This window comes from Takifugu flavidus, chromosome 11 (genome assembly GCF_003711565.1).
Source record: "Takifugu flavidus isolate HTHZ2018 chromosome 11, ASM371156v2, whole genome shotgun sequence".
Lineage (NCBI taxonomy): Eukaryota > Metazoa > Chordata > Actinopteri > Tetraodontiformes > Tetraodontidae > Takifugu > Takifugu flavidus.
In genome coordinates this window covers 14966131-15038219 of record NC_079530.1, presented here as the reverse complement: position 1 = coordinate 15038219, position 72089 = coordinate 14966131, and the positions used below count along the sequence as shown (strand labels likewise).

At 43.7% G+C, this 72089-nt stretch overlaps 1 protein-coding gene and 1 long non-coding RNA gene across 21 annotated transcripts in view; both read right to left on the bottom strand.

Annotated features, from left to right (window-relative positions):
* pax2a (paired box 2a) overlaps positions 1-8335 on the bottom strand; it is a 26550-nt gene extending 18215 nt beyond the window's left edge. For 2 of the 19 annotated variants that reach the window (XM_057048052.1, XM_057048065.1), the window contains exons 1-6: positions 7942-8330; positions 6097-7669; positions 4738-5772; positions 3572-3749; positions 3065-3085; positions 2512-2709 (exon numbers count right to left, since the gene is read on the bottom strand). In XM_057048052.1, coding sequence (XP_056904032.1) covers positions 2512-2709; positions 3065-3085; positions 3572-3749; positions 4738-4780 — 440 coding nt within the window. In that variant the 5' untranslated portion in view covers positions 4781-5772; positions 6097-7669; positions 7942-8330. Of the gene's footprint in view, positions 1-2511; positions 2710-3064; positions 3086-3571; positions 3750-4737; positions 5773-6096; positions 7670-7941 lie in introns of all 19 variants that reach the window. The other 17 variants (XM_057048063.1, XM_057048070.1, XM_057048057.1 and 14 more) reach the window with 16 other exon arrangements.
* A 23034-nt stretch (positions 8336-31369) lies between these two features.
* On the bottom strand, positions 31370-70342 carry LOC130534157 (uncharacterized). 2 transcript variants are annotated; one of them, XR_008952819.1, is made up of 4 exons: positions 70145-70342; positions 62203-62235; positions 32569-33035; positions 31370-31638 (listed from the first exon to the last, which is right to left on the bottom strand). It is a non-coding gene; the product is annotated as an uncharacterized LOC130534157 (long non-coding RNA). The 2 variants fall into 2 exon arrangements; XR_008952820.1 differs by lacking the exon at positions 62203-62235 and having other exon boundaries at positions 70145-70341.
* Positions 70343-72089: the final 1747 nt, after the last annotated feature.

Sequence of the window (72089 nt, the reverse complement as noted above, 5' to 3'; positions counted from 1 at the left end):
ATCAATTCACCTCAATGATCAGCTTCACTGGCTCTACCTGGCCAACTCTAATCAGCTCCCTCTCCTGCTCCCCTTTCTCCCTCCCTTGTTCTCTTTCTCTGTAACCTGATCTTTCACTCCTCTCTCGCCAAAAAACTCATCCTCATCTCTACTCTCCTGTCCAATGTGCTGTCTATTTTATACCAATTGTGCGTTTTCTTTCCTCAGCTCTCTTTGGTCCATTCAATCTTCAGGCTGCTGCTGCCGTTCCCTTCTCCTGTTTTGGTGTAGAACAGGCTAACTGCTGAACGAGAGCACTAAAACACACTTTGGTGCCTATAAATTCGAAATGGTTGGGAAACAACAGCGTTTGAGTACATTTTAATCTATGCCCCGTCACCAAAAACTTAGCGACAAGCACAAAGTGTGTGTAGATTTACAGCTCTTTTACCAGCATAGTGAGCAGGGATCCCGCAGGTTTAGCTTTAGCGCTTATGGGACATGATGACATGACCCTAAACCATCACCATAATCTTTTGACTGACAGGCGAAAGTGGGACCGTTCAATAACAGACGGCGGCGCGCGGTGACAGAGCGAACACCTCCAAGGCATCTCGTTTGAAAACTGTGACACAGGCAGACTTTTGCAGCGACGGCGACGAGCTCTTAATTCTGAATCAGGCAGCCATGTGGTTGAGCTTCCTGAGGGTCCAAAATGGACATCAGATGCTTTTCATCCCCCTCACTGTCCCGTTACCTCCTCTCCTTGAGGCAGGGCAACAAAGGCTAGCAGCCTCCTCCAGAAAACACACATCAATATTTTATTTGAATTTCCAACATCTCGCCACAACAGTTATCTGATCTCATGACTCAAGGGAGACCCATAAATTCAAGGACTTTGTTTCAAGTCTGCGTTGCTGATATTGAATAAGCAATTTAGACAGGCCAGTTAACGACTTCGGTGTTCGGGTGTGGTGGGGGAAAAAAAGAGATACATATCCCCACAGAAAGAATAAAATGTGGATCAATGCGGTTGAAAGGCGCCCAGGGCCCCGCGGGTGTGCCGCAGGGCCGCGCACGGAGGCGTCTCTCTGCAGCAGCAAAACAAAGAGTAACCCAGTCTCTGTGTAATCTTTAATAATTCATGCAGGAAAATGTGTTTACAGCCGGGACATCCTCTTTAGTCAGAGAGCAGAGGTCGCCCCTTAACCACAGAGACCGCCAGGGGTCCACCGAGACTCTCTCGCTCTCTCTCCCCACCTGCCTGTTCTTGTCCTTCTATTCTTCCCTCTCTACCTCCTCCACATCTTTCCCAGTCCTCCCTTCACAACCAGCACAGAGCAGCATAAACTCTAACCTACAGAAACCAGGCAATTATCTCCGAATGTAGATTAGATCATAGAAGCACTCAAGAGATTTCAGCTCGCAACAGTTTCACACACAACGGAAGATTTTTTTTTTTCCTGTTTGTGATGAATAAAAACAAGCATTGCAGCCAGGTTTGAAGTTAATGATTAAGACCAGCTTAGGTTCAAACACAGTTTCTCCTCATTGGTTGTTAAATCAGGTTATCAGAAAAAACGTTTAGAATTACAGATTCCTTGTTTTCTGTGTGACTGAAGCCCGAGGAAACTTGTTGCTACGCCACCCTCTCCACCACAGCATGATTTGTCCCACTCCCGCATTTAGCTGGACGCGTTACGAGACTCTCCTCAGCTCATTAAAATGTAATGCCAATGACCGACTCTCTGGAACAGTGCCTCCTAACCAAAGTTCAGCACTCGCAGGCGTTGTGAGGGGGGCTTCACTTCGCGCACACGCGCAGGGAGGTTTTCCAGGTCCCACTTCTCGTATGGGAGCTGAAGGTATACGAAGCTGCTTTAGCCCCATTAGACAGAAACGGCCTTTGACCAGAAATGATCCGAACTTTGCTTTATCCACATTTTGGCAAATAATCACCGCGAAGTTAGATTTTAAATGAGACAATAATTATGTTAATTAAGTGTGATTAAAGCTGTAGTAATTAAGAGCTGCTCAAACTCATAATCGGCCTAGAAATGTGTCAGAAAGTCGCACCACATTCACCCCCGTGCTGGTAGAGGCGAATAAAGAGGCTGCCTCTGTCGCAGTGTGGTCCGCGTATTGAACGACTTTGTTGGGTATTTCCCTTTGCTTCTGGATCCGGTTACGCGGCATCGATCGGTTTTTATCGAGACAGATGTGATTCTTCGCGGCTCCAGGCTGCACCCCCTCCCCGCGCTGGCTGCGTGGCGGAGGGCCGCACATGGAGATTGAATTGCACATGTGCGACCACCCGCCTGGAAATGACCACAGTTTATCCCGATATGTGGAAATGGAGCAGATACCTGCTCATTTTCTAGAGGTGATTCCCGCACAGGATTTTTTTTCTTCTTCATCTGATTTGTAATTTATTTGCTCTGGATGCAGATATTTCAACCAAAATGCGCTTTGAAACAATCGGCCTGATATTCTAACGTTGAGCATTTATTTTAAGCATTGATTTCCACGTACCTGTTGATGGATGAAACGCTGGGGACGGTGTCGTTGTCGCAGACGCCCTCAGCCAGTAGTCGGTCTCTTATCTCCCAAGCAAACATAGTCGGATTTTGGCGCTTGTACTCAGCTATTTTATCCACCACTTTCGGAGTCGCGACCTTTGGTTTGGATCCACCGATGACCCCCGGTTTAATGCTGCCGGTCTCATAATACCTGCATGGAGACAAAATGGACATTCATCAACGGAAACTGAAATGTCCAGTCTCGCAGAAAGTGCATGGCTGAAGGTTGATTTGAGTAAAATATATTTTCCTTAAACCTATGCTGTGTGTTATTTTTAGTGTGGAAGTGTTCTAAAGGTCTCGAGGCTAGGGGGTGTATTTAAGTATAAAAATAAATAAATTATATAAATACTGAGACGGACAGAAAAAAAAGATTTTAGCCGCAAAAGCACATTTAGGGCTAATTTAAAGTCTCCAAGACTTTACAGCAGCATGCACAACATGCCACCACGACCTATAATGGCAAATGTTGGTGACAAACATTCAGTGTGTGTGGAAGGAAATACCTCTGAAATGCCTTCTGATAGCTGAAAAAAATATATTTCAAAATATTATCTCACAGCGTTTGTGCCCTGAATTAAAAAAGTATTTATCTGGTCACAAACGAAAATTAGTGAAAGGCTTACTAATGTATTGATCCTATATTTTTAATGTTTACGTAGTGTTTGTCATTATTTTAAAGAATTTGATTTTCAAATCTACCTAGAATTTGTAAAACTGGAAACTGCACTGGTTGTACTTTTGCACTTACTTTTTCTTTTAAACAAATACGCGGTAAACACTTCAAAAACTGTATTTTGCGATCATAGTGGGTTTTTTTTCCTTCCTTGCAAAGCTCCATGTGATGGATAGAAAATATGGGACGCAAAATTGCTGTCTTCAAGGGGGGAAAAAAAGATGACCTGCCTTCATAAACGATGGCCGAACCTGAATTGGAGCGCAGGGCGCGCAGCTAAAGATTGATGTTTGACACACATGCGGGCGCTGGTGATCGTGGATCTCCCTGCTTTTACCTGCCGAGGATTTTGCTGACACAGCCGTGACTGACCCGTAGCTGTCTGGAGATGTCGCAGGGCCGGACGCCCTGGTGGGCCAGCTCCACTATCCGCTGCCTCACCACGTCCGGGAGGGGTCTGCCGTTCACAAACACCCCGCCGAGTTGGTTCACACCGCCGTGCCCTGCGTGGGACACAACAGCAACACAAGGGGAGCATAACATTACACACCTGCAGACCGCAACAACAACACCAATACCACGGCCATAATAATAATAATAATAATAGTAATAATAATAATAGTAATAATAATAATACAATTTCCAGAATAAATACGCAACACGTAGTTAATACGTCATGTAATTTTAATATTTGGGGCTTTGGAAATATTTTCCAGGACCACTGCAGCCTAACACATGTCGATGGTATTACGTTTCCACCTGTTTAATTTTCTTTGTACAATTATTGTAAATAATTAAAATGAGCTTTGATAACTCATATTACAAACGCGATGGTGCGAATGAGGGGGGATAAATAATTTACACACAATCCGGCTCTTCTTTACACATATCGCATACATTTTAAAAGAAGGAAAATTGTTTATTTTATTTTTTTTAGAGCTACGTTCTTGTATGAACAATGTGAGTCAATGACGTGATGCGTTTACATCAATTTACACACAATCTCCTGTTGTGTCCCTGCAGCAGCTGTCATTTCACAGGCAATAAAAGCCTTGTATTTAAATTGGGGGGATTTTGAGAGCAGCAAGTAGGTATGTTTTTATTTTATTTAACACCAAATATCTCCATCCAATGGCCTTTATAGACCTCATGAAATAAAATTCCAAAAGTATTTTACGAAAAAGTTATTTTCCCGTTTTAAAACAATTAAGTCCTCATTTAGAAGGCTAATTTATAGTGAGTTATTTTTAAAATCCATATTAATATTTTATACATAATATACCTGACCTAACCCTCCGATATAAATAGAAAATATGATGATTAAATAACCTTTTTTTCTGTTCAAACTGTGTTTTCTTCCGTAATAGAACATGGGTAAATAAGCTGCGGCAGCATGTCTGCGTAGTTAATGCGCAAATTAGCAGTTAGCACGCTGTTCAAAATCCATGATTGAAAACACAACATGGGCATGCTGTTGTGCGTAAACTTGTTCACTATACTCACGGTGCATCGACGAGAAGGGGTCGGCTTTGCAGTGAATATCCATGGGATAGCAAAGGAAAGAAAGGTAATCGACTGAGGTCGCCGTTTCGCCTCTGTGATGCAGCTTTAATGAGTAAAAAAAAAAACCACACACACACTCGAAGGTTTATATTTAGGCGCAAAACAGTCCGTGTGGTGGGGGAAAGTCCGCAGGCTGCAGTAGTAGTGGACTTCTTGGTGCAATGCTAAGTTTTCCTCCTGACCTCAGAAGTGTGCAGCGGGGCTGTCAGGTGCACAGCGTGACCCGCGCGTCTGCAGAGCGCACCGGCCGAAGCAGCATTGACTCTGAGCGGGTCACTGCTGCTGTTTGCGGGACATCACGAGCACAAAAACAACAAAAAAAAAAACAAAAAAACAAAAGCAGCGTCCACGGGTCCGCCAGGAAATCTGCGGCCGACAAATCCTTCTCCTCTGACGGCGGAGCACCACTGGACTGTGGGGTCTGACCAGGTTACAGGGGCGGAGATGACAACAACATGGACGCGGCGAGGCTGAGCGCAGTGTGTCCCCCACTCCCCCAGAACGGGCTGTGCCAGAGCGAAGCTTTGGGCTGAGAATGAAACCCCTCTCCTCGTGTGTCTGTTTCTAAAAGCTGCAGTCCCGCAGATCGCCCCCACTCCTCCTCCTCCCTCCTCCCTCCATCCCACAGATCCCTCGCATAGAGATGGATGACTTGTCAGACAAAGGCAATAGATTCCAACACTTTGTGATTCGCCCACGTAAAAACCTGCAGCTCAAATGAGGAGGTCCCTGCATCCGACAGCCAGGAAGGGGAGGGAGACAAAATGGGAAATGATGAGCCTTTGGGGGTGAGGAATCAAGGAAATTAAAGACAAGACGTAGAAGAGAGGTAGAAGCGCTGTCAGCCTGGCGCAGGTTGTGTCGTGTCAAATGTTTTCAGACGGAGGTCTCGCAGTTCAAACTTTAGGTTTACTCTAAAGGGGAACCACACGGGACGACTTCTGGTGTCTCCCAGACAGGACTTTCCCGCATTTCCTAAAGAAAAATAATCAGAAAAATCAGTCGCAATTAAGCGGAACTATTCACTTTCATTTAGTACTGTTTTATAAGGTGAAATCACGTAAATAGAAAAGGGGACATTAATGGAAATCTGGATGTTTGAAGCAAGCATTCTTATGGGGATTGTGGGAATATGTGTTTGGACTTTTATGCGTTTAAACTGTATTTAGCGAAACAAAAAGTATGACTGACGTGGAACTTTTAAAAGGTGAAACCGGCAGAGGCGTGAGCTCCCAGCCTGCAGAGGGAGAGTCAGTCAGCGGGCCATCATCATCATCATGATCATCATCATTCACTCACCGACTCTGCGCAGCATCGCTCTGTAGATGGCGCAGTGGGCACACAGGCCGCCGTGCACGGAGGCAGGCAGGGGAAGGAAGGGCTCTCCGCCGCCGCCGCCGCTGCCGCCGCCGCTGCAGACCAGGTCAAGGGTTGTGCCGTAAGCCTGCTGCAGCTGAATTACACACTCTTAATCTCTTCCTGTCGAACTCAATCCGACAGAAGGGGAAAAAAGGAGAAAAACACCAATTTAAAGAAGAATAATAGGCTTAATCAGGAAAATAACCTCGTCACTCTTGGGTGAAAGAGTTTAACTCGGAACGTGTGCAGATCTGACTGTGCAGCTAAAAAGCAGGTCCACAGGTTTGGACCTTTTTAAAATTAAAATGAAGTTTAAAGGTTAGCAAATTTTCCGGCTGAAAATTCAATTCGATTGTATTCATTTAACCATCACCACTATTATTATTATTATTTTATTATTATTGGTATTATTATTATAAATAATAATAATATAATTATAACACCGATAACAATTGGACTTTGGAGATTTGGTTCTGGTTGCCCTTTGGACAAGTTTGAGGACGATTCCTCTTTTTGTTTCTATTTTTCTCCTCTCTTTTTAAGGGGAGGGAGCTTCTGGTACAATATGTAGCACCATGGGCTGTAATTTCACACGTCAGTGCACTTTTGCCCTAAAGCTGCTGCTATTTCCCCCACAACACCCCGATTTGCCCCCGTACCTCTGCGCGCCGCTATGACGTCCTGGTGTCACAGAACTACAGCAAAAACAAACGGTATAATAATTAAGAAAGTGTTAGTCCTGACTTCACCTCTCTTAAAGGCTCGGCCACCGAGGACCTAATGCGATTATTGTCTTCGATTTTTTCCCCTCAGTGCTTACAATAAAGACTCTGGCACACTTACCAGAAACGCAATTAGAATATAATTCAGACATTTGAAATAATTGCCAATGCTCGGGCTGTTTGACTGTGGACATTTTAACAGGTCCGGGTTCAATTTGGAGCCTTACAGGTCACAAAAAATTAAATAATGCACGCAACCACGAAAAATTGCAAGACTTTTAAAGGTAAGTCGACAGAGAGGGAGAGGCAGGGATGTCGTTTTCCACTCAGAAAAAAATCATGAACCATCGTTGTTTTTACTCTGAAAAAAAAACTGTCGTTGATGTATTATTTTTACTCGCCGCTCGGGCCACAAACATGGCGCCATTTCTACACTTTCCGTTATGTTCTAATGACAATTTCAAACAGATCGGCCAATTTCCTCCTCCACCCCTAAATAAATAAATAAATAAACAAATAAATCGACCACTGTGTCATGCTGGGGGTCCCTTGTAATAGCTCGCAATGATCTGGGAACTCCTGACACCCAGAGCCACATGTGCGTCCTGTGCCAAGCGGCAGGCTCTCAGCTGCGTCCTTGGGTCGCTTCGACACGTGCTTCTGTACCGGCAGCAGATGGATATCAATTTGAGTCCATCCTCCAACACCATCGCTGATTGATTTTGTACTTGCTTTTAATTTTGCCATAATTAATTAGATCATTACAAGTGTTTTCCATTGATCTTCCCCATCTAAAAAAAACAACAAAACAAGATGTGAGTTAGATCGTGATGCTATCAATTAAAGTCCCTAGTTGAGGTTAAAAAACTCAAAGATTTAGCAATAATAATAATAATAATAATAATAATAATAATAATAATAATAATAATAATAATAATACACTCGTTATCATACATCAAAATAAAGTTGCAAAAATAATAAAATGTTGTGATGGGAGCTGCAGCCTCTTCTCACCTGCAAATAAATGTTTCCATTAGTATGAGGCGGAGGTGGAAATCCTTACCTGATCGACCAGCGCTCTGAGGCATGGCTCTCCCTTGTCTAATGGTGCGTCTACCCGACGCAGCTCAGTAGATCCGTGCGGCCTCTTGCGCTCCCTCCCCGGCTGGGCGTCGCGCCTCTCACCGCTGGTCGTCAGAATCTTTGACCGATCATCCAAAACTAAACGGTTTAGGCGACAACAAAAAGCGGAAGCAACCTTGCTCCAATGAACTAGGGTTTGATAAAGGGGGAAAAAAGGAGGGAGAGAGAAAGGAAATCAAAGAAAACGGTGCATTGAGGGAGCTGAATTAAGAGAGACAGAAAAAAAAGCAACTTGCAAATGTGGTGAGAAATGTTTGGATCCATCAGGGGAGTTTTAGCTGTCTGAATCAGCACGATCGTGTACAACAGACACACACGTTTCAGGGTAGGTTGTTACATGTTTTTACCAAGAAGAATATTAATAACTTTTCTCTTTATTGAGTTTGAGAAACATGAACAAGAACAAATCATATTAAGTTGTTTAAATATTGAATCCTGTAATTAATCTCCGGATAAATGCTGATGGTGAGGGTCCCAGACATAATAATGATAATACCAACACAAATAACAACAATGAAATACATATTGTAATAAATGTATTTAATAACAAATATTTTTAAAAAAAACTGTTTTGTGTCTCTCAAAACCACACACAGACAGACAGATAAGAGGGGACGGCCAAAAAACAAACAAACAAACAACAAAACCAGGAGGATTTATTGTGGCGTTTTCATTATTTTAATTATTTAGTTTGAATTTGATCATCTCTGCAGGTCAGCTCGATCTCTCACAGCCACATAAAGGAAACTTTCCCTGTGTGTTTAACAGTGTGAGAGAATGCAAAAAAAAGTATAAGTGAGAGAATAAAACTTAGTAACTGGAACATTAACAGACGAATGACCACTAAAAATGCAATAGTACAATATCCACAAGGACGACAGAGCGTGGTAAAGCTATAAAATCCAACATTAAAAGGATATAGCTTCTCTATTGGCTATTTAACAAACATTTTGTCTTATAAGTCTCTATACAGTGCTTGAAGATCAGAAATGGCAAGAAGCCACTGGACCAAAGACTTGTAATGGATATTGCGAAACACTTCATACTTAGCTTAAAATACTCAGCATCTTCTTAAAATGGCATTTAAAGAGGCTACTTTGTGACTGCACTGCTGCTTGTGCTTAAAAACATGTGCTAACAACTAATAAGAATACATAATTTCACTCAAAACTAGCTGGCACACTTATAAACACTACATTTCCTCCAAGAGAGCTGACTTTGGTGTTATGAAGGATTCTAATCAGTGTTTTTCCCTGCCTGCTCTGTTGAGGCGACATGCTGGGTGTCTGCTGGAACATCTGAATGGGAGGAACCCAGCTCCAGGAGCCTAACTGCTCATAAAGCTGTGCGGGCTGACAATAACGGAACCTAAGCTCTTCTCTCAGCCACACGCAGGCGTCTGCTGGAGAGGCAGATTGGAAATTGAGGGAGAGAAGTCATTCTGGTTGGACGGTGCTGTTGGCAGGGGATCTTACAGCAGAGTCCATTAGATTGGTCAGTGGCATCTACACTGTCCAAGACTGCCAGAGGCTGAGCAGGAGAGTGTGTGTGTGTATTGGGAGGGTGTTAATGTTAAAGCATTTACCTTTAAAAGCTCTGACTTCCTGTCAGCTAGAGTTCTCCCTGGCAGTTCCACCCTTCATCCTCAAAAATGCACTCTGCCACCCCCACCTCTCCTTTTATTCCCCCTCTCTTTAGAAATATAGTGCTCCACTTGCTCACTGGCTGAACATTAAATAAAACCCCATCCTTCCCCAAATCCAATCTCTCCCTGGCAACACCTCTGCCTTTTCCCCGTGACTCCGCCGTTCCCAACGCTGCATCACAAGCACAGTTTTGCACATTCCCAGATCTCAATAATGACGCTCACACTGGCGTTGGCGGGACAGAAGTGGATGGCCAAACAAGGACAGCGACGGGACAATATGCCCCCCGCTCTGGTGTCTGGGTGTTTGGTGGAGAATCTGGGCTGAGCGACAGCCAGCGTCATCATCATCATCAGCACCTCTTGCCAGCTTTTCATATTTAAAGCCAGCAAGGGTTTAATTACCAAATGATGACAGTGTCATATGGCACCAGGATGGCGCTGAATGAACACGTGTAGCACGCATGTGGCTGCCTCTGTGCCCGTGTCTGTGGCGTGCCAACGTCTGTGTGGAACAGTGAAACACCTTCTGATGTGACCGCAGCGGGTGGATGGGGTGAGAGGTGGAGAGCGGGCATGAGACACTGTGGAGGGAATCAAACACAGACAGTAAAACATCTATAATTTGCAGCCCCCCCCCCCCAGTATTCAATGGGTGCTCATGGATTAAAGATTAAAATCTATCGTCTTGACAGATGGGGGAGAGAGAGGGTGAGGAGAGGGACAGTCATGCACATCCCATTTCCATTTGTATATGAGCAGCACAGTTTGGCTAATCACGGTGGAAAAATAAGCTGTCTCCTCGCCTCACTCTGGGCAACGCCACCGTGAGCTTCCTTTCCAGCTGTGGAGACATTAGAGACGGAGGAACCGTCCTGCGTCGGCGGCCTACGACGAGTGTTTGTTTATTAATATTCCAGCGGGCGGGGTGAGGGTGAGGGTGGGGGTGGGATGGAAGATAGGAGCTGTAATGACGGGAGCGGTAACGCCGGCTCCCACCTTCCCCAAAAAACATCAAACCAGCTGTGAGGAAATGAGCTGCTGGGGTGACGTGCCTGACGGGGAGACAGAGCACCGGAGTTGGAACTCAGCACTCACAAAAGCAGGATGATGAATGGAACTTTCAAGGGATTAAAACAGATAATTGTTGGTTGTATTTGTATTAATTCTGCAGAGAGTCACAACCTGACAGGATGGGTTTTGTGTTTAGTGTGTGGTCTGTGTGTGTGTGTGTGTGTGTGTGTGTAGGGGTAATGGTCTGGTCAGTGGAGTGAAGCAGACCACCTGAGAGTTGTTTTTGGGCATTAGTGTGTTCTCTCTCTCTCTGTATGTGTGTGATATATGACACTGGCCATCTGAAGGAGGTGCCTCACTCTCTCCCCGAGCTGCATGAAAGGGAGCCGAGAAGCCCGATGAATTAAAGCCTCTCTTCAATAAAACATCAGAGTCTTTCAGTAACACACGCTTGAGATGCCCCAGTAATTGACTTTTGGACTTTAGGATTTACATGAACCCTCCAAAAGCAGCTTACCTGTGCAGCGATGCCCCTTGAGTCTGCATCCATTCCCCGCTGACATGGATTTCCATAAACTCATGCAATCTTTCCCCCCTCCTTCATCGTTTTGTTAATTTTTTTCTCTCCATCTGTGATGAATGCAGAACTATCCACTGTAGATAATTTGAGGGATTTATTGGAGTGTTTGAATTTATTTATCTTGAGTGAGGAATCTGGCTGAATAAATGTTAATCCAGTCGTGTTTGGCACAGTTGTATTATTTTAGTCGGTGTGTTCGACTCAGCGGCTGCTTGCTCAGTTATGGAATCAAGAAGCATATTTTCATTGTCTTGATTTTCTTCCATACTTGCAGTTTATAGTCTACATTTCATTAGTTTTTACATCAGGTTACCGCATGGATCTACACATAAATTCAGTTTTTCTATTGTTATTTAGCAAAATGTGCACTGTGTCCTACAAATCATCCTTACAGACTCCAAAATAAACCCCAAATGAGACATTTGAGGTTTATGGATGAGAGAAAACCATGAAAAACCTTCGAAAAAGCAACTTTAAATTATGACAGGTCGAATACAGAAATGTGCCTGGGAAACACGGTGATGGACAAAGTTAAAAATTTCCTTACACAGCACCTAATAAACTCTTTAACAAGATGGGAAAAGTAAGATTGAAAGGAGATCTGTGGGAGGGGCAGAGTAGCCTGGCAGATTTAATTAATTACTGCATATTAAAATGTTTGTTTACAGAAGTGAGCAGCTACAAGAGGTCTGATGTTAATTAATTTAAGGCGTACATCCCACCAGCCTCAGCAACGTGTCACAGGCTGCAGAGCTAGTCCCTTTGGCGGGGACTCTGTGTCTCATTGGATATCCATCAATTGCTGTGAGGTGTGTGTGAGCTGAGATGTGCAGCACACAAATTAAACTCAGTGTTAACATGATTGCATATTCAGATTTCTAATTAGCAAAGCGGGTGGAAAAAGTGAACTAGTCGAGGATTTTGTGGTGCATCTGGAAACAGAGCAGCTGAAACATACCTGCTTGTCTGTGAAGGGTGTCCAGTGTTTATTTTTTCCCTGATTAAAAAGAAAAAATGTGATGCTTTGACACTGTGTTAAGCAGCTCGGTGCTACTGCACTAGCGGCTAGCAGCTAGCCAAAGGAATCTACTGATGCCTACAGACAGAATTGGTGTATGTCCAGTCTCCTGAGGTTCCTCTTGGGACAATGATGTATTTGGTCTCCTTCGAGGTCAACTGGACTGAGTCCAGAACATCACTTGCAATCAGTAGTGTGGGTAAAGGGGGCCCAGCAGAACACATCTGAGGGTAAATACTCCACTCAGGAGCCCACTGTGGGGGGAAAAAAGGCCTGCATGGCTCATTGCCCTGCTAAAACCAAACCACAACCAGGTCTGATGCCTGACACCGCGGTGTCCTTAGGAGGAAGGTGGGGAAAGATAGATACAGATGGAGAAAAAGCTAAATGTTGGGGACTCATTATAAAAAATAAAAACCTAAAACCCCCTGGAAACAGTCAAACAACACTCTTTGAAATGTCACCAGCTGGCAAGGGCGAGAGACTATTTGTTGCAGGAGAGAGAGAGTTGTTCACTGAGCTGGGGAATGGCTGTATTTGTGCGGATGCATGTAATTATTTCACTTCTTCGAGTCATTATTAGCCTTGCCTGCTGCACCGGCAGTGGATAAAAACCCTTACACCAGTGTACCGTTCCACTGTGGCAATCGAACATGTGTTTCCTTCAAACAGCTCTCTGATGATGATTATCAGACCAGAAAACAGAAACCAAATAAGGGCAGGACCCCCCCCCCCCCCCCACACACGCACACACAAACATAGAGCATACAAACATAAAACAGAATCAAAGTGTTCCATCTCTATCTATCTATCTATCTATCTATCTATCTATCTATCTATCTATCTATCTATCTATCTATCTATCTATCTATCTATCTATCTATCTATCTATCTATCTATCTATCTATCTATCTCTTCCTTTATCAAGATCTTTGAGGTCTACAATATTGACCCCCTGGGCAGATGCTCTGCTGTGTGTGTGTGTGTGTGTGTGTGTGTGTGTGTGTGTTGTGTGAACTCTTACTGTAAGTGGGATTTGAAGAATTGGCAGAGCCATCTGAGCAGCGCTCTGCATCTCTCACGAACAAATGAAGGCCCAGAGCCTCAAAGTGAGATTGATATCTCTCTCTGAACTTCACTGGGAATTCTGAAAATGGAGAGGCCTTCCTCGGTCCCGGGGGTGATCCAAACGGCTCCCCCTTGCCCCACCTCGATAGCAACAATAATGACAGAAAAAAAAGGCTGTGCGTATGTCTTTTGTGGCCATTGATATTCACTCATTCATTCTGTGTCCTGGCAGCTGAAATGTCAACAAGCACGACACAATAGACGGAGCAGGAATCCACTTTGTATGAAATAGGGTCTGGAATTAAAAGAGAACAATCCTCTTTTTTTTTTTGTCAACGGGGGGGCTAAGCCATACATTTCACTTAGCGACTAAAAACTTTTCAATTTGTGCGACGGGTCTTCACCAGAAGCACGACCATTAAATAGGTCAAGGATGGGTGTACCCAGGATGCATTGCTCACGCGAAAGTTGGGCGCCTGTGTGCGATCATTCAAATGCAAGCAGACAACTGGGGAGGGGGGTGTTCAAGACAAGCAAACAGTAAGCTGAACAGATGTATGAGATATGGTTCCTTAAACTGACAGCAAACCTTTCAGGGAGGGCGGCTGAACTTCTGTCAAAGTCGACTGGGTCCGACTGGAAACACCTCCTAAATTGGAAAATCCAAGATGCCACCACGCAGTGTTGCAGCGTCAGGCATAGTCACAGGAAACAGATCCTTTTGGTGGGATTCCTCATGGCAGAATATAACGATTATCTCCCCTCACAAAGCCACCGCCCCCCTTCCTGGCTTTGGAGTCACTGACCTGCTCCTGCATGGGTCACAAACTAAGCAAAAGTTTATGACACCGAGACAACAACGCCGCGCGTGTCTCTGTTAAAACCTCTCCTGCGAACATGGTGCTGCCCCCCCCCCAGGATCAATACGACGTGCTGATATGTTTTTAATCGTGAGCGGTTGATGCGGCGTTATCTGTCATGTTCATGGATGTGTGCAGCTGCTCAAAGCACGTGTCCACGCACGGGTCAGTAATCCAACGTGTCAATATTTGTTACTGTTTGCTTCTATGATCATATTCAGTCTACCCCCCCCCCCCCCCCCCCAAAGAGAGACTGCATGTGCCATTATTTGAGATCTCTTTATAAACACTGTACACATGCCCCGAACACACGACGCTAATCCCTTTTGTCTAACTTCACTTTCTAATGATCTGCCCCTAAAAGGTAAATCACTTATAAAATGACAACAAAAGAAGCTTTTTGTCACAGAATGATAATTAGTCTGGGTCCTGACCTCCCTTTCGGCACCTCGGCTCCCCCAGCTGAGGACCGGCGTGCGTCTGCGGTCCCCGCTTAACGACAGGCGGGCGTGACACACTGGCTCGGCATTGTGGGGTCTTTGTCTTCATTCGGGGGGAGATGAAGTTCTTGCCACCACCTTTATCAATCACGGAGGGGCTCCAGCTGTTCCGCGGGCTTCGGTCGGGGCTTCAACAGCCGGTCTAACAAATTGTCTGTGAATGGGAGGAAGGGACCCCCACCGCACACAAAAAAACAACATTTGCATCAGCACACACGAGCAGCCATAATATAAAGCACGGACCACTGCGGCGTCGACGCCATCGCCGCCTTTTCAAAACCACCCTTAATATCAACACTTTGGCTGCACAACGCTGCAAAATACTTCCTGTTGTTCACGACTGGTGACAAATGGGCTCTGCTTTGCAGACACAAACAACCCTGCTGCCTGCTCGCTGCAATTACAGGAGGGATTAAACAGCTTCTCCCCGATACTGACATCACCTCGCCGCGAGGGACGAGAGGAGGCTGCGCTCCCGGACGGGAAACACGTCCAATTACAGCTTAATGAATGAAGCGCCTCTGCTTTGGTTCACATCAGAGTTTTCAGAACAAAAACATCCCGACTGTCAGGGATCAAGTGGCCCGAAGTAGCAGAGAATTATGGCTCTTTGTTTGCATGAAGGATCTGTTGGTTTTCGCAGAAATGACAAGTTGCGTGTCAGAAATATAGATTGATGGACATGCGAATTAGCTGTTCTCCAAGGTCAGAAAGGGATTGCGTTGTTACTCTCACGTGCCGCCGTGTCAGAGCCGTCTGCGCTCTCACTTTTTCATCATATTCTGCACATCGACACACGGCGCAGAGGAGACAAAGAGAAGAGGAACCGAGAGACGAGAAGGAGCGAGAGAGGGAAACAAATTGATTGTTTGGTGGATAGATCAGTCATAGTCATCCTGGGCGGATGGATGAATGTCTTTGATGGCCGCTGCAGGTTCAGGCAGGGAGAGCGACTCAAAACAAGAGAAATTGGTTTGGGCCCTCAGGAGGGGAATCAATGTGCGAGGGGCATGTAAGCGCTGCAACGCTTTTGTTCGGAGGGGGGGGGTTGTAAAGTTTGAGAGGGGACTCAGAAAGCTGAATTAGCTTTGAGAATGTAAAAATGTCGTTTCATTACAACAAAAATGGCATTTAGGGTTATTATATTAAGGTATAATTTAATATATTTAGATGAAGAAGGACATGCTAATGAAATAAGCTGGACTGGAGTTTCTGAAGAGTTTCTACTGTGTCAATAAATCAATAAACCGTCTGCAGAGATGGCTAGTTTCTCCCTAAAGTGACAGTAAAGTAGGATTAAAACATGCACTTATAGAGCCATAACTACTTTATTTTAAGATCGAAATCACAAAGATTATGATCGTCCTTCTGTTCCTCCGACATCTGGTCTGACTCAGTCAGATCAGCATCTGGGCTGCATGCGTTGAAAATAATGTATTTTAGTTTTATTTTGCATTTTATATTTTTTTTAATGCAACAGAAATCTCTCTTTAAGCGTAGCTGGTGAATTCAGGCAGGAAGTGGGGCTCCTTGTTGTTTTTGTCCATCCACAGCCTCACTCATGATGTCAGTAATAGAGTTTTGTTAATTTATTACAGTCTATTTCCAGAATAGACAAGATTTAGCCTCTCACCCTCATTAAGGGGCTATTTTAACTTGAGCAGTTATGACTTTTTTTTCCTGCCAGACACTATTTTTGAATGATGATGTAACCGATTCTCAAGTCAAGTGTGTTCTGGTAATGAGTCACATGACAACTCCTGGGGTTTTCTCCTAACTATCCAGGCAAATGTCAGCGGTCTACCCCCCATTCCCTTTGATGACCTATTAAATATTATGAGGGCCCCCTCCTGTGTGCATTGTAGTTTCACTCATATCAAGATGGTGTTTAATGCCCATGAGACAAACAACAGGCAGATTAAAGCTATTACACCCTGCTGCACTCCCACGTCCGCGCGGTAAAGTGGGGCTGTGATGACTTGCTTAATAGTTTTGTGACTTAAAACCAGTTTCAGTGGTAAAGAATAGCTTTGAGCAAAAAAGCAATTCTAGGATTGATAACAAAAGGAGACCTGCTGACCTCTTACGCAGCTCTGCCAGAGGTCCAGGACCACCTTCATCTGATCCAGCAAGTTGTTATTAATAAAGCTACTGAAACCTAATCAACTTCACCGCTTGTCAGACGGACATATTATTATGACAGATGATTATTTTAATCTCAGCCAAATGGCAGGCTTCAAATATCCCGGGTATGGTCATTTTCTGGCTTGTGCGTCAAGAAGAGGAAGCTAATTAAACCCTGATCTCAGTAAGAATAACTTCTCATTTTCGAGAATAATGGAAGAGAAATGTTATAGATTAATAGCGCTATTTATCTTTTTTAAATTTCTTGTCTTTCTCCCACGATGGCAGCCCTCGCCAAGGAAAATATGCATAAAATGAAATTGAAGTCATAACTTAATAGGTTATTAAAATTTCTGAATGCATATCACTTCTCCTTTTGCGGCGCAGTAAATTTAAATTGAAGTTTGTGGCATTCAAAGACTCTGGCAGGAGTTTTTTTATGGCGGCAGAGGGAGGACATGCATCTTTGTCAAAGGGGTATTTGCTATTCTAATTTTATGGAAGGCCAGATTATCGGGCAGGGATGTCAGAATGCTGACAACACCTCTGTTCTCAACCCTGTCTTTCCCCCAGAGGGATTCAGTGTCCGGGGTGTTTTTTCTTTGCCTTCTGCACCCCACACCTGGTCTCACTAGAAGCAGAAGGTTTGGGACAGAAGGAGCACCAAAGTAGGCAAGATGGACAGAGGTGAAGGAAAGAGAAACCATAATGGAAGCAGAGAGTTCCAGCGTCCCAGGAAGGGTGGGAGGGCTGTATTTCTCAAGGTCAGAGGCCAAATTTATTTATTTCCCTGGAAGTTACAATGAAATTTTACTGACTACTTTGCTCTGATGATGAGCGAGATCGGCGGCGATAAATCTGTCTTGCCATTTGGTTGCCGGTGATGAACCATTTATTATGACGCCTTCAAGGACACGGCTCGGTGTTTGTATGATAGTGCTATTCTACGTGATGATATCCATTTCATTGTCCCATATAACACAAATGAGGAAATTAAGAATAAAACAGCCCAGTGCTGAGAAGGTCTAGCTTTATTCATAGCTATCTAATGGGATATGTACAGTAAATGTCACATGATATTTGTGATGCCCTTGTCCCAGTTTTACCGTTGAGGTTATAATGTTGATGTTGCATTGCCATCATAAAAGCACCAAGGACGTTTGCACAAAAAAACCCACTGTATTTTTCCTAAATCAGCATTATTATTATTGTCTCTTTACTCTGAGAGGTCCTGTGAGCTGGTAACATGGTTTTAATCCCATGAACATCAGCTTCTTCTGTTTGGATTCCCACATTCATCATTCACAAAGAACGGGGCTCCTGACTGCTCTCTTGCTCCTTTTTGTACAACAGACAGCTCTGGGGTCCCTCAGAGGGCAAGATGAACTAATGCTCTTTATTGATTGGCCACTTAAAAGCCTCTTGTAGCCTTGGGAGTATGTTAATTCCACGAGGCCATTTCTCCCCTCTGCCCCTCGGTCCCCAGGGCCCTTGTGTATATTCCTCAGAGGGCTATCATAAGGAGTTCATTAATGGTCAATTACTAATATCTGAAGAGGTCCTTTGTGCGACCGCGACACCTCAACTGGGCATCTGTCTCTGTTGCTTTGCAGACAGCACAAGGGTCTGTAGAGGAGGCTGGAGGATAGAAACAAGCTTAAAGTGACATGTTAAGGCCCAGGATTAACATCTTTTATTTAACTGCTCTGACTCTTATTTGGATTGAATGTTGTTTGTTCGACTCCTCCCAAATGAAGCACGTGTGGATTTCACAATCAGGCCTGCAGCGACACCTCCGGGAAGCCTTTCACGGTAATATTCGATTCCCGTTTAGTGACATGATGAGAACCTTAAAGTATAACGCACTGAGGCGCTCATACGTTCCTGACCTGTTTATGTGAGAAGACTTGATAAGCTGCCAGCCCCCCCCTCCCGAGTGGTAAGAGGGGATGAGGGGACAGATCCTTCAAATGCTGGGGCGGTATTTGTGGGTAATAAAAGGAATAAATCAGACAATGGGGTTGAATATTTCATTTGTTATCCATATTCCTTACGGGAAAATGATACAGAAATGTAAAAACAGCAATTTCCCAGCAGCCCCAACCGGGACTCTGCCCTAGCAGAAGGGCTGTTTTCACGTCTGAAGATAAAGTGCATCCTTACCATCCTATTCTCTCTGGTATAAATCTAACAGGCAGCTTATGCATTACCAGCTCCTGTGCCATGTATTTCTGCATAAATACACTATAGCAAACTGCTATTAGGTTGAGATATTTTCTCTCTTTTCTCTGTTAACATGTTCCCTTCTCCCTCTGTAAGCGGCCCTCCTTCTTCCTTTCATGTCCTCTAAAAAACAGCATTCAATCTCAGGGACGTCTGGGTCAGCAGGATAACTTGTGATGACATTATAATGACCTTCAATTTTTTCCCCCTTCTCTCCTGGTGAAAGATTTCTCTCTCCCTCTGCCGAGAAGGGGAAGGTTATCTCAGTGAAACGGGCCCACGAGGCCAGAGGCACAAAATTAGATGCAAGTTTTGTCCATAACAGCGCAGCGTTGCTATTGAAACATACGGCCGCGCGAGCAGCCGTCATAGACGTGGGCACGAATGCAAATATAATTCTCCCAAACACTGATCTCTGGACAAACAGGCCCATTTAGGCGGTATTTTCATGCCAGCGCTGCACTTTGTGCTACAGTTCTCCGTCGCGTCTGTCAGCGGAGCCTTTAGTGCTGCCAAGCGCAGAGGTAGCGGCGGGCTGAAAGCAGGGCAATTGGGATCAGCCTTTGTCTCATTGCCATTATCAGTTTTGCCCTGACAACTGATCTGCTTTTTTACTTTCACCCCAGTAATGTGGGCAGCAGAGGAGGCCTTCGCGGAGGCAGTGGCGAGAGCGAGGGATGATGGACATGAAAATGAGCTCCTTTCTCCCCCCTTTACTGACAAAAATGTGGTGTCATATCTTGTCAGGGCTTGGGACCTCGCCAAGAAGATACGCATGCTGTCGAGCCACCAACCCCTGCTGCATATTTCTAATATATCCACAGTATTTTATTATCTGTGAACAGAGAAATTGTGAAGATTGTTAGGAAAGCAGCTCTTGATGATTTGGGAGAGGAGAGGGCCTCGATGTGGGCGAGGGGCCGCTCTCGTGATCATTGATGACCATCAGACGGCACGGGCCTTTTGGTGATATGTGGGCCCTCCAAGCTTGGGTAGCCCAGCCACACCACACCCTGGGGTGCAACAAATATCAGCATTGTAATTTCACGCCTGTGATTATTATCGCGAGCTCCATCACTGACAGGGAATCCTCCACCCATCTTCTTTAGTCCTCCCAGCTGAGATACAGTTTAACAGCCTCTCCCCTGGACCTACACACACATACACACACACAAACACACGCACGCACGCACAGGCTCGTGCGCAGATTTAATGTTTGCCCTCCATGGGCCCGTTTCGGGCTTTCTCATTTCTTTTTCTCCCATCTTCTGTTAATTCACCACCATCTGCCTCAGCATCTGTTTGAGGAGGCCAAAAAGATGTTTTGAAGAAACACAACGGATTTCTGCTCTCTCTCTTTTAAAAAAAAAAAAAACACACCAAAAAACCATCTTTGCATGCGTGCTCAGCCTCTGGCCCATTGAGATGCCAGTGACAGTGTCCTCCTCAGTCTTTGTCTGGCCTCCACCCCCTCCTCTAACTGCTCCACCCCCTCCTCTAACTGGCCCTGATTTAGCATAATCTCCCAAAAAACCTTCAGCCTCCGCCTCTGCCTACAGACACGTACACACACTTCTCAGCCAGAAGTGAACGGAGGTAAGTGCACTTAGAGTATCTCCTCTTTAGGAAACTTTAAGCCTGACACATTAAATAAAAGCAGCTGAGTAGTTTAGCTGATTAAAGAAAGTCATATTTATAGATGGTAGCAGAACATCGTTAATCCATCCTTCCTATATTTAACTTCAGCCCTCCCTCTGGTGTTCCAACTCTCCTTTGAGATTTTAGGGAACAATAGGAGTCATCCCACCGGCAGCCTGAGCCACAGGATCTGTCTCTGACAAAAGAGATTACATGCATTTCACACATTTTTGTACCAGGCAAAAGTTGTCACGGAGATCTGGGATGCTGCTGGGAGGACACTCTCTCAGTATATCTGTACCTTGAGATGCATTTTTTTTAGGATAGATTTCTGAGCACCTGACCCACAGATACCATCACATATTGAAGTTGATGTTTGGATTTTTATCTGGGTTATTGCTATCCTCTTAGCTTAGCCTCTTAGCTTTGCTAGAACTTACTTGGTGATTGTTTTGCAGCGCAGCATTCAGGATCGTTCACACTTCAGGCTTTGCTACAGGCGAGAGCCATCAGAGTCATTTAATTAAATCGCGGCCTGAACATCCTCATCCTCTGTGCCCCCTCAGGCTAACATGGATTGGACGGCTTTGTACAATATGCTAAAACACATGGGACAATGCTGGGACCCTGAGTGAATGCGTGATCTTTGACACCGCAGCCACTTTAGATAATCGCGGTGATAATTTTATCTTCTTCATTATCTCTTGTTGTCTTCCTCTTTCTTCTCTGTAGGGAGCTCTCCTCTGATAAGTTGTCACATTAAGTGTTAACTTTTGGGTGATCGCTGGGCTTTTTTCGCTTTATGGCCAGACCTTCTAATAGCTGTCCCAAAGCAGCGCCCGAGGCAATCGTGTTAGAAATAAACAGGCTGACACAGTCATTTACTCAAATCGGCCCTCCACTATTCACAACCCTCCCCTGGTGATGATCCTTCGAACAACAATTATTTCAAATGTCAAAGTTCCACGCCTTCCAGGCATAGACAAATGAACATTAAAAATCTATTACCGAGGGTTTTAACATATATAAAAAAAGGATTTTTTTTTTCAATCGAGCTTTTATTTCCTCGACAGGGCGACCTTAGGAACTTAGTGCACCTCGTGTTATAACAGATTGATTCTATTCGAGGCCACGCTGGTGCAAAGCTCAGAGGTGACGGAGTTTATCCGCCCGGGCCCGTGTTTGCGTCTCATCTACTTGTTTCCTATTGTTTTTCACGTGAGTCCATCCGGAGGGGTGGCCTCTGATTCGCTGTCACGCTGAGCTGTTCTACATGACCTCTCATAACCCCATCTCATCCCTCCCAGGACTCCCAGGAAGCTTGGGCCAACCCTGCTGATGAGATGAAGATATTTCACCTCAGCCTGCTGAAACCTCTGAGCGCTCATAATTCTGGAGAGTCTGCAGAGAAATCAATTAACAAAGGGCAGAACACATATTGTTTCTGAGTGAAGGTTTTGTTTGCAGATTTGTTTCTCCAGGCACTTTCTATTCTTGCATTCTATATTCTCCAGTTAAGATATATAGCCCTAATGTGAAGGCATGGCTTGCAGTCTCAATCTATTCCGTGTGATTGCCCCTTGTGATGGGCACAAAATCCATCCAGTGATAATGGCATCCATCTCCGCCTTTATATTGCATGTATTTGTTATCTTTGGCCCAGTAGCAATAAATCCAATCTAGTCTCCTTGATGTGGACCACTGACCACTGCAAACTGGTCAAGGAGAGTGGCTAAAGTTCATTTCACATCAACGGCCATCATGATTATGGAGAGATTAAATGCCCCATGTTCAGATCACTTTACCCCTGAAGCCGAGGACACATATTCTAATGTGTACCAGTGCTAGCAAAACATAAGGAAGCTTGTTTTATACCCTAGTTTGATGAATCTGTTGGGATATAACTCACTTTTGTGTAATGCATTTACTATATGATGTCATTCTGATTTATTTGTAGAAGTATACACATGTATTTATGAAGGACTGCATTTTTACCAAAATGTTTTACACTTTCAGGCTCCTACAGTAGGAAAGCAGCAATTTTGTTGGAAGTTGTTTTGATCGTACCAAAGGTTAGTTGTCAGGATGTGTTTGAATAAAGGCTTTGCCACCAAAACGGCTGCATATTTAACCTTAATTGGCAAACACTGAAACTTTCATCCACATTGATGGAAATTTGCATTTTCTAATATTCTATGATACTTATTGATGCTCAGAATTAAGCTTTAAATAAGTCCTGCTGGAGTATAACGGTTGGAAGACCAACAAGCATGAGACTCTGATCAGCAACGATTTCTTTACCTGATCTCGCCCGTCCTCAGGGGGACACGGCAAGCAGCAGATGGTCCACAAACACATGCAAGCGCTAAAAATTAAGCATTTTTACAGAATTTTCATCAATTACCTGGGCTGATGTATCAACAAAGAGTAAAAAAAATGTATATTCATAATGGCTCTGACAGCATCATCAATATATTAATAATAACAGATGTAAGACATCGATCTTCATTTTCTTTCTTAAAAGGATGCTTGTCAACAACGCCGTGACAGGGACGGTTGGATTTGTCCCAACCTGCATTTTCGTGTATCATACCATCGTTTCTGTCACACTGCTCGAGTTGGGCTTCCAGTACGTTCCATAATGGCAGGCAATGAGCGAGTCATTGTCCTGCATTAGCATGTTACGGTACAGGGAGTTAAAGAGCCCAATTTCATCTCTGCCCCACATCCTTCTGATGAGATTGGCTCTGATGGGCCTGTGGTTTAGAGAGCTGCCGGCTAGCTTCATAAAGGAGGATATGGCTTCATAAAGCAGTAAGACATGCCTTTTGGAGCCTGGAGAGAATGCTAAGCTCACTTTAGTTACAGGGAGGAAAAAACCTTCTCTTTCAGCCCTTAAATGTTGAAAAGGGAGTATTTGAGGCAAAACACACAACCCTCCCCACTGAAAATGTCATTTATACATGAACTACAGCTTTAATTATGAGCCACACCTGTGAACTTTACTTAAAAACTATTACAAAAAAAACATTCAGCCACTAAATATGAACGCACTAATTTACAGCATTTACATTTATTATCATCAATAAATGTGTTTTACAAATAAATAAAATATGATCTTAGACTTCAGTAAAATGTTCAAATGAAGCTGAGGAACTACACTGGGAAAAAAATGAAACAAATAAGGAAGGAAGAGCAAAAGTTAAAAGTTATTTAGGCTTCCAGAAGTTATTTCCCACTTCTCTACTTTCTGCTGTTTTGTTCCTCGTGAGGCCTAATGAATATGTTAAGACTTCTGTAATTAAAATGCTCCTGGTGTAAATGCAATATTCAACAGTTTTCCTGACAGTGATATATTCTACTTGGATTATCCTCAGTGGGTTTGACTCGCTAATTAATCAACATTATTTATGATGATAAAAGAGGGGAAAAAAGCTTGCTGATGAACAGACTGCTGCTGCAATCATGATGCACTCAATCAAGTAAACTTTTGAAATATTAATAATAAGACACAAAAGCTGCAACGGCCCTTATTGAATACATAAATGTGTGTAATGCGTTCTAAAACACCATCTTTGTCAAGACACATTAACACTAATTAGTTATTTATAAAGTTTGCATGCGTATAAGCATATATAAGCATATATTAATACTGAGCGCCATCATCTTAACTTGTTCCAGCAGCCAAGGTTTAATCTACAGTTTCGATTTGTGCTCTTTAAAACAGGGAGATATGCGCAGCCACCTCCCGAGGCTCCAGGGTTGAGTCCTCCTAAACTTCTTTTCTGCAGCAGTTTGTCGAAATCTATTTGCATCCTCTGCAAAGTTGGTGGTGAGAGACTTCTGTTATTGCTGAAAGTACATTAGTACAATCATTTATCACGGCCTGTCTGGCTCAGTAAGGGCTGCAGGAGAAGTACAGCAAGTCATCTAAGAGCTCACATCCAGACCTGCCCGCTCCAAAATCACCAGCTCAGCTCAGGCCAGAGCCCGTTCTGACATTATCTCCTTATCTTGTTTATTTTAAGAAGCTGCCAAACTATCAAAAAACTGTAATTTACTGCCTCCTAAAATGTTCATGAAGGAGAGTCTTTAATCATTGCGTGAAAAATGATGGAATTTGTCCAAGAAAATAAACTAATAAATAGAGAGCATAATGTAATAGTCATGATGTCATTCCTGAAGTTGATGTTCCATCTACCTTTTTTTGCTGGGGAACATTAATCTGACGCACCACTGGAGCTCTGTCTAATGTGAAAATATAGAGGTTTTTTCCTTTCTGCTTCTGCAAGGAAGAAGCTTCTATCACGCTAATGATAATAAATGGCAACTAATGGGATGACCAAACATAACAAATGGAAAGTTTTAAAGGTACAGGACCACATTAAATCTGCAAGACACCCTCAAGTCGCAGCACAGCCGACCCAAATAAGAGGAATCAATTACAGTTATGAGTAAAGGTTCACTGTTCATAATAATATACATCAAGTTCCTCTTTTTTTTTTAATATCCTGCAATTGAAATGTATTAATGACAAAACCTGCCATCATCTAAAACCCATTTCACAGACGGAAATCACTTTTCTGAATATGGCTTTTCTTTATAGCGGTTTTGTTTTGACTTAACTGTTAATGAAAGAAGTACAAAGAATTCCGATGTGCGCTGTATCTTCTGGTGAGATGTTTCTGAGGATTCCAGGACTTTGCACATTTGGCATTGAGTGGAACTGCATTTGTCTTGATGATCGTGCTCCTTGAACTGATTTTTTCTTTTTTTGTTGTTGGACAATAATCAATATGAAAGTCGCCTGTGGCAGCAAGAAAGGAGGGAGCAAATGCAGAATGGGAGGGGGGGGGGCATTCTTTCTCTGCACTGGCCTTGTCAATGTAACAATGCTTTTAGAGTTTGGCCCTGAGCATCTAAACACACTCTCAATCACTCCTGAAATCCTAGCAGGCCACACTTGGCTGCTACTGCAACTTAGTTGCGGTCTCAATTTGTATGTTGTCTCTCGGCAGACATGAGAAAAATAAATGGATTGATCCCCCGTCTCAGGCCAACAGTTACCACACATCTGTTCTCAGGTGGGATTTATATAAAAAAGTGTCACCGCTGACAAATAAACTGGTACTTTCACAAGTTCTAGATTATACTGTTATCATACCTGTGCGATTTTTCCACCCTTCATTCATCACAGCTCCAACACTAAGGTGTCCTCACAAGTGCACAGAAATGGCGGGAATAACTTGTTTGTTGATGCATACGCAAAGAGTTAAAATGCTCATTGAAAAAGTAAAGATAATGTCAGATGGAGACGGTTTTAATTGGCCAACAGACACAAGCAGTCTGCCTTAAACAGACCGGCTCCATCTGACTGCGCCACATGAACCCAACTACGTTTGAAACATCACACAATAAACCTCAGCAACGCTGCGCTAATCACAGTTATTCAGATCGGAGCAGAGGAGGGGGGTTGTCGGGAGGCGCGCAGCACCCGTTTGGCCCCTCGCTGACCAGACGGGACGTGATAAATGACTGCAACGCTCGTCCCTGTCAGTAGTGATTCTGGAGGGGGGTACGGCCCTCCTGCTGTGAGCTACATCATCCTAACAACATTATTCTTTTCATGCGGCTTGTCGATAGAAGCCGTGTGTGATTGGCATGGGGATCCGCTCAGGTTAATTGGAAGCCTGAACTGTGTAACAGCTCGGGAAGCTGAGCAGACATTGTCCCCCTTGTAATAACACAGGAGGCCTGTGTGTCTGTATATCGATTACGTCTGGGGTTCACGGCACCCAAATGGGAATGAAATATCAGAGGACAGGTTATGGATGTTTCCATCAGTAGCACAGAAGCAGCGGAGATGGACCGCTCGTACCACTGGACACATTTCATATTCAGTCACAGATGGTTTGACATACGTCAAGATGCTGATCGAAAATGTTTAGAACAACATTCTAAATATAAACCCTGTGGGAGCCCAGATGCCCCTTGGGTTGATTCCATCTCTCTCTTCACTTTCATGTTCTCCTGCTTGACTTTGGGGAGCCAGTGAACTTTTTATGTCAGAGATGCCGCTGAAGTGGAGATTTTGCTCCGGTTCAGTGTGTAACAGGTGCGTTCTGCAGGTTCTGTCTTGTCTTCTCATTGTGGACCCCCTCCCTCCCCCCCCCCCCCCCCCCCCCCCCCCCCCCCCTTTTAGCTCCCTTTTGATCAAGGTTCCATAGCTTGCGTTAGATGAGGGACATATGATATCCCACATCCAAGGTAACCTAACACAGTGCTCCCAGCGTCTTCTGCAAGGCCACCCTGGTCAGCGGTGAGATTAATAAGACGGCTGAGTGAAAACTCGCAGTTTTTCCCTTGCTTTATTAGAACTTCTTAAAGCGATGTTCCTTTATCCGTGGGAATATGCATGGATCGCCAGCCTGTACTTGACTAGCTTGATCGTATTCTCACGAGAGTACCGCCCCAATCACGCCAGGGCGACACCGTGATGCATTGTTTAGTGATGGGAGAGAAGGTTTGAAGCCATAACTCAGAAATTTTGCTTATTAATTTAGAAATTAATTACAAACACAAAGTGACATTTTACACGAAATGTTTAGCATAGCATGAATTATTGCTGCTGTAAATTGGATGCAAGCAACGGAGTGCAAAGCCTTCACTAGAGCTCTTTGTGATTAATAAAAGAAGCTTTCACTTCAGTTTTGGAGCCAGTCATGAATGAACGATATATGAAAGGTTGGAACAAAACTCCTCCTACAGTTGAAGGACAAGCTGTTAACAGTGGATGTGCATATTAAAAGACATATAGATTAAGAGAAATCACAGCCATGATTTATTGTATTTGTTGTGCCGTCAGGCAGTTTCATGACAAATAGGTGATGAAGGACGGAACTTAAGATGGGAATCACATATTTATTATTCAGTAAATTGCAAATCTGCCTTTTCAATATGCCAGAAGAGTCCATGAATACTCCCTGAGTTTTCTTTTGCTGATGATTACATTATCAAGTGGTTTGTCATCTAGACAAAATGCCTGCATTAGCAACCGTGCAGGCAGGCAATGAGTTGGACACCCTCACTCTGTTCCATGTGATACAAACAGGAGGTCCAGCTCCGTCTCCTGTGGCGCCGAGGATCTGGAGTCTACATGAGTGACTGAGGCGCAGCATCCTCCATTCTGTCTCTCGTAGCCTTCGCACAGAAGGCCCACCACGTGGCTCTCAGCACTGGGGTCCAGATTGTGCCACTGGGCCGGTACTGGACTGGAGGGTGGCGGCGGAGCCCCAATCCATCTCCCGCAGGAACCCGATGACGGGAGCATCGGTTGCCCACTCCTCGGCTCTGAGCACACTCAGGAAGATGGATTGGTTGGCCAACTCACCAAAGGAGGCAAAGCATGCCGTTAAGAGCTTGTGCATCACTTGGCTGCTCATATGCAAAGTTTGATGAAAGAGGTTTTTCTGGGAGCGATGAATTAGGGGCCCGGCGGTGAAATTAGATTTCTGGTGAAAACCTCGCAAGGTATAGAAGTAGCATTGTTTTTTTGGGGGGTTTTTTTCTCGCTGCAGTGGCGCCTAATGATAATTATAAAGTGAAATTATGCTGGGAATCTAATGATGAATAATAAAGATGGATGTCTGAAACACTCTCCTGAGAAAACACACAGAACATAGTCAAGCTGAATGCACTTCGGGGGAAAAAGGATAAAACAGGGGTTACCAATATCGAATTTTAATTGTCTTTTAATTTATGGCGGCAGCTACAATTGTCCATCATCACTGAGGTGGGATGTGTTGCACATTGTTGCACAGGCAGAGAATGAGAGAGCGAACAGGTGATAAACAAAGGGAGACTAGATGTTGACTGATGAAATAAATCTTGTGGAAAAATTGTCTCATCGTCAGAAACAGTCTAAATTGCTCGCCACTTTTACCTGCAACACTAAAGATCCCGCCTCCTCCTCTCCGTGACCCAAATCTAAAACGGCAGCGTGAACACTGACAAATTTGACAAAGGGAATTTGCTCAAAAAACACAGCCTCTATTTGGTCACCCATGCGGCAAATATGTCGGATGATATGCTTTATTAGGCAATCCATTTCTCCACAATAGTGGGGCCATCTGCAAAGGTTAGCGTGCATAAGGTTCATATGGCAAATTCTATCTAATATGCTTTCGAAGGGGCCGCCACCAAAACTCGGTGGCACATTTTTCATGTGCGTACGATTTGGAATGCAAATAGAATAGCTGATGAAAGAGGTGACCTTCTAAGTGCAGAGCAGGGGAGGCTTTGTGGAATATGCAGAGGCAGAACAAAATAGAAAAGAATGAGTTACTGCCAGTGCCACCTCGGCTGCATTGTAATATACGACTGTGGCTTGGATACAAGTGAACCTGGCCTCAAGAACATCTAGGTTAATCTCTGAGAGCGTCGCATCATGCAGTCTGTGACAAAATGAAATAAATAAACTCAAAAGCATCGAATGTATCTGTCTTGGTGGGTTTTATGCCTCCGCTGAATAGAACTCCCAGTAGATCACGTAGCATTTTAGAACATGTATGCTATAAACTTTAGCCTAAAGGGTTTGAAGCATTATAACCCATGTAATTAAACTAAATAAAGGACACGGAGATTCATTTCATGCACAGACTGATTGCAAGGCAAAAGTTGAAGATATTCTCCGATAAAAAGTTGAGCCATTATGTCAATAGTGTCGTGGGCTGGACCCTTTTGTCACATGTAGTGCAAAACTTGAACACATAGACAAATGGGTGCGGTGCGCCACGGTCACTCAGCCGTGCATGTCTCATCTGTAGCCAGCTTTGGCAGCGTAGTCATCTTCATTCCCTTTGTCCTTACCGCACTAGGTAATCTATCAGCACTGAGACGTGCTGGAGAGTCCGTCTGGCCTACTCGCTCTCCCATTTGAATTGAGAACCCAGTTTCAGGCTTTAACCGGGGTCCCAGTTAGATCAAGCTGCAATTGAGAGTGAGTGAGCTGTCCTTGATTCATATTACTGTCCCAGCATGATTGAGCTTCTTTGGTATCGCGCGAGAATGGAGTGAAAATTGAGCACTTTACTTTGCAGGGGTTGAAATCCCAGTACTGCATGTATGCATTTTCTCTCATTTTTTTTATGTGACACGCTTGAGGCGCAAGCTTTATGTTGTGCTGCATGAGAAAGAAGGACCAGGGTATTTGGAGTTTGGTTCAGAAGTTAGCATGAAGCATTTTAGAGGTTTTTTTAGCGTGAGGTCACAGCTGCTAGGTCAGTAATTAAACACATTTTTTCAATAGGACTCTCTTGAAAGGTCACCAATGCCTGCAAAGTATTTTAAGAAAGCACAGCATATTTTATCGGTAACAAAAGTACAGAGTAAGCAAATGCTAATGCCAGAATACATCAAATCCAAGAGGAAACACATCTGTACATGTAGGATGTCAGTAAATCTGGCAGCTGGGGTGAATCCCTGCACAGACGTAGTTATATCTGGAATCTGCACCACTGGTATAAAACAGGAGCCTTAAAAGTTCATGAGACTAAATGAAGAAGATAATAAAGATTTATTTACCACCATTACGATGCAGGAAGGAAGGTCTTGGCTGTTCAGCACAAAAAAAATGGAAAAGCTGCAAATCTGACAATAAAGACATGAATAAAGTTTAATAATTTAAAGGTTTAAGTTGGCAAATGTTTCTGAATAAGGGCTTTTTTTATAATGCTGGATGATATCTGATGTTATAATGACACCTTGCAAATTTATTGTTTCTGTAGTTCTGCATGTGTGTGTGTGTGTGTGTGTGTGTGTGTGTGTGTGTGTGTGTGTGTGTGTGTGGTGGGGGGATTGCTCACTCTCGGTTTTTCTTAAAGTCACAGAGACACATTCACATTTCCACATTTCACCACGGTGAACACAAACAAGCAAGGCAACACTCATCCAAACTTGAGTGGAGAGTGAAGAGCAGTGGAGGGGATTAGAGTTAATTAAAGAAAGGACCTCTGGAGGAAGAGAAGGGGAGAAGGTGCTAATGACAGGTATGTCGGTAAATTCTTCCTCTTGCATTCAGAGCTGTGGAAACCGCTTGGTGGATCACTCAACCGTGACTTTAGAACTAATCCTGTTGATAAGTTATTATTTATCTTCTTCAAACTTTGTCAAACTCAGGCTTTGAATGTTTTTTCCCCCTTCCGAGTTGCCTCTGGTGGCCCCCTCCTGCACATGCTCCCCACATAATTTATGACTGCCTCTGGTCCTGATGACAGATTATTAAAAGTAGAATTAGTTTTTTGCTGGGGATTTTTCCTGTGGGAATTAGGAAGGCAGGGCTCTTAGAGGAAGGTCTCTGACGAGGTCTCCATTACTAATAGAGGCAGACTTTTTTTTCTCCTTCCCAGTGATGGCGGAGTGAGAAGACTAATGATTTGGATTTACTGTGGCAGCCCTCACGTGGTGTGAGAGCCAGCGTTGGGGGAAAGGAGAGGCTACGTTCTTCTCCGTAGAGAGCTTTATTGGACTGTTTAGCACCAGAACGCTAATGTTTTCGTCACTGGTTGGTCCTGCTTCTGTTTGTAGGCCACAAGGAGCCCAAGCGTGTTTGTGTGTGTGTGTATGTGTGTGTGGGTGTGTGTGGGTGTGTTCGCAAGAGGAGATCAGAGATGAAAAAACATCCTTCATCACTTTTTAATTCCTGACACATAAAGAGTAGCCCAATAAAAACTGCAACAGAATTTCAGTCACAAACTAACACAAACTCCTCATCTTTAATTCCTCTGAAGTCGCTGCCAACTCTGATTCTCCTCCATCAGCAACTCTTGTGCACCAACTACACACTTTCCCTTCTTCTCTGCTGACACACAAAGAGGATATAGGCTTTTTCTTCTCCCCTGTTCACCTGATGGCCGTTTGGAGCCTGTTCCCCCAGCGTGTGTCTGCAGCCTGGGAAGCAGAGGGGAGTCTCAGCACAGCTGAGAGGCTCGGCTTAATCTTATGCATCATTAAGCACTCAGCGGCACGCCGCAGCTCCTCATATACATCATCCACGCTTAATAAACATAATGATGACATAAGATGTAATTCCAGATGAATTTTCATTTTATAGGGAAATGGAGAATTCCTCTAGAAAGGAGGGGAGAAAGAGAAAAGAAGAGCGAGAAAAGAGGGAGAGAAAAAGTAAATTATCTGGGAAGTACCGAATAAATGATGTTTTTTCTCCACAAGATGGATTGTAGGGTTCTGGGGGCAGTTGAAGTGGGAGACAAGTGTTGGCGGGAGGAAGGGAAGAAGGGAGTGAGGGTGAGAGAGGTGAGGGGGCAGACGGCTGCAGCGGTGGTGGTGGCCTGAGAGGAGAGCAGAGGGATGGCATGGAGGGACGAGGGGGTTCAAGAGAGAAAGGATGGAGAGAGAGAGAGAGAGAGAGGGTGGGGGGGTGCTGGTCATTCCAAGTGTTTTAATAGCAGGGCTTGATGGACAGGCTGAGAGGACCTGAGGTACTGCCATCCATCATAGGAAGGCTAGGATGGTGGAGTGAGGGGTAGAATTTCAGTGGGGGCTTTCAGGTTGTTGGGGGGGTCTGATGAAAATGTGAGAGAAAGGCTGATGTACACACTAAAGGCCAATGAAGGCAAGAGGTCCAGAGATTAGTGGGACACTTTTGCAGTGTGTGTGTGTGTGTGTGTGTGTGTGTGTGCCTTCTTGTCTGCTTCATAGCATTTTACAGGAGTGTCCTATGGATTACATATGCAGCATATTGTCACTGGAGAATTATCTGAAGGTCGTGAACAGAAGAAGAATCAATGTTTTCGTTGTGCATGTTAACTGGTTGGAAGAATCTCCCTTTTGTATTTTTCCAGGCCTCACACCTCTCACCCTTGTGTGATGCACTTTTCTTGAACTCAGCCTTCACCCAGACAGCTCCTCCTGCAGGCACCAAATCCCAGACATTCACCTGAAAGAGAAAGAAGGGAAAAAAGCAGGAGGGAGGATAAGATGAATAACGCAGCAGGATTAGGAAATTAACAGATCTCTAACATTCCAGTGGGTCTAAAAAACATATCCCTCCTCCACCTTCAGGTAAGATAAACCTTTGGACCCCCGACCCACAATTCACATGACGATGAAGCACCAGAAAAAGTCGAAAATGAGCTGAAACTTTTCACCCATCAATATCTGAATGTTTTTCTCATGTTTCCATGTTTTTAGTGGCCATTTGGAAATAGTGAAAACCACTTAGCCGCTGTCAGTGGAGCCAGTTTTTGGAAATGCAGCATCCTTTGCTTGTTTCCAGCTGGATTCCTTCCCGGACTGCCACGCCTGGTTAATGTGGCCATTTTGTCCTGCCAAAATTAGAATTCATGGTTTATATTAAACAAACAAACACAGAAACTAGGAAACAATGATACCAATTGACCTTGCGTGTACAGACCGTACTTTAACTGATAACTTAAACCGGTAGAAGTGTAATGTCTGTAATGGCCATTCGACATTACGTCCAATTACTTTAGGGGATAAATCTCCCCACGCTTTGGTGCTGCAGATGTTTATCCTCATGTCATATAGTCGGTAATACTGTACAGTAATGGAGCATCCATCCTTTCCACGGTGGCCAGTGCTGCACGAAAGCATCTCTGGAATCAAACCTCAGCATGTTTGCAGCTAGTGGACCGTGCTCAGCAGCATGCCAAGGTTAGATGGGTGCCAAGGGTGCCACTTAACAGAGCCCCATCCTGTGCTCCATCCACTCACGCCCAGCCTAAAACTGCAGCACAGAACAAAGTGCGGTGGACGCTTTGGGTTTGGTGATCCAAACACTTAAAAGTGCAGCGGTGTAGATGCTTCACTGTAACAGATATTAGAGATGTTGTTTTTTGTTCCCCTTTTAATTTATTGCACGTCTGTTTTTGAAAGACTAATCGTGCACACACCAGTGACCAGCCTTGGCAACAGCAGATGCCCGTTTCATCTGTCACTTTCACTGTCCTATGGCTCCTATGCATTTCACCCTCCCGTTGTCTGGACGCGTATAACTCACCGATAACGTCTTCATCAGTGATGTACTCACAGCGATCTGTTTGCGTTGACTTACAGGCCTCACTCCCTCCTTCTCGCGCACACACACACAGCCCCAGCCTGTTCCTGGCACCGAAGCCCGATTACATCTTGTTTCCCAAACTACTAAAAGTGTCAGAGGCTCTCTGCCTGTGCTTTTATATGGTGTTATTAATGGCGGTGAGTCCCCCCACCCCCCGCCCCGGTCTCTGAGTATGTATGCTCGTGTCTAATTAAAGGATCGCTGCTTACAGAAGCAGAGAATGGCTTTGCAAGATAGGAAATAATAATTGCAAATTTTATCATTATCATTTTCGTTGCCTGCAGAGAGTTGACATGATGCTGGAATTCCAAGTTTGAGCTGTTTATTTTGAGATTAGTTTTCAAGCCATAACTAAGTGGTTGCTATTTCAGTGTAATGTGTAACCTGAAGAGTGATAAGACTGGGAATTTCCCAGTGGAGACCAGCATCCACTGGCTGCTTCACCCTTACAGCACTAAATTAGATCAGTGTTTTCACCACACCTCTTCTGTTTAATCCACATTAGAGGAAATGATAGTTCTGTTTAGAATTCCTCTGGAACCAGAGCTCCGGAAACATTTCTGAGGGGAACCCTCTCCGACAGCTGTGGCTCGGCTGGAACTCGGCTCCCCCTGTCTTAACCTGAAGAATTATGTGCTCCGATAATTAGCTCTTATAGGTACGCTCTCCATTTCTCCACTCCACTGGGCACATCATCTTCCTCGCCTCTTTATTGTTTGGTTTGCTTTGTCAGATCGATGTCTTGCTACTGCGTAACCAGCACTCATATCTCAGGCTGCATAAATCACAACAAGGTTTCTGTCGCTCGGGAGAGTGGGGTGGCTTTGGTGCACACATGCACACACACACACACACACACACACACACACACACACACACACACACACACACACAAATAAGTGGGTGGACCACTATTTCTCCATGCCGTATATCCAACAACCACTCTCCTTGTTACCCTCCAGTACCTCTGAACGACCAGTGAAGAGGAACCCATCAGATTACCCTCTACCCGGTAACGATGGGCAGGGTGGGCGCACCAGAATGGAGGGAGGGTAGTGGCCACTTTCATGGCTTATTATTGCAGTGCCACCCTTGTAATGAATCTGGAAAATGCAAATGGGATTCCTTCGTGTAAAAGTTGACATTGTCTAATGTGATAAATTTTCTGCTGAGGTGGGAGACAATTTAGATGTGAATTACAAGCGGGCCCTCTCCTCGGTTCCATTTGCATCCTTAATTACCCGATTCCCTCCTACTTTCATCAGGGGCTGAGAGAGAAGATGGACAAAAACGAGACATTGACGTAGAAACGGGTTCTGTTCTGCTATAAAGCAGGTCTTCAGACATTAAACACACACACACACACATGTGTGCGTCCTGTCAACCTCCTATGAAGGTACATAAGCCTTGATTATGGTGCAGGAAATGAGCCAGAAACGCCATCCCATGTGTTAGGACCTGGGGCTTGATCAGCATCCCTAGGTCTGTGTCTTTGTTAATGTCATCCTTAACAGCAAACTAAACACCACCGGTTTGTAGACATTATCTCTGCTTGCTAAAGTACTCATTTATTGAGCCTCCTCATCACACGACGCTGCTCCTCTCTGAATGGCAGGCCTAAACACCTCGTTCTAATAAAGGCTTACTCAATAGAGCAATGTTCAGTCACTCGTGTCCCTCCCAAGTGCACAGCTTGTGGAGGAGACCCCACAAAGAACATGCTCAATGCGGGGTCATATATTACACTTTACAATACCAGCCCGGTCCCCGTGAATGGGAGGGCATCACACCAAGGCCCACACTGGTGCAAATGGCACGGTTTCTGTGCTGAAGCATGGGGTGAGCACTCGTGTTGACGCCAAAAGACGATGATGATCTGATTTCATGGTGCAGAGCTGGCCGTGCTGGCTGATTGTGTTGTGCAATTTTTAAAATATACATTCAAGCAGTAGGAACTAATAGAGCATGTGGCAGCTTTACAATGCAAGGGATCTGTGGGTGGCCAATTCACTCTGCAAGCTGAATGTCCCAAAATGCTATCTGCCAAACACAGTGGGGCTTTACGGGTTAAGCAACAACTGCAGTTCACACCAATTAGCCATAAATTTAAAATGACTAACAGGTAAAGTGCATTACATAGACGGTCGTTGCAAAGGTCCTGCAATGCTGGTAGATGTAGCAATTGACATGTGTGAGGGGTAAAGTAACACAGGCTTAACTGTTTAGTGTTGCCAAAGAAACGCCCCCATCTGGAGCTGGTTGGTATGAACCAGTCTATCTCTGGTTAATCCCCATTCAATTTCTTTTTTTTTTTCATTTTATGAAGAAAAAATAAGTTGTGTGTTGACACAGCAGTTGTTTAAAGCTAAAACACGCAATATCTCGATGAGTTTTTTTGACTAATTTAATGGGGAACATGCCACTTTCCTCTTAGATAGGAGGGCAACTCTGCCTTTTACGGTGCAATCAGTAATGACACCTCAACTGCTGACTTGACCCGGCCTGAAGGCTTCGAATCTGATGTCACGTTGCTCCTCTAGAGGAGCTCCTGTAGAGCTAATTCTTGTAGGGAGTAATCAATTAGATTCTCCACTTACAATAGATCCTCTCATCAATGTGTCTGACTCGCAGCAATGAGTTCAAGCAATCTTTCCTTTTTTGCCGCTACTTTTTTCCTGCAGTCTTCAAATGCAGAGAAAAGCACACATATGCCTTTCACACTGAGAAAACACTGTCATTACCAGCATCAATCATGTGCAAGATTCTCAGACATGTTGCTTTAATGTGGCGTTTTAAATGCAAAGTCTGGGGGACCCGTTTCTGCCGCCGGCCTCTCGTGGTGTAGGTACACGTTCTCCACCCTCTGAAAAAAGTGCACGGAGACAGAAGCCTGGAAGTCACGAGAGAGAGGACGCGTTCTCTCTCTCTCGTTGTCATTAGGTGTCAGGCGGAGGATGATGTGGAAGCAGTATGGGGTCTTGTGGAAGTATTTATGACCCTGCAGGAAACCCATTGGACTGCGGTGATCGCGGGGAGATAATGGGAGGGAATGGGATGAAGCGAGGTGTTCTGACAGCACGAACCAGACAAGAGAACATCCAGGATAAATCAACGGTGGTCATTTTTACCCCTCCGCCTCCACCCCGACGCCTCAGCTCACTCCAGGCAAAGAAAAATGTCCTTAAGGATTAAGTGTAGAGCAAATTTACATTAATATCATATTTTTTGTGAGGCGCGTACTTTAAAGCTGGTCAACAGTTCATGAGAGTTGGTGGTCACCCAGTTTATTTAGACTAAAACAGACTTAATCTGAGGGATAGTTTTGCATTTATGAATGGCTGCATTTAGGATATTTCACATGTAATTTACGTGCCATAAACACACTGCCACAAACTCTGGCAGCGAATAAGACTTTCATTGCCACTGTAAAAAAGACCATGCAGGTTTTTCTTTTTTATTTTCTGTTGTAGACAACAGAGAAAATGAAACACAACAGCATATCAGTTCATTCATTTGCTTGTACGTCGGTTTAACGGGGTGAGAAATGGGAGCTCAGGCCAAGAGTGTTTGGGGTATTTTGGGGGTGTTTTATTGCCCCCATCTTGCTTTTGTTTTCCGAGGTACTTAAAGGTGACATTGAAAGAGAAAGGTGTTTATCTGTTGTCTGCAAGCTAATCTGTTTGCATTACCGCTCGTGTTCCTATGGTCCCATTATGTATTAGAAAACCAATTACCAGTTCATTAAACTTCAAAGGTGTTAATAAAAGTCATAAGACTAAGCCATCTGTTGGATATTTTTTTCCAAGCCCTAACTTCGATAACATCCGCCAAACGAGGTTTCTAACCAATTAATGTTAGACTTGCTAATTTAAATGAGAAAATAAGCCATCTTCTGCTGTTTGTATAATAACGGTGATACATATGGTGAGGTTTGGGGTGTGATAATGAGAGAGGTAGCCTCCTTAATTTGTCTTATAAATATTGGGGGGGAGGTAGATGGATGCCTGCAGCCATAACAGACGACTGCTTTCATCCTCGTACATCAGATGTGGACATTTCAGGACAATGCGATATCGAGAACAGTTAAAATGATGGTATGTACTTGAGTATAATTGTAAATATGCAAACCCTGCAGGAACCATGGACCTAGCTGCACATTTGCTATTTGGTGACTAGATAAATGTTGTGTTTTGTCTCATCTGTAAACACGACAAATGAACATGGTGAACATAATTCAATTCATCATGTTTCTCGCAGATTTAGGGAGATTTGCTCTCATTAGTGGCTCATCTGTCAGGGAGACACTCTGATCCTGGAGAGAGAAAAAAATGCAGCCTCTCCTCACTTAATTGGGAGCCGCACAGTCAGTGAAAGAGACGCAGCAGCTATGTCAACCTTTTACATCCCAAATTTATCTTCCAAAATCAATCCGTCAACACCCTAATTGGCGCTCACTTTATGATTGCTGGGCTGGCTCACTCTCAGAGGATCTAAAGCTAAATGGAGTCATAAGCTCCACAGATAAAATGTTGAAATATGAGATGCGCAATCAGGCATTTTGCATAAATCTTAAACTGAAAGGGATTAGACAAATGTGTTTGAGGACAGGGACACGCGTTAAAGCATTCAGAGTAGAAATCCTGCATTCTGGGTTATAGCAGTGATAGTAAAACAGGTAGTTTTCGACAAATCCTCAGTGGGTATTGGCATATTATTCAGAGTGCTGGCAACAGAATGGCTCTCATTAGTCTTCTGTGAGTCAGTAATGGCAGATCACCTCTTAGGGCTGCAGAATTGACAAGCTGTGCTCCCCCTCAGCAGATATCGGAGAGCTTTTTATCGGCTTCCCCTTCAAACGCTTTAGCACTAATGCTGCCCGATGGCCTGCTTAACCTTGGCAATGCCTTTAGAAGCTGCACAGGTATCACGCAAAGTTCATCTGATCATTAGCGAACCACAACAGTTCAGCTGACTTTTTATTGATGCACCTTTGTGGGCTAGGCTCTTAACGGCACAATTCCATTTATTCACTCAAATAAATTATTTGAAACCTGTTTTTCCCAAGGCTATTATTGATAACAGTGAAAATTATGGAGATGTTTATAGATGTATGTTTGACCGTGTGTGTTTTATAATAAATCAGAACATCTGTCACAACCGTCCACATATGGTGGCACCATGACAGTAAAATCAGGTGCCAGCACAGGAAGCTGATGTTCATATTAAATTTCATAAATATTAATTTAATCCCTAAAGAGAGAAAGTTCCTAATCTTGTCCCTTTCAACGCTGTATGGACTCACAATGCGCCACCGAATCTCTTCAAGTGCTTTTCTATCCACAGTCCAGTGATGCTGACCTCTGCTATTCCAGTCAACAACCAGTCAAGGACACTTAAATGCTGTGTGAGTTAATGTTTGGGCTTAATAGTTATGCTGGTTTGTGCAGGAGCACATTTTTATTCAATATAAATCTAAAAATAAATCTTTGTAATTGGGTCACCTTTGAGGTTTTATTCTAATTAGCTGAAGAAAAACTAAAATCGTCTTTAAAGTGAGTTTTTAAAAGAAGAAACTGAAAAATAAGCCCTGTTTGCTGAAGAATTGTAAAACCCCATTCGTATTGTTGTCTCATGTGCTGCTGAGAGAAAAGTTTCTTTCTCCTCTTTAATGAACAGGTGTCTACACAACACAGCCCACCCCGCAGATGGCGGCGTAATTAGCAGTCATTATGGTGGTCTTCGTGGACGCCGAGATCCGTGCGGCCGCACAGAGCGCGTAACCTCTTCACCCCCTGACAGGGCCCATGGGGGGCTTCTGACACGTGTTGTTCTCCTGGAGGAGCCAAAGGTGGGGTTCCCCTTTCATGAGGTGTCATCCTGATGTGCTGGAAACCCCAAGACATGTGTTAGAGGATCAGAATGTCAAGGGCCTTCCTCTGGTCACGGCACTGGAGGAACAATGAGCAGAAAAGTCCAGCATGAATTAGGATTCTTAATCTTGTGCCTTTGCACTTAGAAAAAGAAATATCCTAATTTCCCTGTTTCTACAATCCGCACGCATCCCACCTTTGTATCCGTCTCAGTAAACGTATTGTGTGCTCGCGTGACCTCAGACTGCTCCGACCTTTAAAACCACGCAGCCTGCTGAAGGTGTCTGCAGAGGTGGTTTGTGGGGTCATTCCCTGTTCATGTCTCCGTTCATGCCCGGCTACCCCTGTGTTGTCGGGCCTCTGGTGGGGGTGGGCTGTGGCTGCTATCTGTGTGAGGCGAGTCACCAACAGGCTTTTAATTTCCCCTCACTTAGGAACAAACTCCATCTAATCTCATTCCACCATGTCAAACGGTGGCGCGGCACGCTTTTTATTTATTTTATTTTTTTACTGTTCGTTTGGTTAGAATGCCGCAGCCTCTTGCCTGATGTCCTCTGGATATTAAAACAATGTTTAATAAGTCACGGGATTGGAAGTGGGTCTAAAATGCAGCTTTAGTGCTTCCAACAAGCCAGCAATGCTGCATTTATTTGTCAATAAACTCGAATCCCTTATCCTACAACTAAAATGATAATACTTGTCATAGAAGAACAACAGAAGACAAGGAAGAAGAAGAAAGTCATCACCTCTTGAAGGAGTTAAAATCCTGAGCAAGTAATCAGTAATTATTTATTCGCCTGAAGCCATAATCAGACAACATCAGACAGAAGTAAGAAGTTCAGCTCCATTGCTACCGCCCCATCAGCGAGTCATTATTACAATATTGCAGCTCTTAAGTAGCTCACTGACTGGCTGACCAGCTTTAAAGTACACACTAAACTACTTGCAAGCCTGCACAAAATGGCCGTTTGGCTCATTGCTTTCAGTGATAAAAAAAAAGGAGAAGAAACTCACAACAACGAGGGCACTGACACCTCACACAAAGTTGTTTGTCAAATTAAACACACTCCATTTTCCTTTTTTATATTTAAAAAGACAGAACATAATAACATTATTAATACACAAGAAAGGAACAATCCAACTATGTCTGTTGTGTATGCCGACCCACAAATAATACCCCCAAACCATTCACCTGTGTTTTTTTTTTAATCTATCCAGTCAACCCTTTTTTTTTTTTATCAAGCATCATTTGAGTCAAAACACTAAACTTGTTGTAGTGGTTACATTTAATTTATAGTCACAGAAATATATCAACATCATCTGCAAACAGAAGAAACAGCATCCTGCACATGTTAGAAATCGTGACAATTGTGCATTTAAAGGATTGTGGGCCAAAAACCCAAACTTCATCCAGACAAATTCCAGATGTAGTTCAGCTTTTTGTTACAATATATTGCTTCCATTTGCTTCTTCAAGAAGGTTTTTCCAATTTAGCCTCTTTTAGTTGTCTTTAGTTGTCTGTTTCATATGGTATTTTCTAAAAAGAAACTAAAAAACAAAACAAGAAAACCCTAAACCCTTTCTGCTGTCACTGTTTAGTAATTGACACAATCTTTATCCGAATGATGAAGATTGTTTTCTCTCTGCAGGCCTTTTGCCATTGGCTTCCTTGTCTAACGTATTTGAATTTGCTTTGCTTACTATAAAATCCAGTGTATTTTGAATACAAATTAGCTGGTGCTAACACTATCGTCAGACAAAAATGCAAATACTGCTGAAATAGACACAAAAGACTTCAGTTAGAGCAGGACTGCGCACCTTGCAGCCTGTGGCCGTGTATTTCATTCAATCACTATAAAACATGTCACTAATTGTCTTGTTCGGTTGGTAGCGCCACATTGTCTCTGACTGGCAGCTGATAGCCACTTCAATTCATGCGTCGTGTTAAGCCTATATCAGGAGATGAGGAAATGGACCCTTCTTTCTTTTTTCCCTCTTTTTCATCTTTCAATGGGATTTAAGAAGCATGTAAGTGAAGTTTTCTTTGTTATTTACACCAGGGCCTAGGCCCCTAAGTTTATCCTGCCTCATACGGAGCCAGCTCGAGAGGTGGTGAGGCCTGGGTACAATGCCTCTTCGGGGAAACAAAATGACCCCTGTGTTTCATCTGTTGTTATGGTAAAATGCGGAGGCTCTAAATGACCACTTCTATGCATATGTGGATTGGTGTTTGCCTTTGCTCTGGCGGGGAGCCAGTGGCTGATCCTTCTGTTCTCCATATGGCGAGCATTGTGGTGAAAATGCCGGACAATTACCCCCTCCCCGAGAGAAGCCCCCGGGTCCTGCTGGTCAAAGAGAAACTGTTGGTTTCACTTTTTCTCAAAACCCCCCATAGGTGACAGGACAGCCTGCAGGCGCACACAGAGGCAGCTAAAGCCATTATTTAGAAAGGAAAAATACAGGTTAGAACAAACTGTTTGTATTTGCATTAAAGTCTTTTTTGGGGGTGGGGGGCTCAGGGGCAGAAGCAGAGAGGGGTAGATATGATATAATGTCTATTCCCTCTATATAATTGCCTCTAAAATGCTATCTTCCTTTCTCTGTCATGCAAATTTAAATCAGCACCTTTATCTTCACCGCACTTGTTTAATTAATTTACATACTTTTATTTCTCAATAGTTCATACAAAAAGACAGAAAACCTATACAACTATAAGAGTGTGGGGCCCCGGTGGAAGTACCCACAGGCTCCGACGGTTCACTTGACTAATTTGGAATGAATTTCAAAAAAGTTCATTACTATATGTAAATGCATAACCACAATGAAATCTGTCGTGTCGGAAAATATGCTGATGTCGCAGCGGCACACAATGTAATCCGTGTTGTTTGATTTTAATGAACAGCGCTCCCTCACAGACGGATAATGTGATTACCCGTCGCTCCTCCTCTGCAGTCGGGTTGCCCCGGTTTGCTGAAGTTATAGTGTCCTCCCCGCCACTCCGCTCTGTTTGCATGGCTGTCACATCGGCCAACCTAATGGAGAAATTAATTACCACTGGTGTCATCTCTCATGACACAGGAGTCAATTTGATCATGTTAACCAAATGATAGGAGCGCTTGATATTCCCCTTCTATGTAATCATGCTTTGATGAAGAGGATTAAAAGGCGTTTAGGCTATTTAACAGAATTCATTATACACCACTGCCACAGTGTGATGTGAACTATTAACTGATTAACAAGGTCACATTCTCACTCTTTAACCTTGATAAAAGTGAGAGAATTGAGATGTTCCATCTAACGTAGCGTTAGCATGGTGTTAGCAGCAAATGCAAATGTTAAAATTCATAGGATTTTTCATTCAAATAGGATTTTAGCGTCATTTTACTTAGAATGGAGTCAACAACACTGGCATGAGTCAAGCACACTGAGTCCTCCATTTACAGCTATTTTCAGTATTTAACCTACCGCTGTCCTGCTAAAATGGGGGACCCCTGCTTATCTCTTGAAAACATACAGGAAACCTGGCAAAGTCCTCCGTTATTTTGTTTCATTCAACATTCTTTTTTTCTCATTTTGCCCCCAAAGTTCACTCCTTGACCAAACCTGGCTTCCCCTCCCCAGAGCTGTCTGAATGTCTCTTTGTCGCTCCTCGAAAAATTCCTCACAGTGCTCTGGCGAAGCTTAACTAATCGCTCATAGACGTTGCTGAGTGGACGGTCGCTGCTGAACAAAATCTCGCCACGACGGCTCTCATCGGCCTCAAGGTCAAGTCGAAGATTCATGTGGTAAAAAGAAAAAAACTGAGTGGAGAAAAATGCAATTCTGTCTTTTTTGCTCACATGCTAATGTAAGAGAAGCAGCACGTAACCTTCTACCCCTGAGCTGCTTTTGGAGTTCTTAAAGGGTAACAAAGCTGTTTGGTGGCCGTCAGATAAAGGAGCCGTGTACCGGCGGGGTCGGCCACTCCATAAATATGTTGGCTCTTCTTATTACAAGCTGTGTCCGTGACAAAGGACAAACAGCTGGAGAAAGAAATGCTACATGGCAGAAATGGACAAGGGCCATTTTCAGCCTGGCTGGTCATACACCAGCCCCTGAGCTGTCCCCACCGAGGCTGTTTACTTGACCCATAGGAGAGGGAGAGAGAGAGGGGTGCCTCAGTCACCTCTCCAGCTCTCAGCTCTCCATCTCTCTCTCTTTGATGACAAAGATTAAGCCTCAGAATATCCGCAGTGCTGAGGACGGGTCATCAATTACCCCGTGATACTCTTCATTACCTTCCACCTGTTTCCTCTTCCACTGCTCCTAAAAGTCCCGCCTGCTTCTACAATGTTAGTCGCAGCACGAAGGGACTTGAGGCTTCCTATAATTAAAGCATTTTGTCTTTTTTTGGAACTATAATCAGGCAATTATTTATTTGAAATGTAAATCCCTTATTATTATTTTCTTAATAAACAGATTTTATATTTCACAGTAAGTTATATCTAGTTGGATATTCTAAATGGCTATAAAATTAAAGAAAAAAAATTGTTCAATTTAGAGTACTGATTGCTTTTTACTCATATTTTCATACAAAAAGTGCATATTGTTTATGAATTTTTCCACTGCTCCAGCTGCTCCAACTTGGGTGTGTGTTGGTTCTCTTGATTTGGGCTGCACGGTTCCCCACCTCGTTTTATGTGACGCTCAACAGAGCAGAGATCTTTGGGGAGTGGCGCCTCTGCCTTCTCATCAGCTTAGAAAATTAAGGTTTAAAGTTTGTTTACTTTTTTTTTTCATACTGACTTGTGCATAAAATCCTGTTTAAAAGGCACAAATAAACACCACATTATATCTATTAAACCATCAGTAGCCAAGTTTGTTGATTATTGATTTTCACTGTGTAGGAAAAAATTCCGACTTTTCTCTCCGTGAATTTTGTAATGAAAACGTGCACAAAACATGAAGCATTATGTGAGATTAAACAGAATTATTTTTAATTTCTGAGCTTATTTTGCAATTAATTACACCTGAATATCAATCACTGTGGTGAAATAGAGGCAGTGCCTACTGGCCTATCAAGAAACTATTGTCTCACAAAATGAGATATTAAGTGAACTGAAAACCATCCCCTGTCGCATTTGATAATTTATTTGCATAATTAGGCCTTAATTTTAATTCACTATGCAAATATATGCCCCCTTTAAATTGCATTTAAATGTGAACCGCACCCAGTGTCATGACTAATGTGAATATATTTAATTTTAATATCTGGGAAGGATAAGAAATTAGTCAGGGGTGGAATAAAAAAGTACCAGACACCATATTTTAAAAAATGGCTGTTACAATAATGTTTTCCCAGAGTTTCACCAGAAGTTTGTGTTGAATTATATAGTATCTGTTTCTGTTTGGATGTCCCCTCTTTCCAGGGAGGGTTATCTCCTGTTTCAAAAAGGAGTAGGGCTGAGGAGTCGTGCACCGCCATTTATTATTTGGGAGGCAGAGACGAGCGAGTGGGTCTCCGGTCCTGTCCAATGGCGGCCTTTGTGGGCCGAGGGAATACAGACTCCGGGACAGGACAAAGTCAAAGGAAATTGACCTGCTTGATCCTTTTGCAGGGAGGGAGTCCTTGCACATCCTTTCATCTTTTCCCCAAAGGCCCCGATCTTTGAGCTGCACTCAACAAACAAAATACTGTCTGCGTCCCGCTCGGCCTGTGGTTGTCTCTGGAGCAGGGCGGCGTGCAGATCCAGGGTGGCAGCGGGAATGGTGGGCAGTAGCAGGAGGTAACCTGAGACAGACAGGCCTCTGGGGCAGGGAAGTAGCCAAAAGGGACAAATTAGCTTTAGACAATAGGGGACCTTTTCCACCAGGGGATAATTAAACGTTTCTTCATCAAAGCTGAGACAGTTTGCAAGCTGCTCATTTTGTAATTCTATCATGTCTGCCTCTGAGATATGCTTTCTGTATGTCGTCCACCCCCACCATCGCCCCTGCCATAGATCCTGTTTGATTACTCTGAGGGGGTGTTAATTATACAGAGTTAGCAGTGGTGTAATTGAGCTCAGTGGAAACAGAGGGCCTATTGGAGTGACAGCATGTACGCTGCCTGGTTTACTCCACAAAGACCTTTGTTAAATGTGACAATACTTTAGGAATCTCTTGCAATTTCAAGTCCCCAGTAACCACAGAAATTGTGGTAGAGTCAAAGAGTCACATCAGAGGGACACAAAATGAGTGGAAAAAACATCTAAAAATGCTTTTCTCTCCCAGTTGTGCCTCTGTTGTGTCCTACATGCCCAAATGGAGATGATGCATAATGTGCGCGCATGCCTCTGAATGTGCGTATGTGCAAAAGACATTGTGCGACGGGGCTTTTTCCTTGGCCACTGAGCTGTGGACCACAGGGTTTGTTGTGTGTCTTGGATCACAGGGAGGAAGCTGAATGATGTTGCCCCAGCTCTCTGAAGAAAGGCCACGCTTGGCTGGTTCCAGAACAGCCTTAACAGGATATCACAGTAGAAACTGTGGCCTTTGTCCAGATTCTCTTGAAAAAATAAAAGAGAAGAGGGAGGAGAAAAAAAGCTGTGTCAAAGGGGCTTGGGAGGGTGTCTCTTTTTCAGCAGATGCTGGAACACTGTGTAGCGACTCCGTGGAAGCCCGTATCCACAATGGCGCCTGTCTAACCATGTGACATCATCAAAGAGCGTGCTGCGTGGGGCTGCCGGGCTCACGCCATTACAACATTCTTAAGGCACCAGTGAGCAACAGTGAGCTGGCTTTTACCTCTGCTGGAGCCTTTTCTAACATACAAGCCCAAACCTGGAAGGTTCACGAAATAGAGATGACCATATTAAAATAAAAAGAATCTTTTATTGTTTAAAGGTTAACATTCAGCATGCATGTATGTGCTTCAAATTGTTTTTTATGGGGTTTTTTTTAACGCGTGTTGGACGGTGTGCTAACAATATTGCTGCATTCACATGGGGACCATTACAGACACAGTCAGTGTTTGTCAGGCTGCAGACATACTGTGAGGAGCCCATCTCTGTGAAAAGCCTCAGCCTCGGGGCTGTAGGCAGACCCCTGGGACCATCCGGCACTCAAGGGCCTATTTGTTCAACAGAATGTGTTATTCTATCACAGCAAGCCTGTCACAGCAGCAATCATTCAAATACCCATTCGTTTTTGGAATCTTCACTCTTCGGGCCTCTCAGGACAATCGAGGCCCGTTTACATGTTTGGATTTGCAGCGAGGTTTGTCTCTGTGGTTCACAGACACTCAAGAATATGTTCAGGTTCCCATCCGTAAGTGGGATCTCTGGAGTATTAAACAGTCGCTTTCTTTAGGAACAATTTTTTTTTACATTAGCATAATTGTAGGCAGCACTCACATGCACGTTTTTCATTTTTATGAGAGCTCATCTGCTTTAAAAATGAAGAAAATTACTCGTGGATGCTTGAAAGCGGCTGGAAATCTGAGTTGTTCCAGCTAAACTTGGAAACCTTTTGGGTTTTTTTAGCGCAACCATTTTCAATCCACCTTCATGAATGTTTTTCTAATTGAAAGCGATATCTTAGCGCGAGCGGTTGGTCAGAGTCTGTGAAGGGTGGTGGTACAATAGACCTGTCAGGGTTGATGGATCTCCACCCCAGCTGAGATATTTGTCCCCAGACCAGAGCCAATAAGAGCACGGCCGGATTGTAAAAACAGAGGCTTGCTGCCGTCCATCGTCCGCATAGAAAAACAAACATGCCACACCGATACGGCTGATCAATACTTTATTTTTGTGAAATAAATAATTAGGATTACAGTGCGGGCGATGTTGAAAGGGGGCCAAAGGGGTGTGTGTTGTCCTCAGACAGCGGGATTTTCTTTTCATTCACAGTGAAATCAATGTAAGAGTCCATTTGAGCGCGGGCGGTTGATGATGGCCGCTCATTACAGATTAGCCGGGGTGAGTAATGGGCCCCCCACAGGGCGATGTAATGCAGTTCAATAAGTGCATTTGCAGGCGAGCGTGTGGAGACGGGTCAACATCCAGACTTTGATTTAACAACAAAGACCTGATGTGACATGAGCGTAAGACATTTTGTTATTTTGGGGTGTATCCTGTCGAATCGTGTCAAATTTAGTGTTAGATTTATTTTGTGAGGGCTCCTTGTGTGTTTGGACCTAAACATGTTCTTTAGTTGGTGTTATATTATGAGAAAAAGGCTGGGATTATCTCATACCCTTCATCTCTGTCTTGTTCTCGTATCTCTAAAATTTTTCAATTCACAGCCATTATCGGCCAAATACTAATTTATACAATGTTCTTCAGTTTTTATTTAACCATGTTCCTCCAAATTCTCCTGTTAGCATCAGACAACGGGCCTGCAGAATTTGAAAAGACTCATCAGAGCCTGGTGAAGCAGAACCATAAAACTTTCACCAACTGTGTTTAAAGAACTTCCGCTTCATTTTCATCCTCACAAGCCCATGAAGGTGTTTATGACAGCAGATTCCTCGGAGACTCCTATGTGACTCCTGCCATGTACAAAGGCCTCTTCTGCAGACACTAAATATCCATGTTTGCTGGAAAACATGTTCAGCATTTACATCATTCCCGCTGCCAACAAGTCCCCCGCGGATGGATGGAAGGTGTTCACACGTCGACCGCCAGGGAAATAGTCGGGATTTCAGTGCCAGCGCAACGTTTCAAAGCTGTTGTTTTACATTTATTCATTAAATCTTTCACTTTCATGCCAGACACATAATTATTTCCACATTAGCACCTGGTGCGTCTCCTGAGTGCGTCGGCCTGTCTGTTTAATCTTCATCATTTAAAGGGTGTGTGTGTGTGGGGGGGGTTATCTGAGGTCACGCTCTGGTGTTTATCATACTGACAAATCCGGGCTGGAACGTTCACACCGCACAGGTCCGAAGCTGCAACCGCGATACCGAAAGACGCGGCGTTCCCTCCTCTCTTCACTTCAGCCGATGTTATTCATGGACAGACTCATTTCCTGCAGCAGCAGCACGGTTCGATAGTGAAGCTGTAAAACAGTTTCAGCTACCCATAAACACATTTGATGAAAACAAATTAGGAGCCAGAAACATAACTGACGGGAAACATAACAGCCGGCAATGGAATCACATTAGAGCGAACGCTGGATGCCACCGCAAATAAATGTACATTTAATAAATGGATAAATACAGCACATAAAGCCCTGTGTCGCCAAAACACATTCATCATTTAAATGTCTCCCTCTTTTTCCATTAAACCACATATTAAAGCGATCCGCACACACACGCGAGGCCTGGACAACTTGACAGACCGCCGCCGCGGTAACCTGTTGACGCTCCAGGTCCAGAAGCTTCAGAGACACTCGACGGCGTTCAGATGAAAATCATTAAAGGCAATAATCTTTTTACAGCGCGGGACCAAAGTTTCTGTGATTTGTTGCGGCGATGCGGTACCATTCTTGTTAATGAATTTTTAATATCCTTAATGACAGGAGAGGAACGATGTAATTAAAAGAGCAAGTCAGGAAAAACGCTGACTCTGACTCTTTACGGGGACCGTTTTAATGTTAGTTTAATTGGAAATAACACATTATCTTAATGAACAGATTGCCTTCAAGGAGACCGTTTCCCCTCCCCAATAGAGAGCTCAGACTCACCACTTGTGCATTTCATCATTTTATTTATCTGTGAAACTCAAAGGATGGGAACTGTGTTTGCTTTTTTCTGAATTATTTATTTCTGGAAGTCCTCCCGATCCACCCCACCGGTGTAGGGCTCCGGTCCCATTAGCGGCTGTCAGCAACCACATGCATAAATTCACGTGTGACCAAGAGGCCGACAAATTGTCCACTCCACGGCCCCGACGCTGTGGACGCCTGGACACCCTTCGGTCTGTTTTTCCACGCACCGTGCGCTTCAGCAGGACACGCGGGACGCAGGTTTTGCACAGTAGGTGGATTTTCGCCGGAGAGCTGTGGGCAGTTGAGTTTAATTTAGGATTTACAAGCGACATCGTGCCCCCGTGGCTGTCTTCTTACTGGGGCCAGGTTTGTGGAGTGAGACAGTGTGGGGTCTTTTCCTTGTGATTAGCAGGCCTGCTTCCAGCCATGCACAAAGTATTATAGCCCACAGCATTATGTTTCGGAGTTTACAGACCCCCCCCATCACTGCAGACTCCTCCATCGACCAACGATTACCCCCCCTTTTCACTCATGTCACCGAAAGGTTGGGCATAATGAAGATACGCAACATCCCATCCAGACGCAGGGAAATAAATTACGAAAAAGGAATTTGAGGGAGAATTAAAAACCAGAAAATGACACAAACACACAAAAAAAATGAATAATTTGAAATGATTTGGGGTTTTTCATCTCAGGGGGTGCGGAGTATGAACTGTGAACAGCCACACGGCGAGCGGTGGGGGGGGGGGGGCTTATCTCACGGAGGCTGTTTGGCTTAAGCCATGGCATTAATACACTGATAGCCTACGGAATAGCCAAGCATAAAATGAATGTGAAAGGATCAAGAAACAACAAGAAAAGAGAGGAAGAAAGAGGATGAAAGTGGTTAGGCCCCCGGCTTTAACAGAGCAGAAATATAGAACTACCAGAGGCATTACAGGGGGGCTCTTATTGATATCAGGGTTATTTCTCTGGCATGCTTTTGTCACTGCTTTCCAAATAAAATCAGGGAAGAAAGAAACTTTTCCAAAAAGTTTGCATTTTAAAATTCAAGACAAAAAGATGACGGACAAAACACCAAACACCAAAAAGTCCTCCCAGACTGTCAGTTGGTAAAGATCCAGTAACGAACACAATAAGAACAGATCCCAACACCAGCTCAGGGATGAAGCTTGTATCCCTTTATTTTATTGATTTGAAAAAAAAAAATCCCAGAGGCACTAAAACGTACAGTCAATGATTAATGTCCCTCTCAGAAAAAGAAATTATATGGAATAAATTAAACTACTGCAGCAGCAAATTGAAAAATAAGAATGTAAATGAGCTTTGAATACTTAATATCATAGAGAAAAATAGGCAATGAGGCCCAAAAATGATGAGGGATTAGCACAGGGAGATGACATTAGCTCTAATGGCAGAGAGTAGATTTGCTCGACTGTCAAAATTTAGCTGTCGCGTCTGATTTTCTGGCAGGTAAATGAGGAACGAGTGAAAACATTATGGGGCAATAGAAAGGTCTGATGTGGTTCACGCAGCAATAAAACTCTGCTCACATCAGCCCTGCAAGTCATCAATAATCACACAAAGCTCCATTATGTGAACTAATAATCCCACTTTTGTCCTGTTAGAGAGAAGAGACCTGTTGTCTTTTCTTTACAGTGCTGTTTGTTTTTTTAATTTATTTTTCACCCGCTGGGGCACAAACAACCTCTCAGATACTTAAAATGCAGTTTTCGGCTGCTTTCCTGCATCACACATCGCTCCTGCGGGAAAAGGGGGGAAAGGTGTGAACTGCATCAGGCGAGGCTCCCTCAGTCGGAACCTTTAATTATAACTTCACAGTATCAGTTACAGCAACCTTGCACAGATGCTAAAACCCTCAGAGGCTTGGCTACTCTACCTTACTTAATCTGAGCAGGAGGCAGCGAGACAGCGCCCCACCATCATCCGCTTCAATCAGGAGCTAGCATGGCAGCGCAGTCGCCACTGGGGTCCAATCACAGCGGCAAACTGTTAAGTCACATGGCTTAGCTACTTAGCACCCTTCATCAACACCTGTTTTCTTTTTGTGTGTGTGTAATATTCTCTCTCTCTCTCTCTTTCTCTCTCTGTCTCTCTCTCCGGTGGACGAGCTGCGCGTGCAGAGCTAAAGACGCTATAAAAATTGCTGAGGTATAAAATCGAAAGTGCTCAAGCTGTCTGCGGCTGGAATTGCCGGTTGGCTCAGACCTGTTGGAGGCACTGAAGGATCCCCGGCCAAGAAGCACCGATGTTGTAAATCACAGAAAGTTTGGGCTTGTTTGTTTACATATCCCCGGCCTTACTGTAGACCAATGACAAAGCACAGGGAGCCGTTTGTGTCCCGGGACGCGGTACGGGCCATAAAACTACGGAATATAATCATCTTCTGCAGGCTGAATCACTTTCTCTGGTCATGCTGTTTGTTAAAGGAGGGGAATTTAAGGAAATAGTAAAAATAAAACGCATTTCTCAACCTTTTCTGTTGAGGCTTTTTCAGAAATAGGTTGGGCGGCATGTCAATAATGAAAGAGGTTAGATAGGAGGCACCCTAGTTAAAATTAAAATATGGAAAAAAAATAGTATTATATCGTGTATGGATAGGTGAGGAATCTTAAGAATATTTGAAAAAAAAAATTGCTGGTTCGATTGTATAGTTGTTTGAATTTACCCGTAGCAGCATCGCTAAACGTGACCCTGTTTGTCCTGCTGTGCCGTATATTTCAAACAGCAGCTAAAGCATCACCGTGGCGTTCAGGCAGCTGTATAAGAACCACAATACTTATTCACGCTTATCCTTCCCAGAGATCAAAGGCACACTATCTTATCAGTGCCTACTCCGCACATACAGTAAGAAGTACCCTCAGCTGCTCATGCAGGCCCTGCTTACACAAGATCAAACAGGTCAGAGGCTCCGGCGTGCACACCATAATCCACGCAGGTGCATCTGTGCATGGGAGACTCGCGGAGAGAGGTGGTGAAAGCAAAGGGAAGAACGGTTTTCTGTTTCCTGACACAGGAAATGCACCATGATGTGGACTGTCACACTTGAATTTCTCCAGTGATAAGAAAAGATGCTTCCTCTCTCTCTCTCTCTCTCTCTCTCTCTCTCTCTCTCTCTGAGGCCTGACAGTCCATCCACACATCTGACCAGTTAGGCAAAATGCAGGAAGGATGGAGAGATTGTATTTATTTAAATGATGCACTCTACGATTTGGTTGGTCCTGGTCGGACTCTGAAAACGACACGTGTCACCTCTGACCTCAAACACGGGCACCTGCACTCAAAAGAGGCGGGCGAAGGGGGGGATGACGAATGGAGGGAGGTGACAGGTAAACAAATTCAGTGTCATATTCTGCTGCTGTCTTCACTGCACAACATGGCATTTTAATGGAAGGGAATCTGATGTAACATATAGTGGTAACTACAGCAGCAGCCTCCCACCAGAGGGGAAACTTAACTCCTCAGACCTATGCATTAAACATATTGTAGAATAGAGTGTAACATTTATCACTGTCATTCCTAGAGAGTTTGTGTAAATTTAAATGCGCTCAAGCGTGCTGATTCCCCCCCCCCCTCCTCAATGTATGCGTACAATGCCACCCCAAAGCCCATTTTCCTGAAATCCGTCTCATTGTTCTGCACGACCATACCACCAAACAGCTATTCATCTTTGGGGAATATGCTGTACAAGAATGTCTTTGTATGTGGGGCCTTATTCTGTTGCTGGGTGCAGTCTGCCGCCTCTTTTCACAGATTTATTACAGTAAAACAAAAGCTGGACCCGAAGAAATTCTAACCACAAAGATTGGCATTCTATTTATTTTAATGGCAACTGTGAGGAAAAAAAGTAGAGGTTTTCTTATTTTGTGAAAAGAAATATGTTACCATAAATAACAAACAGACTGACAACTAATGGACCAAATAATGATTCTGAATAAAGATTTTAATCTAATTGAAAATCGTACAAAACTGCTTTAAAATGTACAATGGAACAATACTGGCAATACCATCTGGACACATTAAACATTAAAATAAATGACCTAACCTTTACAACTTAAAGTGCCGATAACAAAGAGAAAATGACAGATTGGACGTTACTATTCACTCAGAGATCCTATACTTTGTAATGATGTCATCAATAATGGCCGCCGTGTCGCGGCTCCTGCGGCTTTTAAAAAAACATTTAAAGGAATTACTCTATTTTAGACCGTCAGTCCAAGCGCAGGCCTCAGCCAGTCAGCCGTAAATAATACGGACGGAGTCCTTAAAGGACTGCGAGAGGGGAAAAAGGAGAAAGTGAAGGGTGCTGAGAGATGAAGAAAGAAAAATGTGGCACATTATGTTCTGTTTCCAAACGCCGGCCATGACTCAATTTGCCAAATAATGGAAGCCGAACTCGAGTGAGGAAACAGGTCGACGCTGTTAGCATGTAAGCCGGTCAGCGACCAGCGGAGGACACATAAAAGAGTGGGAGTGCTTTCATTTGTGGCGGTCTTTCACTTCTTCACTCAGCTGCTGGAGCCTTTTAGACTAAAACTACAACTGCTAGTTTAATCTGAGAACATCAAACGCTGATGTTATATGTAACATACTAACTATAAAGGAAAATTCCTGTAATGACGGTTTAAGATGATGTTTGAGCCGTTTTGATCGCGAGGGCAGAAGATTTTTCAGAGCTGTGCTGTCTCGTCTGAATGTTCTGTTCTCTCTTTGATGGTGAAACAGAACCCACACGCTCTTTGCGTCCTGATACCGGCCCCCTGATTGATACCTTCTGCTCACGGCGATGTTTCATTACAGAAAACATTACAGCATATTGTGCATTTCAGCGCGGGTCATTTTGAGCGAGCCGTTTATTCCGCCTCTGCTGAAAATCTTAAATAAATTTAATTGTCTGCATCCGCCATCAGAAATGACTTGATGCGCTTTGCTTCATAATTAAGCGCTTTCACATCCATAAACTTAAATCACTGTGCACAGCTGTTGAGGTGTAATTAAAGCATTAAATATGCGAGCGATCAACTCCCGCAAAACAAGATGACACCAACACCCCTACGTGGAACTTAGAGGTGAAGTGCTGGCAGTGGGTATTTCACTCCAAAGACCGAGCGTATTTCTTCCTTTCCTCTGTTTTTCAACTCTCAGATGTCCTTCTCGTAAATCTTGCTTGTTCTTCACAGCGGCGGTAGCTGAACTGATGCTAACACCATTAGCTGGTGATTTAATGACAATGTAGATGAGGGCAGTCATCCACTCTCTACCCTTCTTTTTTTCCCACCCCTGTCTGATGGCTGAGGATTCATGGAATCTGTGTGTTTTTTGAGGGCGAGGGTGGTGCTCATATCTCATCACCTCCATTACACCAAGGTCACTCCGTTGCTTTTCTTAATGTGATCAGGGAGAGTGTCACTTTTGCAGTTCTGTGGCAGTAAATAAGAACTGGCTCTAATTTAAATGGAGTGCACCAGAGGCCCTTTATGGGTTGTTAATTTAGTGTTTAAATACATTTAACAGTTGAGAGAGAGTCCTGATTAGAAGAGTTCTCCGTGTGAAGGCTATTTTTCTTTCCGCTAGTTCGACTGACATGATGTAGCTTATTATTGTTCATTAAGAGAAACCTAAAAGACAAAGGGAACAATAAACACAATATTCTGCTTTTAGATCCGCATTCAAAGAGCAATGCAGGCATATATCACGCCATCCATCCAGTTTTCCATTTAATTGCATGAAGCTATGAATTAATTGCGGTTGTAGATTGAAAAATTGTTTGAATCCCTTTTCTGAGTGGTGTTAGCGCGCTTTCAATATGTCCGTGTGGGGTCTGTCTGGAGACCCCAACGTCCTCCCACCATCTAAATACATGGACATTTGATCACTGGTGACCTGCCGACTGTAAACTGACTTTAGGGTTAAATATGAGTTTAAATGGGTTTTTTTGCTATATATTAGCCAGGTGATGAGCTGTATGGATGGATGGATGGATGGATGGATGGCTGGATGGATGGATGGATGGATGGATGGATGGATGGATGGATGGATGGATGGATGGTGGATGGATGGATGGATGGATGGATGGATGCATGGGTGGATGGGTGGATGGATGGATGGATGGATGGATGGGTGGATGGATGGATTTAAAGGCCTGTGCACCTCATATGTGAGTAGATGTGTTAGTCAATCAGGAAATGGGAGCAACACAACCTTCGACCAGCGGTCCCAGTTTCTTTCCCTGTAACCCACCACTTTAAACCACTTCCTCCTGTGCAGACCAGTAAGGACCCACATGCCTCCTCCACACTGCAGATTTCTTCTGACACCTCGTGCCAGTTATGAAACGGGAGGATAAGTTAATGTGTCAGACCCACATCGATTTTTCATTTGCCTCTCGCTGCCTCTCGTCCAGGGGGCCAGCCCAGCTTTTACTGGCTTCAGGATGGATTATAGGGACCCCCCCCAAGAAAAAGGGGTGTGGGTGTTCATGAGAGGTGCCACACTTGATCACTGGTGACACCACTGTCCTCCATCTCATGTATTACCATTAATTCACTTGGGTGCAAATTTGATGTTTTAGATTTTTATCTATTATTCTTGCTGCATGTTTTGTGAATTCAAGCTGTTCCCTTTTTAAGGGTTGGAAATCAAATCTATCTGCAATGGAGGCTGTGCAGAAAACAAAAGGAGACCTCTTGAGTTGGGATAAAAAGAGCGGTGGACGGAATTGGCGCCTGGTCCCTGAGAGGAAAAATATGCTCACGTAACAACAACACGCTGCTCAATGAGCTATGTCCTCAGTTCCATATGAGATTGGTTAATACAAAAGCTCGCTGGTGAAAAACTATGTCCTGCTCCCTGTGACAAAGACGAAGTGCCTGCGTTTGGCGCACGCGAGTCAAAGGGACAGGTGACGGCGGGGAGGGAGACCAGGGAGGGAATTTGAATTTCACATCTAGGAGGAGGCAGCATGTCATTAAAAAACCCTAATTTCAGTGTCAGGTGGACTTACAGGTGATCCATCATCTTGTCAGAAGGATTTTATTTTATTTTCAAAGGAGTTTGAAGCGGGCTTTCAGACTTTTTTTTTTATTAACTTCAGTTTCAATTAGATCTAAATGGAATTAACATGAGTCTGGTCTCAGGAGTAATGTGGAGACATCCCAGCACTCTTAAGCACATCTGAAAAAAAAAACCCGCTTATTATATAAATAAACTGGCAACATTTCTAGTAAATATAAATGAATTCAACTTTGTCAAGAGGATGGATTATTTTACAGCGCAATGATACGACATCATGATCAGCAGAGATGAAGGGTTTAGGTGCCAGCGGTGCACAGCTGCTGCGCTGCTCTTCATATACCAGCAAAGTGCATATCAGCACCCATGAATGCCATTTATGGGTACATTTCTGAACGTTAACGCCTGTCAACTCCAATCTGTCCAAAGGAGGCACTCGGGGAAATAAAATGCATCGGAGGGAACCTGAGAGGGGGACACAACGTTAACCCAGATAGGCTGTGACAAAAACACCATTACCTTCTCATGTTCACACGGCGATGTACAGGACAGCCCGTGGTCGCCTGTCCAAGGCAAAATCAGCCTGGATGAGACGAGTGCGCGCGCACACGCACACGCATGGGAATGTTTAATGCTGCTTTTTAAAATCATCTAAACACAGAGTAAAAAGGGAAATATTCAATTATCCACACATAACTATGATTTGTTGCAGCTTACTATAAGCTGTTCATGCCAGTATTATACTATGAAATTGTCTAAAGAGCAAATTATACGCATCCGCATTCACATCTGTAACTGTTTAGCGGTTAAAATAAGTGGCTGTTTTCATCACATCATGTTTTTAAGGTCTGCTCGATGATCACCACTGCTGCTTCTGTTCTCGTCTAAACTCTATTATGTTGAGACTCCTCAGGACTGGAGCTCCAGAGCCGGAGGTCACTTCCACCTGGACCCTCCTCTCCCCCGTACTTCTGGGATTTCCCCCTGATGATACGGCAACATGTGTGTTGGACCTGCCATCCGAGCCCCTGACGGTGTCGACAAAAGGTTTCTGAAGGGTTTAACAGCATGTGCATGTTTGTAATATTTCCTTTATAAGAAAAGATGATTATAAATCTTACTTTTGCAGTATTTAAAATATAGCTCTCCCCCTCAGTCAATATAGAATAATCACAGTAAAGATAAAAGTGGTTTTTAAGCTTCTCAGTCTAAGAATACGATTAGAGCGACGTGTATAACATAAAGAAGATGAACAGTGTAAAAGATGAATCCTTCCCCGTGTTGTGCGGACGTTAAATCCTGACAGACCTCAGATGGATGTGACATCAGCGCTACAACCACGCCGTGATCCTGCCGGCGTCGTAACACGGATGTATAACCGCCGGCGTCCTTACATCAGGCTGCCTAAATGGACAAAAGTGCCAGGGCAGCAAAAAATGGTGACAAAACCCAGGGCTTCATTAGAGGGAGCTTCCCAGCATGCTTTGCAGTGACAAATGATTGACTTGGAACAATATCTAAGGCGATCAGGATAAAGTACCAGCCATTTCAAGGCTCAGCAAAATTCAAATTCTAATTAGACCTTGCACCACATTCCAAATAAAAATGGTTCCCTTGGTGGTTTACCCTATCAGGTGGCTCTCCCAGACCACTGAAACAAAACGAATAAAGAAATGATTAAAGCGATAACAAAGGCATAAAATTCAAATTATAACAGCATCACATCTGGGATCCATGTGTCACTACACTTTCCCTCTCCTTTTCTTACACCCTCTCTCTCACGCACGCACCCATACAGCTTTCATTCTTTTCCAAAAGGGTGATAAAAAGGCTGGAAAAATACAGATAGAATGGGAGAGCGGGAGAGAGTGAGTGACAAAGCAGGAAAATTAAAAGGTAGAGAGCTAGAACGCAAATAGGCTCTCAGCTTTAAGGTTATTAATGACTCCTCAAAAATGTGCGACTTTTCCAATCTCTCCGAGAAGCGCTTGAAGGAGCCTGTAGATGAAGCTGACCTTCACAATGTTCTTTGGTCTTTAGTTAAGAAATTCACTCACCATTATGGCATCATTAGGGAAACAAGGATAAAATTACTCCATGGTTAATGACCTATAGGATCCCCACCAAAATTTGTTTCAGATCTAATAAAACCGAGCTTTACACACTCGAATGAATTATGAGGACTGCTAGGGGGTATTAAAATGTGGGGAAATAGATTTTCTGAAGCTAGGAGGACTGGACTTTTCAAATCAGATAGTAGAATGGAATTTTCTGGGTAATAAATTCTACCATGTCTCAATTTCATTTTTTTTTTCCCTTGCAGAATTTTTAAGGCTTTGATGGAATCTGTGAGTGGGATGGCCTCTAAAAATTCATTGCCAATTGCCGTCTCCTCCTCTATCCCCTTAAGGTAGATAGATTGATGGATGAACGGCTAAATGGGCAAATAAGTGGGGAAAAGTATAACCTAATGAAAACTCGATGTATGATGGAAGTAAATGATTAGATACACACACAGAGACTTAAAACATCCCAGAAGGCACAGGGAATATTAGGACATGATTCATTTAAAAAGGCATATCAGATCTGGAGACAGTTGCTGATTATCTTAAATGTTCAAATATTCTTTATCTTATCGCTACATTTAAGACATCCCTAAGCTAATTATTAACATAACTCAGCAGAATAAATAAAAAAGAGGACTACACAAAGTGGTGGGGCCCTGTAATATGCTTTACATTATGTGTTATCTGAAGAAAGCTAACATGAATAGAATTTTTTTTGTATATATTAAAAAAAGCATTGGTTTAGCATGGTTTGGTCACAGCCCAGGAGAAGGAGGTTTGCGAGCTAATGGCATTTGCTCTCTTTAAACTTTAATCTTTCCTATTAATTCCCTGCAACTGGAGAATGTGCGAGAGTTAATGTTCCATGAACGTGTTTCTCACTCTGCAATCTCTTCAAGCTAATTACCTTCAGGTGCTAAATGGAGGGAAATTGCAATCCATTTGGAAGGGAGAAATTTCACCTCCCCTTTGCCTATGTAACACCGTGGGTGCAGTTAAAAAGAAAGAAAATCAAACATAAGAATCCAGGACTGGAGCACATTTAATCAAAAAACAGACACTCGCCGCACAGCCCTGATTGGCCATTTCTTTGCATGGTAGCTTTGGGAAAGTAAATTGCTTCCCGCCGTTTCCCTCCTTGCTGCCTGTTCCGCAGGTTACTTGGAGGTCAGCGTGTGCAGCAGTGGACAAAATGCTGAGCAGATGTTTGATTGACACGGATGGCACAGATCGGCAATCAAAGTTTTCCGATGTAAAGGAGAGGCTCACCGAATGGCCATTTTGAAAGGTGAACGCAAAGGAGACGGAGAAGAAGCCGAAATACAAATTAAAAGCGAATTAAGCCAAAGTGACAGATTTACGGTCGCTTGTACGGAACATTAAATCTCGGGGAACTGAAGCGACATTCATCAACGGCAAAATCAAGTTGCGAATATACAAATGGCCCCCGAGTCAATCGCTAATCAGTATCGCAGGGCGGACATGCTTGGGGCAGGAAAACAGCTTGTACGGTTTTAAGGCGCTCAGTGAGAACGAAGGGGAGTCAGGCTGACTGATCATGGGGTGGAGGGGTGTTGAGTGTGGAGGGTGGAGGGTCACTTTGTCCCCTGTTTGATCTCTGTCTGCACATGACATGGCAGGAAATTAACAATGAAAGGAGGTAGCGACTACTGTCTAATAAACACGGAGAGAATCCCCTCATTTACTGCCACGTATCCGCTCGGGAACCTGCCAGAGTGGTGGGTCGTCCATGGTCCCAGCCCGCCGCTCTGGGCTCAAATGGTACGTTTACATATCTAATAAAACCTCTTTATTTGTTTCTGTCAACTTTCACAGGGTCTTTTTTCCGTCCCCGTCAGCCACAGCAGCACAACATTTTCCCCGGGTCTAATTTCTTGTGTGTAACACCAATTTCTTGTGTGTAATAATAATAATAAATAAAGTAGGGAGGACTAGAAACAGTCCGTATCTTAAACAAACACTTGTAGTGACGGCGCTGAGCTCCCACTGTGCTGAGGAATCTCCTACCAACAGAACTCCCTCCCATTTATCTCTGCGGCCATGCAGGCTGGGAGGTTCAGGAAGCATCAAAGAAGAGCACTCAAGATAAGAGTGTGGTATGTTTTCACTAGCGCCTTATAAAACAGAAAGAAAAGAAAACTGTTAACTTAAATGCAAAAGGCCAGCTAACTCACCTGATTGCACCGTGTGGCCTTTTGTTTGATCATCCAATGAACTGCTTGAAGGCATAAGTCGGCCTCGAATTGCCGTTCATGTGTTATTGTGTTTGATTTTCTTTTGCAAACTCTGTAACTGTGTTTTTCCCGCCTTCACTCAAATGCCAAAGCCGTTTGGTGAAGCCATCAGAGTTATTACGGCTCAGTCGAGTAGCATCCCAGTATCGCCCTGAAAGGTTAGTTTCTCCATCAACACTTGGGCGTCCAGTGAACCTTAGTAAGTATCTGTTGGAAATTATATTGACATTTTGCATGAACGGGGAAAAAACTCCTAAATATATTCAATTCCATTACTTTTCAGGTTTTAGGACATCGTTAACCTCTGTGTTACTCCCTACGTTCACAAATTTAGGAGCAAGAGAAGTGTCAATAATTAGGTATACTGTAATAAAGGTAAGTTTACATTATTTTGTGAATTCATAGAAAGCTAAATGGGACAGATTTACGGTAAATTTTTAAATTATTGCTCTGTCAGTAATGATCAATCCAGCCGGGTCTTTTGTTACAGATTATTTCACCAATATTGAATTTATATACTCAGTTATTTTTTAATCTATATAATAATTGTAAGGCAGTTGTAGTATGTAGCTGAGTAAACAATGCACTTTTTTAATGAAGTAAATATATAATGAGTTTTTATTACTTCCCCAATACTACTGCTGTTTTTGAAACAACCCCACATTTTTTTTTTATTACCATGACAACTTTAATATTCAAAATTTGAGTTGTATAACGTGGGAATTGATTATTTTCCGATGCAAATTCTGCAACCGAGCTGATGTAAAATCTCTTGCGATTTCATTGAAAACAGGGTTCCCGTCGTTCGGAAAGGTAGACTTGTCATTTCACGCACCAGCATCTCAGCAATCCGTAAAGACCAGGGCACATTCCTCGATAGGATTAGAATTTTACGATCACCGGGAAAACTGTTTCACCCCGTAAATGTAATCTTTTACCCATACCCTTTCTCACTTGTCAGCTGAAATTTTGACGTCAACTGTCCGCGTGTTTTCGTTCAACACTGCAATCAGGGACGCAAGAACAAAATAATACAACAAACCTTCAATATGCAAATGGAAATTCAATAAAATCAGCCAGCAAATTCTGGAAACACCAGTCCTGGGATGGTCGGAGGCTGCAGGGGTGGTAGTCAGGCTCCCAGTCCAGTCAGGCTGAGTGGGTTCACACTGATAACGTAGGTAATGGTGTTTCTGGAAGAGTGCGGCCAGATGAAATACACCGCGCGGACAGATACCGCCGGCACACTGGCCCTTTCTGTTGGAAAATTTCATTTTTTCCGTCAGGAGGGCATGAATGCTGAGGCTGAATCCAAATCCGGTTTTCCACACTTTATCAGCGTGTGGCCCACCAAGTGGTGAGATGGTGGGGGAACCGGGGACTGGTGGGTCGGTGGTGGTGGGGTGATCCACTCAGCCGAGACCCTCCGCTTTAATCCAATTTACAGCCACCCCCAGCAAAAGATAATTACAACCCTTAAACCAGCTAGAAGAGGGGCAGAAAGAAAAGGCCCCACTCACCCAAACTGTGCCTCCGGCCCCTGAAGTCTCCACCTAGAGAAAGAGATGGGGGGGGGGCTCTGTTAGCAGGACTCAAGTAAGGCATTGTGACAAAATAAGAGTGTGTGTAGCTAATGAGGCAAAGTGATTTTTCTTTCTTTTTCCCCCCTGTTTGGTGCCATTGGATGCCCGCTGGGCAGCGGTGGAAGGCGCCACAAGGCCGACCGATGTTCACCACAGACGTAGGGGAGGTGTGTTTTAGGTTTTCAGGAGTGTGTTTTTGTTCGTTTGAATAAAACACATTTGGTTTGTAATGGTGACAATCTTTGACATACCTGGAGCTGATTCCAGTTTGTGCAGCAAAAATGGACCCGCATCGGTTTCAGGCTGCAGTTGATTTCAAAAGAACAGACATTTGTGTTTTTGCCGCTGTCGGCAGTTTTAAAATGCTGTGAAATCAGTTCTACCTCTATTTTAAGAGGACTTCCTTATTGTCTGAGTTCTTTGAAGTCCAAATGGCAGAATGGGGTTAACTTTTCCAAAAGAATGTGAAGAAATAATAATGAAGGGGGCTCACAGGGGAGCGGAAACACTGGCCAGTCCTAATTAATGGAAGGAGAGACACTCCCAAAGTCTCCCATTCACAGGCTCACAAAGGGGTTCTCCACCAAGCAGAACCTGGAATGGAATATAGGAGGAGTGAATGGAGACGGGGCTGGAATTTAAAAAAAACAAAAAACTCAGCCCTTATTCTTTAAGCGCCCATTTTTGTGTGTCTCGTCCCTGCGTTCATGTTCCTTTAGTCCAGGTTCTGTTCAGTGAGACCGTGTTCACAGAGTCTGCTGGTCAGTTTTGTAAATATGGGACTTGGCAGTGTGCATGAAAGGGTGGCACATTTCCAGACCTTATCCAATTGTGGCCTCTTCCCGCACTCTTTCAAAACCCCTCCCTCTTGCCCCGTTACTGCCCCCCTTTACAGGTGCATTAACTGGAGTCAAGGGTACCGGTAGCCCATACAAGGGAGCAGGGGGAGGACGAAGGAGATGGGTGCTTATTTTGCCACAAGTCAAGTCAAGAGGGGATGGGTGTGTGAGGGGCAAACAGGAGAAGCGTGGACCCACCTGCCACTGATTATCCCCCCAGTTAGAGGGTTTAGTCTTGACCTCTGAACTTCAGAGCTGCCCCACACCACTAATCTGTTAATTAACCGAGAAATACCCTGGAAAAACTTTGAACGGCCATTGTGTGTACGTGTGAATGTGCGCACATGAGGGTGTAGGGGGGGAGTGAGGGAGAGAGACAGAGAGAGAGGGGATAAAGCGAACAGGCTGTGGTGTGAGGTGGCCACATTCTCCTCGTGCTGCATTGCTGGATAAATAGGACGCTGACCTCAGCCACGGTTTTACAAGGTCAGCACTAATGTTTGCTGCAGCCCTCTGGGGCTCCGCCACACCTCCAACTTTACAAGTCAAGAAGAATTCATTTTAGGTGTGCATAATATAAGTAGAACCAAGAATTGAGGTGAAGAAAACACAACGTTGCCAATGACATTCCTCTTCATTTGCGTCTTCTGTCACCCACCACCAGGTGGACACCATGAACTGGTCCGTGACTGAGAACACAGACACGAGTAGGCCCCAAACACAGAACTTCACAATGTGCCCCATTCAGCAAGATAATATAAGAAGACCTTGCAAGTATTCATAGTAAAATATGAGCATAGTAAGTTTGTGCATGAGGAATGTGTCGCTGAATGGTTTCATAGTATAGAAAAACAATCAAACGACTTTTCTTTGTGGATACCATCATCATCATAGCTGCTTATTATCATTCACTTCTGTTCTCCACTGTAATGACCTCATAATACTTATATAATAAACTGTAATATACTTCCTGGTTGATGAGACACACCTGGCTGTCCTGCCGTAAACAAACAAAAATCTCTGAGGTTGTTCTGACTGGCGAGGCAGCTGATAAGTGGTGCAACAAAGTCAATTAGTTCTGTGTTTATTAGTATGTGACAGGCGCTGGGTCATGCAGATTAACTCACAACCCTTGGAGGGATGGGACAACAATAATGGTGAAACATGTCTGTCCGGGCAGAAAGTAAAGGTAGCAAAAGGAGCACAGCAAAGCCTGCTCAATTAATTATGTGGATTAATGAAGTTCTGCTTGATTAAATGTTGATGCTATTAAAAACGCCTATTTTTTCTCCCCAATGTGACATAATGGACACTCTTACATAAATAATGGGATCCTTCATGGTTACGGAAACCGGCCCATCTTGTGTTATAAAACGCTCCTCCTCCCAAAGCCCCCACGAATCAATTAATTAAGGCTATTGCCCTTGATTATCCAATCAGAGGTTGCTTTCGGGTTCGACCTCTAACCTTCAACCTTCTCTGACTGGAAGGCTATTGATTGAGGAGGATGGTTTATTTTCAGCTTCTTGCAACAACCTTACCTTTAAAAAGAGTTGCTGACAAAGTGTCCTTTCATTGACCCCGGCGAGCTGCCGTAGCTATTGTTTTTTGAACGCCTCAGGTCGAGCAGCCGTCTCAGACATGAAGTCGCAGCCATTTAGACAACGATTGCATTAAATAATTGTCAAAATGAAGTGAGGGATCGATAACGCCCAACAATAACATTCACTGTTCTCTGAAAGCTACTGATGCAATAAGTGACAGATGCTGTAACTCAGACACAATAATACCACACTTATTGTATAAGAAATAAATCACTCTCTGTGTTTTACAGTAGCTTTCCCCCCAATGGTTATACATCAAAACTGCATTTATTTAACTTTTTTTCCCCCTCTGTGATGAACAGTATTTCTCCTTTTGTGACAAATTAAGCATGCAGTGTTTGCAAATGCAATTACAACATAAATGATATTTATACAAATAAGTAATGCATCAACTCAGTGCACCGATCAATTCCCCCTGTCATCCTGACCTGGAGCTGTTCACCAGTCAGTGGAGCAAAGCCGCGCTGCTGTAATGAGCTATCGTGTGGTCAAACTCTGGTCAGCCTCAGGATTCCTTCCATGGCAACGCACTGCCCTGTTTAATAAACAGCCGTTCTCTCTTTTCCTGCTCATTTCTGCAAGTTTATGCTCCTTCTGGTTGTGTTTTTATGATTCTAACTATCTACTTTTTTCTTTTCATTTTAAGTAGATAAAAGTTTACAAAGCTGTTATTTAAAGTGAGGTTTTAGTCACCGTGGCACCACAACACAAACACCATTAGCATTTTGTTAATAATTACCGACTGTATGACACAATTTGCCCTCCAAATATGAGTATTCCATAGATGATTAACCAAATGGTGCGTCACTCCTCCTTTGAAGTTTAAATTCAACAGGTCGACTCGAATTTTCCTTCTGTTTGGTCCGCAAAGAGTGCGCAAACCTGCCCCTTTTGGCAAAATCTGAAACAACACGCACGTGTCAACATATCAAATAACCGCTGCGATGTGCTGCGGTCGCGGCGGACGCCGGTCCGTGTTGTGGTGCTTGCTGAACAAGACTGCACGGGATTGTTCTCCTTCAACCTGTGGTCTGTCCTCTGGCTGCAAGGAATCTGAGTCACTCACTGCACATCAGGCTTCTCCCCCCAGGGGCCCTGGCACCAGCGGAGGCAGGTTAACAAACTGTAAAGGCTTCAACTGAGCAGCACACAAACTGTTTTCTCTCCACAAAGGGATTGGCTCCAACAAATGTCATAAGCCTATAATGAGATAGCTGATCTCTGCAGTAAAGAAGGAAAGAAAAGGAAAATGCTTCCCCTCTCTGCTCGGTGGCCATTAAAGGCGGTGGGAGGAAAATAAAAGGGGGAAGCTTCCCTGTTTTCACAGAAGCCCTCAGTGGCTGGCCAACATGACAATACCGGTCAATTAATTGGTGAAAAAGTGAAAATCCAATTAATGTGTATCAAGCTGGCACTTTTTGCATGATGATGGCTCATTAGGAGTCCGAGCTGAGGCTACAGAAGTGGATGGGTGGAGGGGCCTAAACCCTTCTCATTAAAGCTCTGTCCTTCTCAGCAGGGTTTTAGAGACTTGCTTATTTATGCAACAGGTTGGAAACAAAACCTCAATGTAATGCTCATTTAGCAGCTTTGAAACTAATGAATTCTTTAATGGCGTGGGTGTGGAAGCTTTGCTTCTGGCGGGATTGACTTTTCACGTGTTTTATTAGTCAATATGCATCTTCTTTTGACATTTTCAACACACTAGAAAAGAGATTTGATAACGTGGAGACTGGAGACGGATGTGAGAGTGATCTAATTTAACTGCAAAATCAAAAAAAGTTTGAAAAAAAGCTCAAGTAGATGGAGCAGACATCCTGGCCCTGGTCACGAGCAATAACACAGACGAGGAGGTATCAGTAAACATCTATAACTGCAGAATTCAGGCCATTAATGAAGAATGAAATTGACCTTTTATCTCTAAATTGATTCTTTTAAAGCGATGATTTGGCTTCATAGACCTTGATATGCCCCTTCCCTTACAAACCAGGTGTTTTTCCAGAGCGGTTCTGGTTCACCCCCCACTGTAGGAACCCTTTACACCATCTTGTTTTATATTTTTCAATACCATCATATAACAGTCATAATTTTGTCCTGGAACGTTCACCTTAGTCACAACACTGATCAATAGTTGGATCATGTCCCTGTTACAGTTGCTGTTATTACTTCTAAAATTGTGGATGATGGTCCAATTATGGCGCCGTGTGGGCCACCTCTGAGCCCCGCCGTCCACCGTGCTGACACTATAATAAATGCTCTCCCCTTACTTCTTGCAAGGCGCCCGTGTTTGTCTGGCCTCTGCCTCTATGTGTAAGATTAATACTCTTGCCACATTCTCATAGAATAATGTCACTTTAATCTTGTTTGGGGCGAAATTCGAAGTGGAGTGTGTCTACTTGTTTCCTGAGATTACTTCATCTTTCTTTCGGCAGCGGTGTGTGACTCTGCTGCCTGCTGTCCCCTGGCATTGGATGTCCCATTACCCTTCACACGCCGCAACACTGGCCACAGGACCCAACAGGAGGCCAGTGTACTATTGATGTTTTTACTTTTTCTTTACCACTATTAAACACATTCTGATTGCGTGAAACAGACTAGGGAGGACGACCGCCGGCGGCGCCTCTGTTTTAGGCGCCTTAAAATGCTACACTCGACAAAGAACATCACCTGATTACGCATCACTCCTGCTGTCCGTGTGCAGGAAAACATCGTGTTTTTCCTGTTTTTAAGGCTGCGAGCTATAGCTGCTTGACATATACTGTAAATAGGCTGCTCAAATGTTCCACAGAAGATTGAAGGGCGCATTTAAAAGAAACCCAGTTAGCTCCAGAAAATGTCGGCCGCGTGTTAAAGGCTGCGACCAAATTTGCCTTTTCAGGCTACAGCGCGAGCCCATTCCGCGCTTGCTCCTTTGCATTGTTGTTCTCTCCTTCAATAATTTACAGCGAGTGTTTTCACACTCGTGCTTCTCCAGCCCAGCATGTCTGAATGAACGAGCTGCAGTGCATCAGCTATAAATCTCTAATGAGGCTTGATGTAAACACCACAATACGATGCTACGAACACAATACGACAACCGCACAATACATAAATTCCTTCTGCAACATTTGCTTGTGACATTTAAACTCGCAGATGCACATTTGGCCCAAGAGCGATGAACCGCCTCTCTCCTTTTTCCCATTTTTGTGCGTTTTCTAAAATGTGTGCATGATTAATTTGACTTGAAAACTGCAGTGAGGATCTATACTTACAGTAATCATGTGATTAATAACCTGCTGGTAAATATGAAATATAATTATATCTGAAAATGACCAGCATTGTCTTCTAAAGCAGGCAAGATGTGATTTTCTTTTTTTTCCCCTCACTGTTTGGAGAGGCAATGCCCCCCACCCCCTCGCTTCCTAATAATCTATTCTGCTCAGCCAGCTGCATACATTGACAAATGTTTCCAGCATTAGGTATTTACAGGGTGAAAGGTAATAGATGCAAGAGTTTAAAAATGCCTCCTGCAAGAAGCAGCACCCACACAGAGAATTGGGGGGGGGGGGGGGGGGGGGGGGGGGTCATCACAACAGTGAAAACATCTGTCTCTTCCTCACAACAGGAATATTTGTGATTCCCGGTTTCACATTTTAGGCGCAGAAGTCATCTGTGGTGATATATCTGAGACCTTGCCGCCAATCAAGGATTTTAACTGTGGTTAAATAACAATAATTTTAAAAAAAACAAAAAACTACAATTGCCTCTCTTCTATTCACATCAGTGAAAAAAACAACTTAACTTAATATTGACTGAATTCATTAGGATCCACCTACTTCACTGTAAAGTACATTCCTGGAAAATTGGGGGATTTTTACTTAGATCTCGTAATGTGTTTGCTTAGTTTGTTGCGATTTCCTTTCCACGTCTCTTTCAGGCTGATTTATGCAGATGCTGCCGGTTCTCGGGGGCTAATGAAAGCTGTGACGGTGCATTAATGAGGCTGCTGTTTTCCGCCCAGCTCCACTTCCTCCAGTTGCCTCCCTCACTTTGTTCACTCGTTCCGTGGTGCCTGTCGAGAGTCTGCTGTTGTCTCGCGCCGTTTCAGAAAGCCAAATTCTGTATGACATTAAAATTTTACAATATTCACCACTTTTTAAAGTGATGAAATGTGTCTGTTCCTTTACCACGAGGACCTTAAGTGGGTCTGCTACTCAGCATGATTATTAAGTCTCTTTTAATATGATTTTTCTAATAAAAAAACATGTCATATTAAAACCTTGGTGCAAGTAAATGCACATTTTTAAAATTCTGGCCGATGAGTATACCTGCTGGTAAAGACATTGAATTGGAGGAAAGGCAGATCGGACTGGTAGAATCTGCTGGTGTGCTGTGCTGGTGTCCCTGCCTGCTGGGATTAATGGATAACTCCAGTGAGAGACGCCTCTGTTCTTAGGCAAGACAAAAATGACCAGAGGCAGCCCAAGAATTTGGTGGTCAGTAACTGCGGCTGTTTCCCATACATATATTATTATAGCAATAGCAGCAGTGGTGATTGAATTTCTGACCTTTTGTTGAAATGGGAAAGGGGAGGGCTACATTTCAATTTTTGTTGTGTCATTCATGTCTTAAAATAACTACAGGGATGAAAGATCATGGCTTGATTCAATTACAGAGCTGTGAAAAGGCTAAAGATTACTGTATTCAACATGGAACCTCACTTGTACACATCTGACACAAATGTAGGTGCAGCGTTCAGACACAGACACACACACACACACACATGATGAAATTGTTTGTCTTCTCACAACTGATGGGGAAAAAAAGATGTTAGAAATCAAAACTATGAATCAGTCAACAAGAGAATGGAATTGTTCATCCCAGAGACATTTTACCAGAATCTCCTTGAGAAACTAGGGAAGTTTTGGTGGCCAGACCTGTTCGGCTCTGCCAATCAGCAGCAGAGGTTGCATTAAAACCTGCTGACAGCTGTGGGAGAGAGTTCCCACTTTCATCTGGCGCTGTCTGGCCCTCCAGCTAACCTCGCCGTCACCCTCTCCCTTCACTGACCCGTTCTCTTTATTAATCCGTGTCGCATCCCACAGTCTGCGGGGAACTGCCCCCGCCACGTTTCTCAGTTATCGTTAAACTTTTTTTCTCCCTTTTTTTGCTAATTTCCCTTCTTTCTTTTTTCCATCAAAAGAGATTTCACTTGATAGCCTTGAACTGAGCCTGAAGGTCCTGCAGAGGAGCCCACCCAGGAACACCATCTCAATGTATCAACCGGTTTGCTGAAAGACAGGAAGCTAGCTGACCAAGTAAAGTGCGTGTGTGCGTGTGTGTGTGTGCGTGTGTGTGTGTGTGTGTGTGTGAGAGAGAGAGAGAGAGAGAGAGAGAGAGAGAGAGAGAGAAACTAAAATGAAAACCAATTCACGTTTTTCTCCTTTTCAAACTTACCTTTCTCTGTTCTTCCTGAGTCTGCTGATGTGAAAGGAACCAGATCATGATCAGAATCAGAGCAAATGCAGCCCAGACTGTCAGACAGAAAGCAGAGCTGCTGCCTCGGCTGAACTTTGATTCTTTGTTCCTGCTTGTGGAGGCTTAAGGGTTCCACTTGACAGTCATTGCCCAGAGATGTCCTGCAGTAAACGCGGGCCTCTGCTGCCCCTTAGGGGTGGAGGGGGGGAAAGAAAACGGGGGGGGGGGGGGGGGGGGGTGTCTTTCCAGCAGCTGAAGGTGTTGTGGCTTATAACACTTTTCCTGATAGTTGCCGTGGATTACTCTCTATTAATGTGATTGAAACATCCATTAGAGTTTATTTCACCACAGCGGTGGATTATTTTGACATGTAGTGAAAGTTGTTGTGCGGGTCTTAAGCTTTTCTGTCAGTCAGGTATTTGGTATGTGCACGGCTGTTCTAATCCCATTAGTACGGCTGATCCAGGGCCTCAGGATCTGCTGTGTCTCTATCAAACCTGCTTTATGTTGTGTCTGTTAACAGTCTGTTTGCTTTGGACCAGACGGAAGCGATCTTGTTTACATGTAGGAGAGAAGAAAAACACGCCCGAGGCCTATTTCACAACACTTATTGTTCAATTTGGGGCTGAATATTAGCGAAACACAATAAAATGATTTAACTGAAACAGATTTTGTTCAAATTCATTTGTGTTTGTTTTAGATGTCGAAGCGACAGTGTTTCTTTGAGTTTACTACATTGCTTTAATTTTCATTTTTACATTTTGTGAGAAAATGTCCAGAATGGGACATGAATTGAATAGAGCTGAAGTGTGCATCCATCTCTTTCCCACTCTCGCAGTGTTACAGAAAACAGAGTTTCCAGGATTTAAAACCAGGATTTATGCAGCCTTTGGTGCCACTTCAGTTGGGGCCAAATAAAGAAGAAGAAAAAGAGGAGAGGAGGACCAGTTGGCCCTGCACCGGGGCTCGTGGTACTGTGCCGCTACCTCCTGGGGAAAATTGTCCCTTTCAATTAAGATGAGGGGTGGGCTAAGGGGAGCAGGGGGAGTTCAGGTATCTGAAGGAATAATTTATGAGAGAGGTTAAAAGACATTAACCTTCAATTAGCCGAGACATTACGGATTCAAAGGAAGTTTTACCTGAGGATATCTGACCTTTCTCCAGCAGGAAGTTCATTTATTACTGAAGATTCTTGCAGAAAAAAGTAAATGCATTTCTTTTTTTTTCATCTAAGTGAACAGTGTCTCGTTAAGGCTGAAATGGACGGAAGTGCATGCAATGCCACCAGATGCGAAGGTGTTAAGTTCCTTTTTGTGAGCACTACTACGTGCACTTAACCTTCATTCCCAAGCTAAAGCCCCTTTGGGCTTTTTACCTAAGAAATATGTCTCCTTTTTGTGTGTGTTTCTTCTGCGGGGTTCCTCTAAAACTTGTCAACAAGACAATGTAGAAGGAAGTGAGGGATAAAGTTGCTGGGCCTCTTTCTCTGCTGTTTATTTGCTGTGTCAAGGATTGAGAGATTACACCGTTTCTGCGCAGTAAGAGAGGAATCTGGTCAAGCACTTCCTGGGGCTAAAAACATCACTTGAAGAGGCAAAGTGAGATTACTGACACCTGCATTAGGGGATGAAAATCCCATTTGCTGTGAGCGGGGTGGGGGGGTCATCTATCTTTTGTGCAGAGAAAAATCTGGGGCTTTATTCTGGAATAAAACGGATTCCCCTTTATTAAAGGGAAGAAAAGCAGAAGAAACCACATTTATTAACTTACATTTAAAAAGACGGTGAGATGTTTTGATGAGGTGCTTTCAGGTTTTCTGCATCCACATTCGGTAGTTTTGTACAGTAGCCGATTCCTGCGTATCTTTTTAATCACTTGTCCCTCGTAATGAAGACACGGGCTCTGTGCAGTGGGGAAAGGTAAC